Consider the following 72,089-nt stretch of genomic DNA (forward strand, 5'->3'; position numbering starts at 1 on the left):
TGTGTGTCACGTGACAACCATGATGCGTCGCCATGGAAACAAGGGGTCAGTTAAAATATTTGTAACTTACGCGTGAAAGGATTGATTTAAAATATATATATATATATATATATATATATATATATATATATATATATATATATATATATATATTTTTTTTTTTTTTTTTTTTTCTAAGTAAACGACAATAACCAAAGTTTAGTAAACATTTTTTATTGAGACTATAAAAAATAATTCTGCATCTATTTTTAGGTGTGCCAGCTGCCACTTGTGGGTGGCACCGGCACACCCTGGCACACCCATGGCTACGCCACTGTTAGATATATTTAAATATTTAAAAAGGTGTAAAAAAAAATAATAATGTTTTTACTTTCATTAAAATATTTCAATAAAATGAAATAATTGCCTATTGCAAATTTATGAATCCATGGTTAACTTTTTTTCTGCAGTCACAGTCTGGGCTATATGTATTTAGAAATTTTTACATTTATATTTTGTAAAAAAAAAAAAAAAAAAAATCAACCTGAATTGTAATCTAAACATCTGTATTTTCATACAATTTCATAAATAAGTAGGCTATAATATGCTGCACCACAGGCATATCGCGCTGTGTGAACGCGTTCTTGTGATTGGCTAAAACAAGGGAGATATCTGATTGGTTGCTGATCATTCCCTGTTTAAAAAAAAGGCATTTGTGTGTCGAGCCAAGTCAGAGGAGTCTCAAAATTCACACACAAATGCAGTGAGGTTCACAGACCGCAAGCAGTTTGTAAATCAAGATATATGTGTGTGTGCATCAGAAATACATTTGTGAATCTTGTTCTGTGCATTTGTGAATCTTGAGTGAATTTGTAAATGTTGTTTGCATTTCTGAATTATGTGTGTATTTCTGAATTTTGTGTGCACTTCTGAATTTTGTATGCATTTGTGAATCTTCTGTACTTTTTAAATTTTGTGTGTGCATTTGTAAATTGTGTGCACATTTGTGTCTCCTGTGTGTATTTATGAATCATGTGTGTGCATGTATGAATCCTGTGTGTGCATATGTGAATGTAGTGTGTGCATTTATCTTTATTGATACTCTTTTGGCTCCATACGTCTGCGCGTCCTTCAACCAGCCACACTACTCCATCTTCAGCCAACGCCCCACCCGGGCCTTCCCAAGACGTCACTTCAGCGACCGAACTTCCAGCCAATCAGCGACATCGGGATACCCCTTTCACCGGGATTTCCTTTTTCACTGGAGACGCAAGTAACCTCCAGACTGTGACCTTTACTGGTGTATCTAATATAATTTTAACCTCACTGAGGAACTCAACACGAGGGTTAATTAAGTGATTGATGGTTGTTCATGTCTATGCAATTTAAAGTATTGCTGTAAACTTGGGATTCCATATTTCCATTCTCTTAAACTCATCTTTCCCTAACTTTCGATCTTCCTGCAACTTGTGTGAATATGTGAGTGCATGCGTTTATGTGTTAGATTAGTTTATATGTCTTAGATTTATGTAATAAAGCCTTATTCATATTGAAAAGAGAAGTATCTTGTGTTTTGTGCTTACAAGTTAATGTCTTAAACTGCCGAACTTGTTACTGTGCTAATTGATAGTGTTTTCACTATAGTTGGGATATTAATATCCAGCGCAGATTTGATGTTAAACGGCTCGTTCAGTGAATCGCAGGGCGTTTCAGTGATCAGTCGTGAAACAGTGATTCTGTTCAAATTCCCTTTAAAATCTTAAATGATTCCCTTTGAGCTAAATTGACCTGTTTCCATTACACCATTCTTTCTGTGATGAATTAGATCTCTGACAGACCAAACAAGAGCCAGTAGATCTGCACACGCACTAATGATGATGAAGATGGACCATCTGACCTTCATCTCCAGCTGTTCAGCTCTAAGCTTCCATTCAAATTGATCATTTTCCATATTCCAGTCTCTCTTTGATCTCATTCCATTTTTCAGCTGAAAATATAGTAGCCAACATTTGAAGTGGAATGACTAAAATGCTCGTAGAAGATATCGACAGAGTTGAGCATGCAAAGGATACTTTACTTCATGAACAAGTGCGCACCCGTGTCCTTGTTGAATGCACATTCACGCGAACCGTGCAACAGTTCGGGAACAATCGAACTCCGAACACCTTGTCCAGGTAGTCTCGGGTTCAGTACCCCACTGCGCACCAGGGTCCGATAACAGTTTTCACATTAGCGATTTTTCATGCAAACCATGCCCCGTTTTTTAAACTGCCAGTGTAAAAGCCCCATAATTCTCTGCTAAGACCCACTAATTGTCACACATATGGACTCCTTATGTGTGTCTTTGCCCCTGTGGCCCAGTTTCTGTCTCCCGTGGTTGGTTGGTTAATTTGATTCCAGGTGTGTCTCGATTCTTCCCCAGGTGTTCCATGTCCCCATTAATTTAGTCATTCCTCTCACCTGTGTTTCCCCAATTATCTTATGTATAAATGTCCTAGCCTGTGTTTTTGGCTCTACATGAGAGATAGTATCTTTTCTCAAAAACTTTGCTTGATGAGGTTTACAAAAGTCATCCGTTTAGACCCCCATTCCTGTAAAGCCCCACCTTTAAAACACCCCATCTTTTCATTAACCTGAAAGGAATTTATGATCGGTGGGAAAAGTGTTTTTGTGTGTGGGGCCATTAAAAAGTGGTCAAAACTAAAAAAAATCATAGCTTGTTTTTGCAATTTAAAAAGGTGTTAGAGTTTGTTACCAGTTAGAAAAGAAAAGAAAACTAGCTTACAGAGTTTGTAGCATTTGTATCTTACCTCAAACCAAAAAAAAAAAAAGAAGCAAACGGCAGTTTTTTCACTGTAACATATTTTCAGGTTTACGATTACAGCCACTGATTTGCCGGAGGTAGCCTATCGTTAGAATATGCTACAATATGTCATTTGATAAGTATGTCGTTTGAAGTTGTGTAGCATATGTTGGCACAAACTTCCTCACTGTTTTGTAAAACTGTAAGGTGAGATATGATGAACGATATAAAGACTCTTACATAGTAACATCTATTTAACTTTTTTTTTCTCCTTAAAAAAGGTGTCACATGGAAGTGCATGACAGCCTACAGTTCATGTGGAGAAGCTGTTTATTTGTAATTAATATATCTGCTACAATTCAGCAGAGTTAGTTGCACTTTTGACTTCTTTTTTTTTCCTATAGTTTGCAGAATCTCTTCTAATGGGGAAGACTTGAATTATCTCAAGTTATATATGAGGGATGGTGGATGATGACCAACAGAGTGTGTACTTTATCAGTGTAATAGTTAAACAAAGATGCAAAACGAAAACTTGTATAGCCTACTATTTGATACAAATGTTGTATTATTTAACCATTTTAAAATTTTACTACATTTTGTTCCTGAAATCCACACTTTTGGAATCAAGATAATCAAAGGTAATTGAACCAAGCACAACCTAATAAAACAAGTTTCGTGTTGGTGGATATTCTACTATTATAAAAAAAAAAAAAAACATGTGGGTCATTCTTGAATGGCTTATTCTGCAGTGGGTATGAACAATCAGGTCCCACTGATTTGGAAGCATGTTTCTTCTCCCAACATTTAGACTGATTTCATTGAGTTGATTCATGGCATATAAATCTGTTTGCCATTTCTTGTTCATGTAGTAATTTACTTTAATGTAATGTAATGTTTTTAATAATTTACTTACAACAGAAATCATATAACATGTGCTTGCTTGTGTTGATCAGTAGGCCTATCCCTAAACACATAAACAAAGTTGGTACCTGTGACATTTTTCAAAACATGACCATGTACATTATATTTAAATAGGTGTGTAGTAAATGTCATTTATGTAATGCCTCCACCACATCTGTTAATACAACTTTTAACACAGAATCAGCTGAAGTCTTCATTCAGCAAAATAAATCTACTTTTATCTTTGAAATGGAAATATACAAATTACTGTATGGATTGATTTAGCCATTTGATTTAGACAAACAGTTTGTTATAAGTTTCTAGAAAATAAGCAAAACATTGTTAAAGTACTAGATTTTAACTTGAATCTTAAATTCATCTCAAAGTGCACCACAATGCAGTATATGATTAAAGACAAAAATAAAGTAAAATAAAAAAATACATTTTTAAAACTTTTTTTTTATAGTGTGTTTTATCTGCTAAATGTATCAGTTTGGGGCAAAAAAAAAAAAAAACTGATTGAACAAATAATTAAGAATGACACAGAATAATTATCATACATTTTATTATGGCACAACAGAAACATTTTGGCAAAGTTATCAAATTACACATTTTAAGGACTCTTATTTATGTAAAATAAGAATATTATAAAAAAAATTTAATTGTTGTAGGCTCATTTGGAGCATAGCCCAACTCAGGTAAATCATTACGACAATCACTATGACACAATTTATAGATTATTTTCCATATTAACAATAGTAATAAAAACAATACACTAAGCAGAATGTCATTCTACGCTAAAACATACCTTTTTGAAAATCGTTTGTTTCAGTGACAACGCACTTATATTTTCAGAGTTGCTTCAACACGAAACAGGAAACTGATGAATAATCATGTGTGCTCCACCCTGTGACATCAAATATCTCAAAAACCGAAAATTTTAGAACACCGTTTATTTGCACGTTGTATCAAGGACACGGCCACAACAAGGGAACTAATGAATATTACTAATGAGTACCTGACATCAGTGGGAGTTAAAGCAGAATGTCCAGTAGGAAGAGTTCTCAGAGAGGTGCACCAACCATATAATGAACTGCGCCACCAGGTAGCATAATCATAATAGTAATATTCTAGTAATCTATTCATATTAGTGAACAATGACGTGATTCTTAAAATTTTGCAACCTGCTTGTTTTAGGGAGCACATAATCGTTTCGGTTACCTATGGTAACCCTCGTTCCCCGAGGAGGGAATGGAGATGTGAGTCAGAAGTGATTCTGATGAATGGGGATCGCTTGTGAGAGCCTATTTATTTTGAGTGAAATAAAACGCGGCAATTGCACCAGCTACTGTGCATCGCAGCGTGAGTATATAACAAGCAGCAGGTGCATTCGCATACCTGTTTTTCCGCTGAGGAGCCAGACCAGTGACCCGGCCGTACAGAGGAAGCTCAGCAACTGTGGCGAGGGGACTCACGTCTCTGTTCCCTCCTCGGGGAATGTGGGTTACCATACATAACCGAGACGTTCCCCTTCGTCAGATCACTACTAACTTGAGACAGAAGTGATTCTGACGAATGGGGATATCTACCAAAACACCACGGCTGCTAGCCCTTCCAGCGCTCTGCTTGAGCATGCTGGCCTGACCCCAGTGTGGGGCAGAAGTAGGGGCTCCAAGAGGAGAAGGTCAGTCACTGCTGTTCCTCAAGACCCACTCAGTGTGACATCGGATAATGCTGGGAAAGCGTACCCTTGGGAAATGGAATGCTGCAGAAGCCACGTCCTACCCTGGAGAGGTACAACATACAGTATGGCAATCTCTGGGGTAGTTCCAGCCTAGTTACAGGGGGGAAAGAACACAAACTGAGATGACAGAGCAGCTCTATTGAGGGAAAGGCACGGCTCAACTGCAGAGGAGCTGATCGTGGAAGAATACGCATACGGGGTCGCCATACGCTACATATGGACACCCAGCCTAACACAGGTTCCACAACGCATACGCATAGGCCTGGTGTCAGACAGTCCGCCACATCTGACTGCCACGGGGGTGACAGAGTAACTCACAAGGTAGACCATACTGGGGAACACTACTGGAGCAATTGACGCACATATCCGGCCCAAGGGGGTGGGAGTGGTGTCACACAACTGCTCTCGAGCCTGAGCCAGGACTGAGCCAGAATACGAACCCCACGTTCTTAAAGAGGAACAATGGCTGCCTCCATGACTTTCGTGAAGACATGGGGTGACAGGGACAGCCAGAAGAGCAGGACTATTTTACTGACATTCGGATTCAGATTTATTCAGACATTTAAACATTTAACAAATGATTACATAAAATCAACATAAATTCTGAAATGGAATAGGCAGTTCCAGCCTAGTTACTGACATGCCTGTCCATTGAAGGCAAACCGCATGGAAAGTGAAACTATGCATCCTTCAGGTCGATCACTGCAAACCAGTCCTGTGGACGGATAACTTCAAAAATGCATTTTTGCATGAGCATCTTGAACGGGAGCTTGTGCAGGGCCCGATTCAAGGTTCGTAATTCCAAGATTGGGTGTAACCCACCGCCTTTCTTGGGTACAATGAAGTAGGGGCTGTAGTAGGAACCCTGTCCTCATATCGGCTGGAGGAACCAGTTCGATTGCATCCTTCGCCATTAGGACATCGATCTCTGCCTGCAAGACAGGGAATCGCAATTCTGCACAGAGGTGAAGTGAATGGCCCTGAACTTGGGAGGGCGCCAGGCGAACTGAATCACATAGGTGAGTCTGATGGTACGGAGGAGCCAGTGAGATGGGCTGCAAAGCCCTTGCCAGGTTCACAGACCAACAGGACCACAGACATAACCCAGAGTGGGGCAGCGAAGTGGAACACAGGGACTCGGTTCGGGAGGAACTGGGGCGGCCCAAAGTGAAGTCTGAGTGAAAATGTGGGTACCGCTGGACTCCGGGGAGCCAACGGCGGAACATGAACAAAATGAAAAACAAGATTCTCCACCCGGTCCTCCTCCGGGAGAGGGAGAGGTGCAGACACTATCTCCCGAAGAGCAAATTCCTCCAATGCTGGGTCACCCGCTTGCCGCTCCACTGGGGGAATCTCCACATAACAGCGCAGTTAGTGCAGCACAGCGCAGCCGAGTCGTCATCCCCAGAGGACATTAGCTCACCCTCCAATGCAGCGACCGACATCTGATCATCCGGTGGAGCTCCAAAAGAAACAACTCGGACCACTTGGGGCTGCCCACCACGCTCTCATGGAGGCTCCGTGAGTAGCATTACAGAGGAGTGAGGCGTCCGAGGAGACTGGCTCGGTGGGTTACCTCTCACTGTGATCCTCAATTCACCAAGGCTATTAACCGAAGTAGGCTTCTTCAGCTGGGCAGCTGGGCAGCAGCTACACACAGGGAAGTAGTGCAACCCTGTTTGAGCACTCACTCTGCTTGCCACACCCACCGAACCAACAAAGCTGTGAGAACAGCTGTTTTGGTCAAATGTGTTGACATATAGAAATTGCGACCGCCGCTGCACACGTCGTCACACCAACACCACACAGAGGCTTCCTCACAGAGACTCGAATCACCATTCTGTATAATCTTGCAGGAGACAGGAACAGCATTCACTGTCTGGCTCTGAAGCGAAAGACAGGTATGCGAATGCACCTGCTGCTTGTTATATATTCAAACTCCACATAGACCAGAATGAGAAGCTGGGAATGTTTGGAATGACACATCTTGGCTATTGATGGCTTTAGCAGCAAAATTGTTGCTGCTGCCACAATGCCAATAAAGAACAACCTTGTTATTTATAAGCAAATGTAAAGGCAAGTCCACGCAAAATGAAAAGCATACAACAGAAAGCATTGCATGTGATTATTATACATTATACTAGAATTGGCTGAAATGGTCAATCTATCAGAAATAAATATTATACATTATACTAGAATTGGCTGAAATGGTCAATCTATCAGAAATAAATTGTGTTCTGTATTTCTGTAATTTTTACTACATTAATAGCTTTCCATCAATGTAGTGTGCATAACGATCAACTTATTGTGTTTTTGCAGAGCAGCAGTTGCTAACAGTGGTATGTGGGACAAACTAAGAGTAGATCATGGTAGAGAACTTTATTTGACCCTGTATATACAAGAGAAGCTAGCTCAATACAGGCACAACATCAACAGACCACATTATGTGCAGACAACAACTTCAAAGGTGAATTATGTGATGTTCCCATATAAAAATAAGGCAATTAAAGTTTGACTTAAGGATTTATAGTGAAAATTAATTTTACCTATCAAATATTATTTTGTGATTTTTTTTTTTTTTTTCATAGGTTGTACACTTATTTTTGCAGTGCATTGTGGAATAGAATGAGTGTATTTGCTAATGTCCATTATGGTTTCAGACAGTACAAATGACTGTCCCCTCAAATAGGTTCTTTGACAGAGTTCCTTTAGTTTACATTATTCAGCAGTGATCCCTCAACATTGATTATTAACTGACAACTAATTCTGTGATTACTTGATTCTTTTTATTCAGTCAGAAACGTATAACACTATCAGTGTAGTTTGGTTCCCAAACAAATGACTATTATGAGTCATACCTAACTATAAGACTTCAATGTATTTGCAAGTATTCTTCAATACTTGTAAGAGGAGTGTTTTTATTATTAAATTATCTCAATCTTTTGGCAATGCATTTATTTTCAAATATTTCCTCCTTGACATACTTGAACAATAGTCAATAGAACCATTAAAGTACTATAGAATCATTAAATACCAGGGGTGGTGATGGCGCAGTGGATAAGACGAATGCCATTGGTCGGAGGAACCTGGGTTTGAATCCACTGGTTGACACCAATGTGTCCCTGAGCAAGACACTTAACCTCTAGTTGCTCCAGAGGCGTGCGACCTCTGACATATATAGCAATTGTAAATTGCTTTGGATAAAAGCGTCAGCTAAATGTAAAATTGTAAATTAAATCATAAAATGACACCCGTCTCTAGACATTATTTATATCTTCTTACATCGCAACATATTTACAATTAAAAGCTATTGACATTTAAGTCCTTCACAGACACAGTCCGCTCACTAAAGTCCACTAACATAAATAGTTTTACACAAACTCCACTGTATCCTAAAGGTTCAACCATATACTGTATAGAAACTAATATACGGTTCACATTCCTCTGTGACTGATATTAGGAGGTCTTTGTATAATTAATGACTGTTAAACTTATTTCTGATGGTTCTTGTCCACAAATGCAGTCATCCTGAGGTTCAACTGTTGCTTGTGTGATAAAAGAATAAATCACTTCATAGTCATGAACCTGCATGAACATCACAAATATTGTCAAACAAGATGCAAGTGTTAATTCAGAAATATAACAGCGTGATGTTAGAGCCTAGGAATAACACTTGTGTGTACAAACTGTTAAGAGAAGATAGATGGCGATAGTGGGCATCAACAGAAGAACAGGGAAGTGTTTTACTCACCTTGTTGTTTTTGGCTTCGATTTTCCAGTTTGTGTCAATCTCAGTATAAGTCGCAACATCTTTCTGCTCCTAAACATAAAGGAAACATAGTAAAGTTATGATTGAATCAGATGGTTCCATTATATGTATTGTTATATGTGACATTTAAAAAGAAACAGTAAATATACAAACATTTAATTCAGCAGATGCATTTATCTAACCTGACTAATAAAAGTACAGATAACTGAGACTTCTGCTCTGGAGCAGTGATTATAGACGTAATAATAGCTAGCTAATGTATCAATCATGAGTCACTGGTATTATGATACTTACCACAGAGTCATTAGTCCCTTTTCTGTTATCTGAAAAATAATGGGAATATTTATGATAGCTCACAAACTAAAATAATGCAAACTAATTATATTAATTATAAAAGTCTAGATTAATTATAATGCAGATATTACATTTCTGGTAAGTCTGTTTATTATTGTTCACTCAAGCCAAACATTTGATCACACACACATTTAACATCACATCTTAGCAGATTTCCGTGATGAAACTGAAACTGTGCCTCTCTAAATATGTGAAGTCTGATATTTTTAATCTCTTGTCTGTTGTAATGCCTGTAAACTCTAAATACTCACCAGCTCTTTTTTTGCGAGACACCCAAAGAATAACAGCAGTAACCTGAACAGCCAACACAGCAGCAACAACAATCATGATCACTGACGGAGAGAATATATAGAGAGACACATTCAGATTCAGATGAAAACAACAGCAGAACATCTACTGTATATCACAGATATAAAAACAACTACTACGACAGATACATTAAATCATAAGTAACATGATTGTTTAGGATAGTTTGGAGACTTGATATCTCAGTGACATGATGAAATAATTCTGGATTGGTGTTGATGTACAAGAGACATGACATGAAGTCGTGAAGTTATGATCAGCTGTTCTAACATCTCCACAGAGAATCTGTTGTATATTTAGAGACTGATTCTAGAAGAACAACAGAATGTGAATAAAACCAGTGCTCAAATTGAATCTAGTCTTATGGGGGGTCCCCACCATAATATTTTTTATTTTTATTTTGGTGGAGGTTAGTCTCGCAATACACAATTTAAATAAACCATATATTTGATCATAATATGCATAACTATATACTATTTATTAAAAACAGGCTTACATAAAATAACAGGTTTCTGTGTTAATAAAGAATAATCAGTCCAGTGTTGCATAACAAAAAGAGATAAGCCACTCTTCTTCTTTTAACCCTTATGCGTTGTTGGGGACGTTTTCGTCCACTAGGGGGTAAAGTTGAATCTTATCTTGGCCACAACTTTCTCTGTGTTTGAAATTTTTCAAAAACTCAACGGTAGACTTTGGGCAAATTCACTACCCTTTTGTTGTGTTCGTGGATGAAAACATCCACTAAATTAAACTGCTGTAAAAATGTATTAGATCATTTTTTTTTTTCAATGTTTTTTTGCATAAATCTATTAATCAACCCGAGTCCTGATCAAAACTACCAAATGTTTAAAAAAAAAATTCCAAGATTTTAACTTTTTAATTACCAAATTCATAAATGATGTCACTGATTAAAAAAAAAAAAAAAAAACACACATAAAATTACATATTTTCAATTTAAAAAGTGATTGTGGACTGGATATTTTTTTTTTTTTTTACCTTTTATCACAGTCTTGGGCATGTCAAAGATTAGTAACAAGATTGGCTTTGATACATCGTTAGTTGTTGTGCAGCATTAGATTTACATTTTTTTTCTCCCTCATTTGTTGTCGGTGGCTCTTTTTGCCCCATTGACTTCCATTATAACGACATTTTTTGATTGCAAAGCCATGACACCATATAATCATGCATTCTTGATTGTTTGTGGTTTTCCCTTTTGGGAAGAGGTACATTTTTTTATTTTTACAGTTGATCACTAGGTGGGATCATTAACCCTTTAAAAAAGGCTTAGTTTCTGGTTTGTATATGGAGTATAACAGCAAATTATAGCGTGTGTGATTACTTAATGTTTTGTTATTTACTAATGCATCTTTTCACATTAACAGATTAACTAGTTAATGATGTGGTTAATGTATTAGTTAAAATGAACAAAAAATTAACACATCTGTTCAGCATTACTTTATCTTTTCTCATTACATAGCCACCGGGTGCCACACAAACTCCATTTTTTATGCATTTTGAAGTCACAAATGTTTACATTTCTCACTCAATGTTACTTCTATCACACAATACAGAATCTTTATAATCAGACCTTTCCAATTATATGTATTTTGTCAAGATTATAAAAAGTTTTTATTCTTAAAGGGACAATAAGTAACTTTTTAGGTATTTTATTATCTAAAATCAATATTTTTATTCATAAATATGCCCTCAATGGTGTACAAATACCTATGCCAATGTTTAAACTAATCCTCGTAAATGAAGAATTTATTATCTTTATATACATGGGACGGGTAGGTCGAGGGAGGCTTCCATGTAGTTCCGCCATCTTGCAAAACTATAATAGCAGAGAGGGACAAAAAGTACTAAGCCAACGCGTTTCCACAACGTGTTTTCGGTCAGAGCCAGAAACGCAGGTGCAGAGCAGTGAGAGGCGCTTGAAACTGCACCGGCAAGTTTAAAAGTCTGGATTGCATTCTTATTATGGACCATACATATGCCGCGCCACAGGAGAAGAAAACATCGTCGCCAAAACAGTCAAAAATAGAACGTAAAAGGAAACGTGACCGTAGATTACAGAAAACAAGAGTTAATGTCGGGGAAGCTTTTTCTAGGTGGAAAGAGCTAATGCTGGATACAGATTTCAAAAGAGACGCTGAAGTGGCCAGTTTTCTTCTTGACAGGTAGGTCAGTGTTACAATCTATATTACAATATTTTTTTTATATCTAAAAATGCATATTATTCAGAAAATATAACGAATAAAGAAGACATAACTACTAATTACAATATTTCATGTTTTCCACAGTCAGTAATTCATACTGTAACATTCGTTTGTTAGTTGTCATGTTGCAGTTTGTTTGAAATAACACACCTGTTCACCTGAAGGAAAACTCGACGAAGTGCTATTAGAAGACATCCTGTAAAAGCTTTTTGGTACATATCGCCTACCGTAGATGCAACGCGCATTTGAAAAAGCGAGGCGCTGGAGAGCAAAATTAGTTTGAATGCAAAATACAATTTCACCACTAGATGGGAGTAATTCCTACTTAGTGTCCCTTTAAAGACTGTAATACATTTTGTAATATGACACCCCCACTAAAGGGAAGAGCCTGCTAAAAGATATCAAAGTAACATATTTTTTTATTAATTTTTTATTATTATTTTTTTGTTAGGATGAATTTTGAGGTTTTAAGATTTCAAATTATAAACATAATTTATGAAGATTATGAAAACCTGTTAGGTAAAAAGTAAACGAAAAAAAAAAAAAAAAACATTTGACAAAGGTCAGAACTGTTATGATGTATATGTTTTGAGGTGCACTCTAATTTAAAGGTCCCCTTCTTCATGATCCAATGTTTTATACTTTAGTTAGTGTGTAATGTTGTTGTTAGAGTATAAATAATATCTGAACAATTCTAAAGCTCAAAGTTCAATGCCAAGCGAGATATTTTATTTAACAGAATTCACCTACAACGAACGACCTGTTAGGACTACAGCCCTCTAGTTCCTGCAGTAATGACATCACTAAAACAGTTTTGTGACTAAGCTCCGCCCACATGAATTCACAAAAAGGGGGCGTGGTCTTGTTGCGCTCCGACAAAGAAGAGGAAGAGCTGCATTTGTGTTTGTCACCATGTCGTCGAAACGCTGTTATTTTCAAGTCCAATCATCTTTGTTTTGGCTTCCCAGGGACGCTGTACTTGGAGATGAATGGTTACAATTTATGTTTAACTCGGTTCCCGAACATTATAATCCACATGTAAAACTATGTGCAGTTCATTTTGCTGACAACAGCTTCCTCAATCTCAATCAGTTTAATGCCGGATTCGCACAAAGATTATTCTTGAAAGATGGAGCAGTTCCCTCTTTGTCTGGAGAAGGCATTGTTAATGGACCACAACCGGTCCATTAGGTAAATGTATTTTATTATTTAAGTTGGTGCGTTTAACAGTTTCTGTAACTTATTACACAAAGGGCAACGCTGTTTAACTTTGTTAACTAGATGTTATGGCTGTGCAAAAAAATCTTGCACACTGTAAACACAATCAAAGCTTCAAAAAAGCACAAACAATGGGACTTTTAATCTATTAGTGTTTCTACATAATCATTAACAACAAACCGTGGTAAAATATCTATTTATGAGTCTTATATAGTTTGTGATGATCAGATCATGAGTTAATCATAATATACTGAAGTGAGCGTGTGTCAGTTTGCGGGGTTAAAGAAATGTAGTGTTGTTATCTGAACACATGTCAGTGTATCTGAGTGAGGTCTTCAGGTCACAGTAAACATTGATCTTAACAGCTGATTCTGGACCTGCTTGTGTAGGAGCTGAAGCTGATTTAGAGCTGGTGACTGGAGACGGTGGATTTGTTTCGCTTGGAGCTGGAAAAGATGAATGTTCAGATACGTCATAGACTACCATCATATTTAAATGACTGATGAGTAATTGTTCATATAAATCATTTACTTGGATACTTGACAGTATATGTGGCTGAGGTCTTCAGTTGATCTCTGTGTTTAAGCTGACATCTCCACTCTCTGTTGTGATCTTCATTCAGGAGTGTTGTAGTCAGAGAGATGAGACACTGTTCAGAGGAGAATGAGATCTGAAATCTGGAGTCTGTCTGCAGATTCACACCAGCCTGATTCACCCAGATCAGATCAAGACCCTCAGAACGGACTGAAGCATCACAAGAGACTCGATCATAATAATAATAATATAACTGACAGAAGAGAGTCAGAGAGCGGCCTGATCTGATCTCAGACTGTGAGGATGATGAAGACACTGAAACAGAAAATCAGACAGAGATTACATGACAATATTACTGTTTAATTCAACATATATTCATAATATTCACAGAAACACTGACCATGAAGAACATGCAGAAAAACACGTGCATCATCTCCATGTTGTTGTCCATTCACATATTGTCTGCAGAGGTAAAGTCCACGATCTTCTTTTGTGACTTTCTTGATGTTCAGAGAGCAGTCAGAGCCCAGACTCAGTCTCTCGTGTCTCTCTGTGTCAGTCTTCTTTACTCCTCCAGCAATCAGTTCAACTGTCCCTGTCCCTGACGGTCTGCCATAGATCCATGTAGTTGATGTGCAGCCAGGAAGAGCATTATTACAGGACAGACGGACATCTTCACCAGAACTGAAGAACACACGAGTCACTTCTGCTCCACTGATACCTACAGATAATAATAATAAAAACAACAACGATGATAATAGTTACAATAAACAACAACAACAACATCAACAACAACAATAATAATAATAATAATAATAATAATAATAATAATAATAACACTAATGATAATAATAATGTGGGTTAATGACTTAATTATGAAATCAATGATTCTTGAGACATGGGACAAAACATATCCAGCTTCTGTAACTGTGGGTTTAAAAATGAAAATATTTTCAATTTAAATGTTTTGAGAGATTAATAAGTATCCCTTTGAATTTAATTTTACCATTATTATATCAAATCTATGATTTTAATTGTGCTCACACTACATCTAAAACAGTGTCCACAAATATGCTATGAAATGTTGTATGTATGCTGCTGCTATACAATATATGTTTAAAACAATCCCTATAGGCGGAAGAAATATAAGGTAACCCCCCCTCCCCACAGAACAAGCAGATCTATTGTCAAGACACGTAATGCTGCTGCTCCGGAGAACCGTGAGAACGTGTGTTTGCTATTGGTGTGAGTCTGTGCCGGCTTTTACAAATGGTTTAACGCTAGAGGACTACAACTGTGTAGAGACCGGAGTTAAGTGTTTCTGGGCTAATGGAGCCCAGATAAATTAACTGAACCTGGGTGTTGAACCCTTAGGTTTATTTAACTAATGACCTAAATACCTGTGTGCCTAAGCCAATAGCTGAAACTTACCTCGGTAGAAACACTCACTCTGTGTCATTAACAAACAGGAATCACACTGTAAGCTGATTGATGAAGAAACCCCCAGAAACCACCTGATTCAGACTCTTTATTTTGTCATTTAAGATATGTCTTTTTTTTTTTTCATTAAAGTTCACTGACGAAAGCAATGGAAATACTTACCTTTAACCTATTAATAAGCTAACATCATATTTGGTGAAATAATAAATCATTGAACAGCCTGTAGTTGTGATGTCATATGCATGGGACTAATTCTGCCATCAAAAGCAGCTGCTCATTTATTTTGATTATTTAAAGATTTTCATATTGCATATTAAGAACGATAATGTTTGCATTGTATGAACACATCATTGATAAAGGCATGGCTTGTTCCAGATGGTTTTGAACAGAACACTACAGTGACTTTATTTAAATGTAGTTGTCTGCTTTTATAGTAACTGTGTTATAGCATAACTGATTTTGCTATACATAAAAGTTTCTACATTGCGATCTGAATAGCAATGCATGCTGGGTGCTGCACAAAAGTATTTAGAATTGCTACTGCCCCTTTACAAATAACAAAAACCAACCAATTAATGCTTATTCCACTTTGAAGAGTTCTGTAAAACCTGCTGAATTGAATAGCAAAGTAATAAAATACTCATTTCACCTAAAAAGTTCAGTACCATCCAAGTGTTATCTTATCACAGACATTTCATACAACTAAATGTGCTTTCTGTTGCAGCTGCTATAGCAACAATAACTGGATTGACATGCGGACTGCTGCTAATATTTCTAATTTCATCTGAAATTGTTGTGTGCTGTTGCTATAAAATTTTATTAACTAGCAATCTGAATAGATATGCATACTATTGCATGAATATACTTAGAATTTCTATGATAAGTTTTTATTTTTCTATAAACGAGCAAACACAATTAAAAATGACTATTTCACTTAAGAGTTACTTACCCCATGCATTATCACTGAATTGTCAGCAACTAAAAAGTACTTTCTGCTGCTGCTGCTATATAAGCAACAATTTGACTTCCTGTTGCTAATATTATTTCTAACATTGAATATGAATGCATGTGTCACGGAGACGAACCCCGTGATTCCCTCTACTGGCCAGCAGAGGGCTCCATCTCCGGAATACTGACTCTCACACTCACCTATACTGATTCGCACTACACTACCCATCATCCCCGCATCCTCACCCTGATCACCTACAGGTGCAGCTCATTGGCACGGAGATATAAGCTGCACAACTCCATCAGCCAAACGCGAAGTCTTGTTTTGCTCCGGCTGACATTTCCAAGCGTTATTTCCCGTGGTTGATTTCCTGTTACCAGTACTGTTTTGCTTATCGTCTCTTGAACCCTTGCTGCCTGCCTCTTGACCTTGGATTGTTTATTGGACTCTGAATCTTGCCTGTTTCCCCTGAACCTCTGCTTGTGTTTGACAACGATTCTGATCACCTCTACTGTTGTGTTTGCTGGTCCTGATTCCCGCCTGTACGACCTCGAGTCTTTCAATAAAGCCTGCTAAATGGATTCCCTGTCTGATGAGTCGTTACAGAAGACTTCGCCACAATCGAATCCAGCGGCTTACGATCATCTGTGTGCGACCATGGCAGCCCAGGCAAATCAGATCGCTGCTAATCAACATCAATTGAATCGTCTCACTTCCGTCACGGAGGAACTGGTAAAGGCTGTTCAAAACCTCCACAGCCCTGCCGTGACGTCAACCCCATCTGCAGCGGTCACCGCTTCCCACATGGCAGGAACGCCAACTCACGTTAATCCTCGACTGGCTTACCCGGAGAAATTTGACGGGGACTCTACCAAGTGTAAGGGCTTCTTACTACAGTGCTCGCTGTTCGTTGAACAACAACCAACCCTTTACACCACTGATGCTGGTAAGATCGCCTTCGTGTGTTCATTATTAACGGGAAGAGCTTTGGAATGGATAACGGCGGTATGGCGCGAGGAGGGAACGGCGTTCACTACTTTCACTGTCTTTCTGATACGTTTCCGTGAGGTGTTTGATCACCCCCGAGAGGGGAAAGGAGCAGGTGAGCGGTTGCTTGAATTATCGCAGGGAGGATTAACAGCAGCGGAATATGCCTTGAACTTTCGCACTTTGGCTGCTCAGACGTCATGGGTGAGTGACACGCTGAAGGTATTGTTTCGCAAGGGGCTTAATCACGAACTGCAAACCGAACTCGCTTGCCGTGATGAGGGGAGAACTCTGAGTGATCTTATTTCACTTACCATAACCATTGATAACCTGCAACGCTCTCGCCGTGTCAGTGCTCCACGCCTCTTCCCCGCTGCGGTAACGCTACCCGTAGAAACTACAGAGCCCATGCAGATAAACTCCTATCATCTGACTGAGGAGGAACGTCACCGCCGCAGGGTTAACCGACTCTGTCTCTACTGTGGCTCTCCGGGACACCTACGAATCACTTGTCCCAATCGCCGCTCTTCTTACACTCCGAAGTCGGTGAGTTTACCTTCTAACTGTGTGTCAGTCCCTCTGATAATCAAGACCGACAGTGTTCAAATAGCCACCACTGCTTTACTTGATTCAGGAGCAGCTGGGAATTTTATCTCTGAGGAATTTGCCAGAGGGAATAACATCTCTTTAATTTCATGCACTAATTCTCTGTCTGTAGCCACAATAGATGGGCGCCCTTTGGGGTCTGGGTTGATCACTCACCGCACCCAAGATCTCCAAATGTTAACCGGCCTGCTACACCAAGAAACCATTCAGTTCTACGTGCTTCCTGTATCTAACACCCCTGTTATTTTGGGATTGCCCTGGCTCAGACTGCATGATCCTCAGGTGTCGTGGAGAGAAGGACAAATTCTTAGATGGAGCACCCAGTGTCAGAAATCATGCCTCTCGACCATCTCTCCCATGACGGTACAAGTCGTCACATTAGACTCGGAGACCACCAGCATTCCCAATCTGCCCAAAGAGTATCACGATCTCGTCACCGCCTTCAGCAAGGTACAGGCAAACACATTACCACCACATCGCAGCTATGATTGTGCCATTGATCTCATTCCAGGTTCATCACCACCCCGGGGTCGAATATTCCCGTTATCATTACCCGAGTCAGAAGCTATGGCCAAGTACATCAAGGAGGAGCTGGAGAAGGGGTTTATACGTCCATCCACCTCTCCTGCTTCAGCTGGCTTCTTCTTTGTCCGCAAGAGGGATGGAGGTCTGCGCCCTTGCATCGATTATCGTGGACTCAACGAAATAACAGTAAAGTTTCGATATCCTCTACCACTGGTGCCCTCTGCTTTAGAGCAGTTACGTACTGCACAGTACTACACCAAATTGGATCTGCGCTGCACATACAACCTCATCCGCATTAGGGAGGGGGACGAGTGGAAGACAGCTTTCTCAACCACCAATGGGCACTACGAATACCGGGTGATGCCGTTTGGACTGGTCAATAGTCCTTCGGTTTTCCAATCCTTTGTCAATGACATCTTCAGAGACATGCTAAATAGAACTGTTATCATATACATTGACGATATCCTAATCTATTCAGATACCCTGGAGGAACATGTCCAACATGTGAGAGCTGTGCTGCAAAGACTCATTGAACATCAACTCTATGCTAAGGCGGAAAAATGTGAATTTCATACCACCTCCACCACCTTCCTGGGGTACGTCATCAGCCCAGAGGGGGTCGCCATGGATGAGAGCAAAGTCAATGCCGTTCTCAAGTGGTCAGTACCAAGGACACTAAAGGAGCTTCAACGCTTTCTGGGGTTTGCTAATTTCTATCGCCGTTTCATCAGGAACTTCAGCTCTGTGGTTAGTCCCCTCACGTCTATGGTCAAGAAAGGAGCCCATCGGCTACACTGGGCTGAAGCTGCTCTTCAAGCTTTCCAGGAACTAAAGAGAAGGTTTGTGACCGCTCCCATACTCCATCATCCTGACCCATATCTCCAGTTTCTCGTCGAGGTGGATGCCTCCAACACTGGTATCGGGGCTATTCTCTCCCAATGCCAGGGTTCTACCGGTAAACTCCACCCATGTGCCTTTTACTCCCGCAAACTCAATGCTGCTGAACGTAACTACGACGTGGGAGACCGTGAACTTCTCGCTATGAAAGCGGCCTTCGAAGAGTGGAGACACTGGCTGGAGGGGGCCAACCTTCCCTTCACCGTACTAACCGATCATAAAAACCTTGAGTATTTGCGCTCAGCCAAGCGCCTCAATCCACGGCAGGCCAGATGGTCACTGTTCTTCTCTCGATTCGACTTCTCAGTTACCTACCGTCCAGGCTCCAAGAACACCAAGGCAGATGCACTATCCCGTATTCACGAAGACGAACAGATTCCATCCGAACCAGAGTCCATACTCCCTTTCAAAGTAGTTATTGCACCAGTACAATGGGACATCATGACGCTTATCCAACAACACAACTCTCAACACGCACCTCCAGCAACTTGTCCTCCTGATAGAGTCTACGTACCACCTACCTTACGTGATCAAATTCTCAACCACACGCACTGCTTGCCCGCATCCGGTCACCCAGGTATCACGGCTACCATTCACCTGCTTCAGAACCGGTTCTGGTGGGAATCATTACCCAAGGACACCATAACTTTCATCCAACAATGCCAGACCTGTAATGCACACAAGACTCCCCGCCAATTGCCAGCCGGATTGCTTCAACCACTCCCCATCCCACAACGACCCTGGTCCCATCTGGCAATAGACTTCATCACCGATCTACCTGTCCCTCAGGGTAACACTGTTGTTCTGACTGTAATTGATCGTTTCTCCAAAGCCTGTCGCCTTATTCCTCTACCTAAATTGCCTACGGCTCTACAGACTGCCGAACTACTCTGTAACTGGGTCTTCCGTCTCTACGGACTACCGGAGGATATCGTCTCCGATAGAGGTCCCCAATTTACCTCTCGTCTCTGGAAAGCCTTCTTCCAAGCCCTCAACATAAACGTTAGCTTGACCTCTGGTTACCATCCTCAATCCAACGGTCAGGTCGAAAGACTCAATCAGGAAATCACCCGGTTCCTGAGATCATACTGTAGCTCCAACCAGGAAGATTGGGCACGGTTCCTCCTTTGGGCTGAGTATGCACAGAACTCCCTGGTCAAACCAGCTACTGGTATAACTCCCTTTAAGTGCATCCTAGGCTATCAACCGCCCATGTTTCCCTGGTCCGGGGAACCCACCGATGTACCCGCTGTCACGGACTGGCTGCAACGCAGTGAGGAGACTTGGAATCAGGCTCACGTACACCTTCAACGAGCCATCCGCCATCAAAAAGAGCATGCTGACCACCGTCGTCGTCCTGGGCCTGTATACCAACCCCAACAATGGGTGTGGCTCTCTACCCGAGATCTCCGTCTCCGACTACCCTGCAAGAAACTAAGTCCAAGGTACGTGGGTCCCTTCAAGATAACACATCAGATCACTCCTGTTTCATTCCGTCTTGCATTACCTGACACCTATCGCATCTCTCCCACCTTTCATGTATCTCTGCTCAAGCCCGCTGTGGCCCCTGGAGAGGAGGGAGAGGGGAGGTCCCGTGAGCAGAGTCCCCAGCCCGTCCAGATCGAGACTGAGGAAACGTACCAAGTGCGAGAACTTCTTAACTCCAGGCGTCGAGGACGCATCCTGCAGTATCTGGTCGACTGGGAGGGGTACGGTCCGGAGGAACAATCTTGGGTCAACGCTGACAACATACTAGACCCCAACCTCATCACGGAGTTCCATCGGTTACATCCGGAGAAACCGGCCCCACGACCACGCGGTAGACCTCGACGTCGGCTACCATCTCGCGCCAGGAGTCGCTCGCAGGGAGGGGGCTCTGTCACGGAGACGAACCCCGTGATTCCCTCTACTGGCCAGCAGAGGGCTCCATCTCCGGAATACTGACTCTCACACTCACCTATACTGATTCGCACTACACTACCCATCATCCCCGCATCCTCACCCTGATCACCTACAGGTGCAGCTCATTGGCACGGAGATATAAGCTGCACAACTCCATCAGCCAAACGCGAAGTCTTGTTTTGCTCCGGCTGACATTTCCAAGCGTTATTTCCCGTGGTTGATTTCCTGTTACCAGTACTGTTTTGCTTATCGTCTCTTGAACCCTTGCTGCCTGCCTCTTGACCTTGGATTGTTTATTGGACTCTGAATCTTGCCTGTTTCCCCTGAACCTCTGCTTGTGTTTGACGACGATTCTGATCACCTCTACTGTTGTGTTTGCTGGTCCTGATTCCCGCCTGTACGACCTCGAGTCTTTCAATAAAGCCTGCTAAATGGATTCCCTGTCTGATGAGTCGTTACAGCATGCTGCTGCTATTAAATTTTCTTCATGCAATCTGAAAAACTGTACATACTGCTGTTACAGCTGCAGAAACATACTTAAAATTGCTAAGACCCTTTTAAATAAATGAAATGCAAGTGATGCCTATTCGCTTGAGGAATTCTCATACCAGCCTTTTTTTAAGTCACTGAGACTGTTGGGAGATTGTTGTTGACTTCAGGAGAGCGCACACTCAGCATGTTCCTCTGACCATCACTGGTGTGACTGTGGAGAGAATGGGTAGCACCAAGTTCCTGGGTGTGCACATCACAGAGCACCTCTCCTGGATCGACAACACCTCAGTACTTTCCAAGAAATCACAACAGCGTCTCTACTTCCTCTGCAAACTGAGGAGAGCTAGAGCCCCAACCCCCATCATGTACACCTTCTACAGAGGCACCATCGAGAGCATCCTGACGACCTGCATCACTGTGTGGTATGGAGCCTGCAACGCTTCCTGCCGAAAGACTCTGCAAAGCATAGTGAGAGCAGCTGAGAAGATCATTGGTGTCTCTCTCTCCCCTCACTCCAGGACATTTACGGAACCCGTCTCAACCGCAAAGCCCTCTGCATCACAGGTGTTCCCACTCACCCATCACACAGCTTCTCAAGTCTGCTGCAATCAGGGAGGAGACTGCAGAGTCTCCAGGCCAGGACCAGCAGACTGAAGGACAGCTTCAGCCATCAGGCTGTCAGGAAGCTGAACTCGCTCCCGAACTTGTTCTCACAAATGTTAAATAGGAAAACTTATTGCTGCTGCTACTAATGCTATTGCTGTTATATGACAAGACATACAGAAAAGTTCTAAGAAGTAGAGCAGTTGTCATCACTGTGGTAAAACTGGAAACTGGATGAACGTGTACAAGACATTAAGAGAAATGAACAGCTTTACTCAGCTCCTACTCTATCTACTACTCTGAAGCTGCCCCTCCCCACGTCACCTGACTGTTGGAGCAGCTTGCTCAGGTGTTAACTGTAAGGTCTATCGAGTGCTTAAAGGGGGGGTGAAATGCTCCTTTTCACTCAATATCCTGTTAATCTTGAGTACCTATAGAGTAGTACTGCATCCTTCATAACTCCAAAAAGTCTTTAGTTTTATTATATTCATAAGAGAAATATAGTCTGAAAAACACGAGTGGCTGGAGGCATGACGTGTGGGCGGAGCTAAAGAATCACGAGCACGAGTAAGCTTTTAAACCATCATCCAAAACAAACCATGGCTAACAGTCACATACAGCCGTATATTTATGATCCAGAATCAGATCCAGAGGCTGAAATTGAACAAGAGCAGAAGCACCAACGACTACAGCAGGACGTCTCTATGTGGTATGTATTGAAACTGTATATATTTGCTTAGCGGTTTTGGAAAATGACTAAGTTCCACTTTATGTCGTCTTTTTTTTTTTTAAGGTGTACATTCGTAATGTGCAGTTTTATGCCAACATCGCATGTTGTTTATTTGATGTGCTTACGCGCCTATAGCGAAGTTAACAACACAGAGATATCAAAAGCAGTTTTACTCACCGCCTGCGGTTCCAACACACGATCGTGACCCTTTTTCGTTGGGACTGCATTATCCTTAAGAAATAAACGATGTGCAAATCCGGTGTCAAACTGGGCCTTGTTTGTAAAACAAGCATCTTCGAAATGCAGGGAACAAACAAAAACACTTGCACAACTCCGTTGATGCTCTGTAAAAATAAACTCCATCCACTGGTCCCTTAATGCGGTTTTTTTTTGTGTTTTTTTTGGGGGGGGGAGGTAATCTGTGCAGGGTTGTCTTGCCCTGGCAACCGAAAACACACTTCTTTTGTGACATTTCGGTCTCTCGCTCTGATCAGTGAATTGCTCTGCTATACGGGAGCGCGCGCTCTTCTGGCAGAAGTGCCTCAGGACCCATATAAGGAAATTCCGCTCCATCTAACGTCACACAGACCCATACTCGAAAAAAAAAAAAACTTTCCGAAACTTGTGACGAACCGGAACTGTTCCAAAAATACTCCTTCAAACGTACAACTTAATTTTTGACACTTTGTCCATGTTTAGCATGGGAATCCAACTAAATTGGATAAAAAACTCAGTATGCATTAAATAGCATTTCACCCCCCCTTTAACTTCCCCAGTAATGTACAACAAAGATGAAATATCCTTTGTAAATAAAACTACAGGAAGCTGACTGTCACTTCCTTCCATTGAAAAAAACGTTACGTACACTCACAGCCTTCAAAACTATATTACAGCACACTTCAGTCACTCACCTATCCTTTTTGGGTAATGATGTTTGTTATGACTGATGTTCCATTAGAGAATGGAGATGTTGTACAGTAAAGTTTGCACACCAACTACAGGGACAGACTAGGACACACACAGACCAGTGAGGAGCCCAGGGAAGAACCGAAGTGCAACAGGTCTCGGGGACCAACCCTGTGCTGAAGACTTCCTCATAGGTTTCCCCTTTCAGTAGATTTATCCCCAGCTAACTGGTCCATAGGTGTCAAATTACTTAACACTAGATAAATAACACTAAAAATACTATACGATCATCACTTAAAACCATTTTACGATCAACAACTTACAACACGGGGGCACACTCTATTGGGCAGCAGGTATTATAACATATACTCAAATACATTACACCATCCATGTCATGGTGAGCATGATTTCACCAAGTACAACATGTTCCTGGATCAACATCCTTGTTGATCCAGGAACATCATTCCAATCAACCAATCAGAGTTGAGAGATAACTTTTCAGGAAATGTCAGTTTAAGGCTTACAATCAGGATTAGGTGATTTAACACTGTTGTTAATCAGCTATCATTTCCCTCTGATTTTAAGACCCAATCCCAATTCTATTTTATACCCCTTCCCCTTTTCCCTTGAAACAGAGTGTCAAGGGGTAGCGGAGAAAATATTCCCCTAAGGATTGTGACACCTCTACCATGATGTCACACGCCATCATTCGTCATCTAGCTCTTTCAATGCACACATAGACTGGTGGTCATTAGAGCCTTTAATTATCATTCTGTATTAATGAGCTGCTTACTGACACACACAGATATCGGAAATCGCGCAGCTTACACATACAGGAGAAAATTACTGAAAATAAACTGTCCAGGAGAAAAATACTCATCATTACATTATATTTTCCAGCGACGAGATGATACAATTGATGTTTTTAAGTAAACTCTAAAAAGATAAACACACAGACGCGAATAAACACAACTTATTCCATTTCTCTCTCTCTTTCTCTCTCTCTCTCTCTCTCTCTCTCTCGATTAGGCAATATTTGATAAAGTGGTTTAGTGATTTCTAATTACTGGGGGGATTAGTCTATGGCAGTTATCGCCCTGATCAGACATGTGCTGTGGCACTATCATTCAGTCTGTAATGATATGACGTTAGCAAATATTAGCTATTTTTTGCAAACATTTTTTGAGTAACATGACCGTTAATATGAACTCACAATTGAATGTAACATAAAACAAATGATTACTTTTCGTTAAAATCTTTATTTATGCCAAAAAAAGCTTACATTTATGTGCATTTTTGTTCACTCTAGCAGCCATGTTGCCGTGATAATTCATACCCCTTCGTTTGAAGTGTGGTCCCGAAAAATCTTGTTTGAAGGGCTATCTGGCCCTTCCCCTTACCCCTACCCCTCCAACCAAAAGAGAATTGAGACACCCCTACCCCTTCACGTGAACGCGCGAAACGGAGGGGAAGGGGGAAGGGGAAAGGGGAAAGGGGAAGTGCTAAGGGGTAGAATTGGGATTGGGCCTGAGAATAAATGATGGGTAGGGTTAGGTTTAGGAGTAGGGATTGGGTTAAGTCTGTATTTTTGGAAAGTAATCTTGATCTAGGATCATCAGAAGATGTTGATCCATTTTTGATTTCTTACTTGGCAAAATCACACCGACCTACATGTCATATGTGTCAACAGTTATGGTCCTAAAAATAAATATTATACCTAAGTAAATCTAGGAAAACACAGAATAAGTACAATAATATGTGTCTGTAACCTTTTCAGGTTACATGTCTGCAAGATGGGGCTTATGTTAACAAATATAGGCCATAGAATGGACTTATGAAGGTTTCAATTTGTATTATGTGAGATTTCTTAAAACTCTCAGCGGGAGGATGGTGGGATTACAAATTTATAAAATATAGATTATGAGGTAAGAAGGATGACATTTCTAAAAGATCAAATCAGGAAGCTCAGGAGTCTTTAGTTTTTATGCTCTTCCTGACCAAACTCAATAAACAGCTGTGCCTTTTGTCTTTATGATGTCTTTTGTCAGGCACCTCTGTGTTTAAGTGACACTGTTATACTGATACGATCAAAGATGGGAAAATGGCCAGTATCAGCCGATCCCTGTATTCCATTTGCATGCTTTGTTTAAATGGTCTCCACCTCTACTGTATGTATCTCTCCCACTTGAATGTATAAAAACTCCAGAGTATCATTGCTTTGGTGAGACTTGGATGACTGCAGCGACGCACAGCGAGTCCTCAATAAAGAGTAACTTCTGTATGAAAGATATCTCAACCTCTCCTGGTCTTCGCTTCTGAGTTCCCAACAACTTGCTTAGCAATTACTCCTCACACGAATAACATGCGCATAGTTTTACAAGTTGTATAATTGGGTATAATTGCAGAAAACAAGTTTTACTTACACATACAAAGCCCAAAATATCTGCTGAATAGCCCAAAACTTATTTGTTCAATCAGCTTTATTACTATGGAAACACAAAAAATGTACATTTAAGAAAAAGTGACTGAATTAAAAACACTTAAAAACACAGCCTGCATCAGCTTAAACCATCTTTTGGTGTTAAACAGTACTGTCACTAAAGACGCGCAGTGAAGAACTTATATACTGTGACCATAGACTGACTGAGACTTACATGCAGTACCGCAGCTCCCTACACGCAGAGTACACAGTTACTCAAAAACAAAAAAACACCTTTCGTTTTATATAGATATACGTGTACGTAAATAAGCATGTGAACATGAACATATATAAACAATAAATATAAAAATATAAAAAAATGTGTTTTACGGTGAAGATAGTAGACAGGCAAAGAACACGTGACACACCATTCCTGCATCCGCACGTGCGCTTGCTCTCATGTTTGCGGCTGACTGTAAATGATCAGAACTGATGGACAACTTCACCCGGGAAAAGAGAACAGTAGTCCGGCGCAGAGATAAGAAAAAGAAGAAAATCCCAAGATGAGGCCTGTGCATCACTTTTAGCTACTTTTATAATCCTGTTAAACTTTTTGAATTTGATAAAATTAAGTTCATAATGTGTTTTAATGTCGATGATAATAACACCGCTACATATGCCTTAATATTCTATGAGTTTCCATGTTCCCTTCTGAAAATTGACCATAATTTTACTATGAAAAAAAAAAGTTTCTTGTAGCAATGATAACTACAAATTAACAATGGCTTTGCTACTTCAAATGCCTTCAAATAATACATTTACGAAGTACTCAGATCATTTTTGTGTAAAAAAAACAGACCTAAGTGAACAACAACCTTTTAAAATGCCATAAAATGCATTATATAAAAACAATGAGGTGATAATGATTGGTTAATTAATAATAATTGAATAACACTGTTAAAATGTATAATGTAATACAATTACATAACTGATAACTGCTGTTGAAACACTTACAGGACGAACAAATCCCCGTTTAATACTGACCAAACATTTCATTCAAATATCCACTTAATCTTTCATTTTTAGCCACCTTTTTTGTGATAGAAATGCTAGCCTCTATAATTTCTTCAACAAAAATGTGGACATCACAACTCTTATAAAGACTAAACCTTGTCTTTATTGAAGTAAAATGTTCTTGTGTCATTTCTGAATGCTTGAGACTATAAACTGTATTAGTAAAATCATAGCCGCAGGCAGGGTGCGATTTGTGAAAAAAAAAACAGGGGGGGGGGGGTGCTTTGAAACATTTTAATTCATAAAAATAAATAAAAATAAATAATGAGAACATGAACTTGATGACTCATGCACTAATTAACATATTTATGACATAAGTGCGTGGTATTGTATTGCCTCCCTACAGGGCCGTAGCAGGGGTTTGCGGGCCCCGGTGCATGTTGAATCAGTGGGCCCTGTTTGAAATTGTTTAATTTTTATGTTTGTTCTATTTATTTATTTGTGCTATTTACACAATAAACATTTACATTTAAGTTTTTTTTTTTCAAGTGTGTAAGAGTCCAGGTACAGAAACCGAATAAGTAAATGTAAAATAGCACTGTATAGTCTTCACTCAAAAAAATCAATATACAATCAAACCAAAATTTATTCAGACAGCTTCAACATTTCTAACATTATCACAGTTTATTTGCTATAATTTGGAAAATGGTAATAAAATATGACAAGAACTCAAGTTAAACTGTCAGAAAAAAATCATTTTGATAATGTATGTATGTGTAATGTATGTAATGAATTACAATCAACCAAAACTTCAGACAGCTGTTAGTATGACAATATTTACACAACTATCAATACTTAGTTGAAAAATTCCCAAGCAATGCTTACATGAGTCCGGACCCGGTGTTCCTCCCCTTCCCCATCTCCCGGACTCATTCACCGTACACTATACACCTGGTTCACTCGGTACACCTGTTGCATCCACTCACTCACTTAGACACACACAGCTGATCTCCATTTGTTCACGAACATATATTCTCCTCATTCACACCACACTGCCTGCCTGGATTAATTGTGCTTGTTAATGTTGATGGTGATTTCTATAGTGTTTCTCGAGTTGTGTGTGGTTTCCCAGTGATCGTGTTTATGCCAGTTTTGTTTTGCCTTGTTGGCCTTTTTGTTCTTTTTTATAATAAAGTGTCTCTTCCCTGCATTTGGACCCAGACCTTGCTCTTTCCACGGCGCCGTCTCTACCGCGCTGTGACATAATTTTGTTCAGTCTGGGGTGTGAAAAGGTTGCATTAGCAATTCATGAAAAAAACATGTATGAGCAAATCATGGTGCTTTATATGGTGCTGAATAATTTTTGGTCCCAATTGTATTATTATTAGTAGTAGTAGTAGTAGTAGCAGTAGTAATACTGTACTGTATGAAGAACTTTTGGTATATGTCATAATTTGCTTTATTTTGCTATACTCGCTTGCATAAATGTATTATAGTGTCCTGCACCTTATATCAAAAATTATATCTGGTGTCTGAATAATTGTTGGTTTGACTGTGCATAAATTATTGTTAAAACTATAGAGTAATTCAGTCAAGAACAGTGAGTAATTTTCTTTCTTTCATATTCTTGGATTAACATTACAACAGCTAGAAGCTAAATTAGGAACGGTCACTTTAAGAGACAATGAATGCATCCACTATAATACACATCCGATCTTCTTCTAAACTGTTTACTTTCACTTAAGACATAAACAACAGCTTTTTCGAACATCCTTTCCAAGACGGGTATTTTGACATATTAGTATGTATTTGTCGGCAAAAGAGTTTGGTGAGCACACAAGCACACAAGAGCAGAAAGAGGCAGATTCAGTGTTCAAGTGTTTTGAGACGCCTCTCTCTGCGTGAGCCCTGAACACCAGATCACCGCGAGTACTGAATTGTGCTCTTACACATCCTTTTGTTTGTTCAAACTGCGATTTATATTTGTTCGTTCAGGTGCAGGAGGGACTTCGAGGAGAACTTTGCTAAAGAGAGCTCGGTTCAGTGTCGCTGTCCGTGATACACGCTCTCTCTCCGCTTGCTCACCGATCACAGCACGCAAGTAACCAGCTACTCAGTTCAGCTTTTCCGCATCTTGTGTTTGAATGCTTAAACTCTTTTTAATGTTTTAACCGATAAGTTGTAAGACTTAAAAACATGTGAAAATCGTAAGCTTTCGGGACCACAAACAGTAGTGGTCTGTCAACTGTCTTTTAGGCTGGCCTCAGCCAGTCGGTTGAGATCGCCAGGGACCCCCCCTCAGCCGTGGGCCCCTATAATCGTCACCGCCTTTCACCCCACTAGTGACGGCCCTGCCTCCCTATACTCACATACTGCAATTTAATTTAGCCATTCAATTTAATTCTCAATAAAACTGTTTTTATTACTATATTTTAATGTTTCTGTTGTCAGACAACGGAATGTATATTATAATAACTGAAACTCGGTCCATTACGACTAGGACATAACTAGCTCTCAAACATTAATCTGCACTAATGAAATAAAATACACATACGGTAAAATCAGTGGTTGTGCTGTGACTGATATGGGCTATACTTGCTTGTAAAATAGACTTAGAGGTATTATTTTTTTTTTTTACTGAAAGTGCTGCTACTCTCTGCGCTCCCTGAACACAGCAGATGCAGAGAGAGAGACTCGCGCTGGGAAAGAGAGAGAGCTCGCACTCGTGCGGCAGCACCAGAGAGTCTTGGAGACTAAATAATGATTGCCCAAAAAGTCGCTAGATTAGTCGCTAGTCACTTTTTAGGAAAAAAAAGTTGCTTAAATCTAGCGACAAAGTCACCAAGTTAGCAACTCCACTGCCCAGCGGACTAGCTTCAACCTTCTCGTAAGTAGAGTTGTGACGTTCGCGAACGAACCGATTCTTTTGAACGGCTCATAAACATGAACGATGGGAGCCGAGTCGCGACTGGAGAGGAGCCGTTCTTTTTATCGTTCTTTTTTCCTATGCGTGTTCATACAAATGAGCTCCTCCAGGAGACAGAACAGTTATAGGTGGAGGGGCGCACCCAGCGCAGGCCAACCCTTTATAGCGTGATGATATTAGTTATTAGTTGTGCATGCATTTACATTGCATTTTGTGTTCATTTAAAACTTATTTTAAAATCATTAAAAATGTTCTTTTGTGATACTGTACTTGTATAGAAATGTTTCACTAAAAGCTGTTTTCCACAGACATTCATTGCAGCCCACTTTGTTATTGTTCATTGACTTGAAGGGGCTGATGTCCTATTTGCAAAGTTTACAGTAGTAATAGTATGTAGTATGTAGACATTTCCATTTTATTTATTCTAATTTTATCTACTTAAAAAAAAAAATTAGTTTTCTATCAAAATGTTCTTGTGTGATAACAATGTTCTTGTGTGGAAGTGTTTGTAGTAAAAGCTGTTTTGCACAGAAATTCATTGCAGCCGGCTTTGTTTTTTATGTTTATTTGTGAGTAGGTATTGTATGAATAACATAAGTCAACGTAGTTTTACACACACACACACACACACACACACACACACACACACACACACACACACACGCACACACACACACACACACACACTTTGTACTAAAGGTAAATCAAAATAATGATGTCACTGTCTAAGCAGAGGGATTTGTGCAACCCTATGGAATATAGTCGACACATGAGAAATGAGGTAATAATCAATATTTCAGAATAATTCAAACTCGGATATTGGTGTGTGATATCTGAGCTTTAATTATTTGACTACAAATCTCACCTCATAATACCTCCCAGTGATTATTTCCAGGATAAACTGAGATGCTCCCAAGCTGGCTTCTTAAAACTGACTAAATATTTAAAAAGAGCCAAAAGAGCCATTCTTTTGAACGGCTCTTTGAAAGGAACGGATCGCGAAGATCCGGATCCCCTCAAAGAGCCATAAATCCCATCACTACTCGTAAGTGTTGATATGCTTTTACTCATGAGGTGTAACCAATCAGAAAGAGCCGTGGGCAGGACATCGATCAAGTCTGGAGAGTGGTGAATACAGAGAGGATGAGCCAGCCAAAGTAGCACATTTTAAAATAAAATTGACTCTAATCAAACCACGGATCCGTGATAAGTTTTGTGATCCGTCTCGCCACTAGTGTACTAGCACTGATCACTCTGAGGGTGGGTAAATGTAAAAATAAAATAAAAAATAAGCAAAGGCAGGGATACATTGACCAGAAAGGGGGAAATCCCACGCACCCCCCCCTCCCCCCCCCAGCAAATCGCACCCTGACCGTAGGCAACTGTCTAGCTGTAATTTGTAAATAATACAATTTAATTACAATTTAGTTATTTTCTTTTATATTTTATTAAAGTTAGTTTGAAAATGTTGACCCCTAAAGTATGTTATTTTTTTCATATATATATATAATTTTTTTTTTTTTTTTTTTACCATAATAATTTGGATAGGGGGCACAACAATACAGTTCTGCTTAGGACACCTTCAGCCGAAGCATAACATCCCCATTGACCCTCTCATGGGACACTGCACTTTTTTTTTTTTTTTTTTATGCGTATTTGCTTTAAAGCCCTATTGGTTATTTATATGTTTTATTTGTGTGCTGTTCTGACGTGTTTTTTTTTTCTCTGAGCACACAAAGCATGCACACAAAAATTTAAAAACCCTTCAAACTGTGTCTGATTACTGAACCAAGTTATATTTTGTGGTAATATTGGCAAAACACAAGGTTTACATATAGCATCAGTTGGTTATGTTTAAAATGAAAGAAACCGATGCATGTCTGTATAGTAGATGTGTGCAGGTCTTAAAGGGGTGGTAAAACACGGTTTTTCGAAGGCTTGATTGTGTTTGTGGGGTGCACTGTAACATATGTTCATGCTTCGTTTTTTAAAAAAATGCATTATTTTTCATATATTTTACCTTTACTCTACACTGCTCTGTCCCTCCTTGTAAAACGGTCTGATGGTTTCCGGGTTCTATGAAGCCAGTCCCACAAAAATAGCAATGGGCTCAGATTGGTTAGCTGCCCCAGTGTGTTGTGATTCGCTAACCGACTAGCGAATCACAACACACTGGGTGTGTTTTTCGGTAACGTCATGCCCCTTACCTTTACCAGTAGTCTGTGCTTTGGGGGTATTAGAAACAATGGCGTCAATAAAACCATACCAATTTGAGCCCGTATCGGACCCAGAAAATTTTGATGAAGATGATCGAGGATTTCCTGTTCAAGAACGGCTGTTAAATGACGTTTCAGAATGTTATGTTTTTTATTGTTGTGATATAATACTTTTTTAGATACGCTGTTATTTAATTGTACTAATGATAATAGTTGATGTTGAATTTATAACAATAATAAGTGTTTGTCTATTAACAAAAGTATTCAAGAACCTTTTTTATTTAAAAAATATATATATATTTTATTAGGTGTACATGTAATAACTGTGCAAAAATGCCAACTGAAGAGGAAAAAATCTGCTGCAAAGAAATACAGAAGGTAGTGTAATAAGCTAGTACCAAAATTATGCATAACGTGTTAATAGTTCTGTATAATCCTTTTTTCATATTTAAAAGATGAACATAGGTTAATTGTACAGTATGTTCTCATTGTCTTACATTACTGTTTAGGTTGTAAAACGAATGATGGAGGTTCCAGACCCTCCTAAATGTATGGTTGAGCATCCAGGTTTTGAACCAAACTGCTTAAATCCGTATACTTTGCAAAATATCAATAATATTTACAGAGCCGACTATGGACCAGTGAGACGCAGAAATGAAGAGGAGTAAGTATTTATTAAATTTAATGAAATTATGTTGTGAAAAATAATATAAATAAAAAACAAATATATATATATATATATATATTTACACAATACATGTTATTCAAAGACAAACATTAAATCAAAATATCAATTTTTATCAAACATATTTTCACATCACATATACATGTTTCCAATATACCACTGGTTTTATACACAATATTGAGGTTTTCTGTTCCTGCCATAAGCGCTTCCGTTATCTGGCCTATCGCAGCTTTGTCAGCTGGTGCTGGGGCTACCTAGGACGTAGTGTGAGGGTTGTCATCCCCTCATGTGTTGTTAACCGGATCCGCCTACAGTTTCCTGATCCAGCGGGACAGTATGTTGGGTTCCGGCCACCCCTCGACTGAATCGTGACACACGCTGGGCAATCACCTCTTCTTTGGAAGGTTTTTCATACTGTGATGACAGAGGAGGTGGAATGGGGATTGCATGTAGCTCTTCCGCATATGGCTTGGGGTCCACAAAGACTTTATGTAACAGAAGGCTCATAATCAATACTGCAATACGGCTCAATACTGAGTCCATCTATGGGTTTATATAATTACTGATAAATAATCTACCTTTGTTTTATAATTAACATTTGTGTAATATTTATAAATATTTTTGTAAGCTTATATTTACTTCATTATAGCTTTTGTTATATTATTGTTAATAAAACATTTTACAACTTACTGTATGTTGGTTCTATTTTCACTGGCTTTGCTGTGCATTCCCCTTTTTTGGACTTTGGAAAAACGAACTTATACACAGCCTGTCCTTCAGTTGTTGTTGCCTGCCTGCTTGTTGCTGTTGTTTACATACTGAAACAACACAGTATTTTTTTGTGATTTTTTTATTGTAAATTGTAATACCTTCTCTAGTTGTTTAAAAGATCCACCGGTAAAATACGTTGCAGCAGACAATAGCAGGTTTCCAAGTGGGGTACTCCCAACAATGGGCTGGCTCTGCCACTGTCTGTAGTAGTTACACTTTTCACAAAGCTGGGTGAATGCAACAAAAGTCCCCCTTCGTCTGCTCTGGACAACACACTTTGTCTTAAAAATTGGACAGGACACAAACAGCTCTCGAAGACAGCTTTCAAAAACAATGTATTTGTTATCGCTGTGGTCGGGCTGTGGATCTATCCTAAGGCAATATAAAAAGAATAAATATTAGAAAATTGCTTTCATGTTTTATATATATTTTTAAACACAAATGTATTAGTAAAAAAGTGCGTAAATATGTATTTATATCTTACGCCAATTCTGATTCTTCAGTGACAACAGAATCTGGGTTATATGTGGAATCAGTGGGTTCGACATTTAATTCTGATTCTTCTTCCTCATCGAACACCAGACGAGGTCTCTTACTGGGCCTGAAGACTGAGCCCCTTACTGGTGTTGAAGACAGCTGCACATCAGGAAACATGTCAGTTGTTTGGGTGCCCACATCATGACCATAATATGTTGCCTGAATGCCTAAAAGTACAAATAAAAAAAGTAAAAATACAATTACTCATAACCATCGGTCATGCTATTACAATTTTTTTTACAGTGATAAACATAAGCCACTTTCTAATACACATACGTTTCAGTAGCCGGTATGACAATTATAATAAAAAAAAGACAATATGTACTAGAACTGCATATGATAAAGTAACACAAACACATTTAATGTCTGTATTTCATACCTTTGCTCCTTAAGTGGAAACTGCTCAATGTACCCATTGAAAGTTGTGTACCCACTGATCGCATCTTCGGCTTTATCTCTGTGGCTACAGTTTCGGTCTCTATAGGGTCTGACTGACATCCAACTTCATGAAGTGTAGATGTAGTGGGGAGCTCTTGGGAACTCGCACCCTGCTGAGATGTTGTCTGCAAGAAATAATGACAATATGTAATCAATGATCAAATTACAGCTTAAAACATACGTTTGACATGTAAAAATAGTAAGAAAAAATTACTGGATAATAATCATTGGACCACAAAAAATAAGCTTCATAAGCAAGATTTTCATATGACTGTTCTGACAAATTGTATTAGTCCTCAAAGGGATTTTTTTGATTAAAGAGTGAAGATCTATAGTAATCGGTACTGAATGGAATCATTACTTTTGTATTTTTAGAACGCTTATAACCAAATATCTGTCGCTATAACTATTAACCAAAAACATTGGCTTTACTATAGTAGCCAAATCAAACACAGAACCATGTTTAGCATGTCTGCAGATAAACAAACATGTAGATAAACAATACATAAACGCTCTAATCAAAGAATAATATACACTAATTCCAAGTTCGTTGTTGAGATTAAGAAAAAAAGTTCGTAACGTTAGGGTGTTTGTCGCATTAAGTATGAATAAGCATTTAACTAACTGGTTTGCAGAGCCAAACAGCGTTGTTATTTGTTCACTTCCTTGATACAACGCACAATTAGCAATACAGCCAATAGCAATACAAACCAATACAGTAAAACACATCGACGAAAAATAAGTCATACTTACAGCTTGTGGCCCGTAAACAGCTTCTGTTTTTAAAGTTGGAACTGCTCCATCTTTCAGGACAAGCCGTTGGGCGAATCCTGCATTGAACTCGCGAAGATTGTGGAAGCTTTCCTCCGTAAAATGTGCAGCACAGAGAGCGAGATTTGGGTAATAATTTTGAGGGACCGAGTTAAAAATAAATTTTAACCATTGATCCCTAACTTCCCCGTCCCTGGGAAGGCTGAACAAAGTGGACCTGCAATCCGGATGAAAATAACAGCGTTTCGTTGGCATCGCGGCAAAAATACTCCAGCATACAACAACTCTTCTCAATCTCCACAGCAATATAAAATGGCCTCGCCCCCCACCTAATCTATTATTCTCGGAGGAGGGGTTTATGTAAATATTGGGCTTAGTGACGTCAGCAACCCTGGAGGAATGTCGTGTAGTCCCTACCGGTCGTTTGCTGTAGTCCTTAGAAATGGATTTCTTTAAAAGCAAATATCTCCCTTTGCTTAAAACTTTGAACGTTGTAACTTTGCAGATGTTGTTTATGCTCAAACAGGAAAATTACACACTAGCTAAAGTTAGAAAAGTGAAATCGTGTTTTATCACCCCTTTAAAGGGACAGTACTGAACATGCTGTCGACTGTAATTAAAGATATAGTTCACCCTAAAATTTTATTTCTGTCATTGTTTATTCACTTACATGTTGTCCCAAGACATTTTTGCCATATCGCCCACCCTAACAAACCAATACATACTACCCACCCACCCAACCATCATCAACCAAAGCCCCCAAAATCCCCCAGTCTACGATTGTGCCCTCATAACACCATTTTTGCCCCTACAGAGGTCTGTGTACGCCACTCACTAGCTCTAACTTCTTGCATCCTTTAATTTTCTGTCATCTGGTTCTTTTCAATCTACTGTGTTTTTTTTTTTCTTTATAATTTGTCCTGCTTTATAAAACTGGCCTGTTTCATTTTATTTTTTATTTTTTTTAATTAACGCATTTGTTATAAGGTGAGATGTATGATGCTTTTTATTATTATTAATATTATTATTATTATAGAAATGCAAAAATCCTTTTGAATGCAGATTCATACTGTGAGATGAGAACAAAAAATAAGAAAATGAGTAAATAATCATTGCTTTATGTTATCGGACTTTATATAATATAATATAATATATATATATATATATATATATATATATATATATATATATATATATATATATATATATATAATTAAAATATATTTAATTTAATTTATATATAAATATATATAATGTGCGACATCGATCACATGACCTGGGCCCTCATTAACAGGAGACACATGTGCTGAAAACATCTAAAGTAAACTCATCTCAGAACAAAACCTGCTCCAGAGCCAGTAATGTGCAGAGAATGGGTTGCTATGGCTACATACTCCAAAAGTTTAATTATCGGTTTATGTATTAATAATCTTACACAGACATGTAACATAACCTGATTTCTGGAATACAGCAGACTTCACTTTATAATACTTTTAACATAAACAGAGCTTTTCAAGAGACTTCTGAATGTGACAGCAGTATTTGAACAATTCTAAACGTGCATTAAATAATAAAACAGTATTTACTCCACATGACCCTGAGATAACAGCTTAATGACTTAATGAGTTTCATCAAAATAAGATTGTGCACATTCAAACTCCAGACACTACGTTAGAGTAATTAAACTTAAACAGATGTCTTTACCTGTGAGAAGTGCACAGATAATGATCCGTCCCAGCAGACACATGTGACACTTATCAGCCATGTTCTGTTTCTGTCAGTCTTTCTCTTCACTCTATAATTAAAGTTCTTCTTTTTAACACCATCAGCTCATCCTGTGGGTGTTAACTTCCTCTGATCACCAACTGACCATTGAGTTGCATTTCACTCACACTATACTGATGAAGAAAATACGTTTCTATAAAATATAGGGTACAACGGGGCTAAATGCCCATCTTAAGGAAAAAAAAGTGCCTAAAATGTATAATTGTAGAAAATAAAAAAATATATACTTTTTATTGGATATTAATCAAGCAACATAATTTATGAAAATAAATAATTCAGTTGTTTATTTTGTTTAAAAACCTTATAAATGTATGAGGTGGTAAAGCGGGACCTAGTATTGATACAAATACTTCAGCTAAAATAATGTCAGTTAATACAAAGTTAGTTAATACTTGTTCAAAGCAATCACTTTAGCAAAGTTTGTACTATTTTCTGCATAGTTTGATAAATAAAATAATTACATTTGTTTAAGAAATATACTGTAATTAAAATATATTAAAATAAAATATATATTTCAAAATACAGAAACATCAAAATCATTGAAATAAGTAAAGATTCTGAAAGTATTGAAGGAGATCTCATATATATATATATATATATATATATATATATATATATATATATATATATATATATAAATGCACATTATAGTGTTCCTGTAGCTCAAGTGGTAGAGCATTGTGTTAACAAGCATGGGGTTGAGGGTTTGGATCCCAGGGAACACATGATAGGAGAAAATTGTTAGCCTGAATACTGTCGATGAACAGAGGGCGGGCTGAGAGCCGTGACGTAGACACCAAGCGCCAAATTTAAGATTGTAGTTTAGGTTGGGGAAATCGGAAATCGAAAAACTGATAAACTAACGTTAAATATAAAAATGCTGTATTTAAAACAGCTAGTTCATATGTAGTTGACGCAACTGTCATGTCGCGCGTCCTGTGACAAATCAGTCAGCGGTGAAAATCAAAAGTAGATTTCATTTAAAGTCCAACAGTTAATACTAATATTAGACATAAACGAACATGTTAAATATAAAGTATTCAAAACAGGGTAAGTTCATATATTTGGAGTGAAGTTGAATTGAACTGATGCATAAGTCATACAGCGCTCTGGACCACGCACCTCATGTCGAGACCGACACACCGCCACAGAAACAAGAATGAGACGCGTTTTAACATAACTGTGGCATTAAACTAGTTAGTGAGGGCTCATTTAAAATATTGCACATATATAGGCCATTCAGATTGCTTGTTAAAGTTAAGTGAAATATCTTAGATCTGCAGACGATGTACATCTGTTTGTGGATGGAGATTTTGTAACAGTCAAAACTATGTATTTTGCATGCATCACATTATAGTGCGGTGTGCATGAAAATAATAACAATGTGGCAGAGCGAACTTAACAACCATAGTGGTTCTCACGTAGTCCTTCTACTTTATCACCACAAGTGATCAGTCTTTAAAGGAGCTGTATGTAAGAAATCTATTTAAATTAATCATAAAATGGCCCTGATGTGTCACTAGACATAAAGAAATGTTCATTTCAAATACTTATATCACTGACAACAGTAGTCCGGCCAGGATATTGTCATTTAAAATGTGGACTAGCAGCCCTCAACTGATGTTGATGTTGTCATTTTGTGCTTTGGCCTGACGTGCCTCCCTCCACCTATCTACCAATCACAAAGTCAGTAGTGTTTCGGGATCCATGTTGCCAGCTTTGCTGTAACCTACCCTAACTCTAGTCGGATAAAAATGTCTAATGTTACTAAATCAAAAAGACATTGTTATAATTCAGAAATTTGTTGTGACAAAGTCCGAAATAAAACCAGAATTTGTATTAGAGATGCTTTTGAAAGAAGGAGACGGCTGAAAACGGAGAAGAATTTGAACACAGACGCCAACGTTGCTAATTTTCTCCTGGACAGGTAAGATTAATCTATGCTTGGCTAACTTGTACTTGATGTCAATGGACATTTCATATATTCATGACAGTCGAACAAAGTTATGCATGTTTGTGCAAAGTAACATAACGTTAGCTCACATGGACGTATGCTAACATTAGCAATGCATTACAGGAGCCTGTTTCCCTGTCATTATGCTGAGACGCTAAGGAAAACAACATTAGCACGCCCATTATGCCAATTTGAAACGTAATTGAGACAGTAGCCTAATGTTACCTCAGTAAAAATGATTCGTCATTTGTTCTTCACTTATATCGAGGACTAAGTTACACATGCTGCAAGTTGACCTGTATGACCATAGCTAATGTAATTTAGTTACACTAACAATATTCACGATTATACTGTCACATACGAGCATTAATCTTTACGATTATATTAAACTAATGACAATTAGTATATTTTTTAAATACATAATTACTTATCAAAATATCTCTCATACGAAGCATAAACATAATTAACAGAAAAAAATAACTTACTGTGTACGTCTGTTCGTCACTTGCCATTGGAAGCTCATTGAAGCAGCCTACATTTCTGCTGAATCCTGCAGCTCATCTGGCAACCTCGAGTCAGGGGGGAGGGGGAGGGCATACACCGCTCTACATAATTTTTATAGTGATTGCAGTACCAGTTTAGGCCACAATCCTACATACGGCTCCTTTAAGAGAAGGACTAGGTGAGAACCACTATGGATGATAAGTTTGCTGTGCCCAATTGTTATTATTTTGTCTTTACTTTATTTGTAACGCTAAGAAAGAGTTAATCTCTCATGTATGAGAAGAACGAGTTGTCGTGTACCAGCCACTAAATGTGTGGGACACCAACTCCTCATTTTCTATCACCTTCATTTAATGGATTTAACGAGTTATCCAAGAACTTCAGCGACTACAGGCTCTAATCCACTTTTGTGCGCATGCTATGTGTGTGTGTGTCTGTGAAGTGCATAGTGTTAGTGCAAGTGTTAAAGACATAATCAAACAGACGATGAACACTATTAACTATTATATGATACAATCACACCATCCATCCATCATCTTCCGCTTATCCGGGGCCGGGTCGCGGGGGCAACAGTCTAAGCAGAGACGTCCAGACTTCCCTCTCCCTAGCCACTTCTTCCAGCTCTTCCGGGGGGACCCCGAGTCCCTCCAGCGTGTCCTAGGTCTTCCCCGGGCCTCCTCCCAGTGAGACGTGCCTGGAACACCTCCCTGGGAAGGTGTCCAGGAGGCATCCGAAATAGATGCCTGAGCCACCTCAGCTGGCTCCTCTCGATGTGGAGGAGCAACGGCTCTACTCTGAGCTCCTCCCGAGTGACCGAGCTTCTCACCCTATCTCTAAGGGAGCGCCCAGCCACCCGACGGAGAAAGCTCATTTAGGCCGCCTGTATCCGGGATCATGTCCTTTCAGTCATGACCCACAGCTCATGAGCATAGGTGAGAGCAGGAACGTAGATTGCCCGGTAAATCGAGAGCTTTGCCTTACAGCTCAGCTCCTTCTTCACCACGACAGACCGGTACAGCGACCGCATTACTGCAGAAGCTGCACCGATCCGTCTGTCAATCTCACGTTCCATCCTTCCCTCACTCGTGAACAAGACCCCAAGATACCTGAACTCCTCCACTTGAGGCAGGAACTCTCCACCATCCTGAATACAATCACACTTGTAGCAAAATTTGGTGGTTCTGTATGTAGTAAGAACACACCACCATATGCAAATCTTAGCAATAATTAAATAAACATGATTTAAAGGGGGGGTGAAATGCTATTTCATGCATACTGAATTTTTTACACTGTTAAAGAGTTGGATTCCCATGCTAAACATGGACAAAGTTTCAAAAATTAAGTTGTACGTTTGATCACAAGTTTGTCACAAGTTTCGGAAAGTTTTTTTTGAGTATGGGTCTGTGTGATGTTAGATGGAGCGGAATTTCCTTATATGGGTGCTAAGGGCACTTCTCCCGAAAGAGCACACGCTCCCGTAGAGCAGAGCAGAGACATTCACTGATCAGAGCGAGAGACCGAAATGTCACAAAAGAAGGGTGTTTTTGGTTGCAAGGGCAAACCAACCCTGCACAGATTACCAAAAAAAAAAAAAAAGCATTAAGGGACCAGTGGATGGAGTTTATTATTACAGAGCATCAACGGAGTTGTGCAAGTGTTTTTGTTTGTTTCCTCCATTTCGAAGATGCTTGTTTTACAAACAAGGCCCAGTTTGACGCCGGATTTCCATATTGTTAATTTCTTAAGGATAATGCAGTCCCAATGAAAAAGGGTCACGATCGTGTGTTGAAACCGCATGCGGTGAGTAAAACTGCTTCAAATATCTCTGTGTTCTTAACTTCGCTATCGGCGCGTAAGCACATCAAGTAAACAACATGCGATGTTGTCATCAAACTGCACTTTCCACATGTACACCTTAAAGTGGAACTTAGTCATTTTGCAAAACCGCTAAGCAAATATATACAGTTTCAATACATACTACATAGAGACGTCCTGCTGTAGTCGTTGCTGCTGCTGCTCTTGATAAATTTCAGCCTCTGGATCTGATTCCCCCCCCCCCCAACTCTGAGCCTTAAGCCCTAACCGTGGGGTTGCTTTTTACCCCAAATACCAAGAAACTGTTCTTGTGCCTGACTGTTCTGGTATTTGCGGCTCTGAAGCGCCGACCAGATGACAAAAGTTCAAAGATGGGGTAACATGGATATGAGGGATCCAGAGTGATTGTCTGAGTCCTTTTCCTCACTCTGGATGTATACAGTTCTTGAAGGGTGGGCAGGGGAGCACCAGTAATCCTTTCAGCTGTCTGAACAGTTCTCTGTAGTCTTCTGATGTCTGATTTTGTAGCTGAACCAAACCAGACCGTTACTGAAGTAAACCGGACAGACTCAATTACGGCTGAGTAGAACTGTTTCAGCATCTCCTGTGGCAGGTTAAACTTCCTCAGCTGGCAGTACAACCTTTGTTGGGCCTTTTTTACAATGGAGTCAATGTGAATTTTCCACTTCAGGTCCTGAGAGATAGTGGTGCCCAGGAATCTGAATGACTCAGTGTTGTAGTTGAGTCACTTTGGAAAAGATTTTAAGTTTTTTTGAGGAAACAATAGCAACCAACTGAGTTGGTAGGCATTGAAGTCCATTATATGAAGAAAACATCCTGAAATGTTTTCCTTGAAAAACTATAATTTATTTTCCGCTGAAGAAAAAAAGTCATAGATATCCTGGATGGCATTGGGAGGAGTAAATGATTAGGAAATTTTCATTTTTGTGTGAACTAACCCTTTAACACTGCATTATAGAAATACACGGTGAATAAAGAAATGTGCATTTTACAGGACACTGTATTTTAAAGATACTTAAAACATTAAAATCAATACGATATGCAGAGAGAGAGAGAGAGAGAGAGAGAGAGAGAGAGAGAATATGTGTTTGTGTGTGTGAGTGAGAGAGAGAGGGATGAGAGAGAGAGTGTGTTTGTGTGTGAGTGACCGAGTGATTTAGCGTGAGTGCGTTTTTATGTGTTCAAGTGAATCTGTGTGTGTGACGGCACGCGACTGGTCAGAAAGCAACGTGTTTATTATCATATATGCATTAGTCAATAATAGTTTTTTTTTAAAGCTAACGTTTGCCAATGGAAAGCATTTTTTACTTACTTTTCTGGGAGCATCCGTGACCGGTGTCTGTTAAAAGTTTGAAGTTGTACCAGTCTTTTCCTCGATTGTGCTATTACACATACAACATTTAGCGCTGCTCTTTCCAGAATTAGATGCAAAATTTGTGTAGGCGAAGTTCATGATTCGAGCCCGCCAATCATGCACGAGCATAAAGTGAGTGACGTCAGTGAGTGTGTTGTCAAGCAAAGAGAGTGAGCGGTAGCAGTGTCTGTGAGGGAAAAAAATAGATCCTGGCTGGTCTTGGGCAAGAACAGGAAAAGTGTAACACCTTATATAATTTTTTTATAACATATTTAGTCAAAAACAACGTGATGAATGCTCAAGTTCGATTTTATATATCCTCGAGTCCAAGTACCAGTCATCAGTCCGCGAGTCCAAGTCGAATCAAGAGTTCAGAGAATGGAGTCTCGAGTCAGGCCTTTACCTTTCCACTCTACGGTCTGCGAGACTTAACCCGTTCGATGCGTGTGCTCCATTCGGACGTTGGTAAGAGTCTCTCGGCCACGCAACTTACCTTTCCATTTGATGGTAGGCAAGGCTTTACCATGTGATGCTACGATTCTCAACCTCTCGTCAAATCCTGCAAAAAAAAAAAAAAAAAAAAAACATCTCAACTATCCTCACATCTTTTAACCCCGCCTGGCGAGGCTTACCCGTTCGATGTTCTGAGTTTAATGCCCCATTGGATGCCGCAAGAGTCCTCCCAGCCCGGTTTGCCTTTCCACTCTCCCTGTCCGGCGAGGCTTACCCGTCTGATGTGTGCGCTCCCTTCAGACGTCTGGCGGGAGTTCTCCCGGTCAGGCCTATGCTTGCCGGCCACAAGCAAGTTTCATCCATCCGATGCCGTGAGACGGGATCTCTCTTCGGATGTGGCCAGAGTCCTCCTTGTCGCCCAGCCCAAAGCTTTTTATCTGCCAAACTGAGAGGACCCAGATGTCCGTCATCCTGAGTCTCAATCTCCTGTCGGAGGCTTCATGGGCTCTCTCGGTCAGCATTAGGCCCTTCGCCCACTGAATAGCAGGGGCTATCAGCCAGTAGGGCCCGTACGCTGACACCGTGACCTATTCCGGTAGAGGCAACTCGGGTCCTCCCGATCGGGCACCACAACCACGCTGCTCCTCCTCATCGGCCGGTAGGGCTCACTGTTCCAACGCCACAAGCTCCTATTGAGCATCGGCTCGTGCCCTACCCACCGGGCGCCAACAACCACGTAGTTCAGTACCTGCAGCTGGTAGGGCTTACTCTAAGTCACTCCCACCGGAGTATGTAGGCCCTTCCGGCCTGCCAACGAGACAAATTCTCAGACCCTCTTGTACATTTGCTATTTTGGGGGTACTCTAGGTCCGGGCCATTCCCGAGCTCGGAGTCCTTCCCTGGACAGCACGCCAAATACTCATACCATACCTCAGCTAATTATATGTAAGCGTGAACTAGTGAATCAGGCTGTGGCCCAAAAATCAAGTACTTGAGTAAAAATACAGATACCCCAATAAAATATTACTCCAGTAAAATTATAATTAGCCTTTTCATTTTTTTTTTTTATTTGTTTTATTACTTGAATAAAAGGACAGGTACAAAGTACTACTATAGTAACAATTTTGTTACAGTCCACTTATAAACCTATAATGGAAATTAAATATGCATTATGTTTGTGTCAGGACAGATGAGGACCCAAGATCGGAATGAGGCTGAAAAATAGTATTTTATTAAAGAGGACGTCTTAACGTCAAAAAAAACAAAACAATAACCCACTGGGGGAAAAATCAGTCTTGACTTCACACTGCTCAGTGGTCTGGCACTCAGCCTCCGAGAACGCCAGGAGAGAGGGGGAAACAAATCCAAAGCGGTAGGCAGGAGAATAGTCGGGCAGACAAGGGGTCAAGCGAGGTGCAGACAGGGCTGAGAACGGCGGGCAGTACCATAGTCAAAAACAATCCAGGTCAAAAACCAGAAGAGCGGTCCGAAATTTTCTGAGGGCAAAGCACAGGTTACACTAACTGGGCAGACAAACCAACAAGCGAACTGACCAGAACAGGACAGAACTGAAGCCAAACGCCAAAAGGTCACAGAACACACTGACAAGGATGGGTGAAAATCAAGCAGAATAAATAGGGTGAGTAATGAGATAAAGGGAACAGGTGAGTAATGAGACAGAGGGAACAGGTGCGTCAGACAAGCCGCAGCCTAGATTGCTGAGCGAGATCAGCTGGCGCTAGAGCGAAGGGAAGAAAAGCCAGAAAAATATTAAAAATCAGAGAAAGAGAAAAAAAGGAAATAAAACGAAAACAAGTGTAGAAAAATGAGCAGAAAGGAAAAAAAAATAAAAATAAAAAAAATAAACAAAGTAAAGAAAAGGAAGAAAAAAGGACAGATCATACCCGAGTCCTGACAGTTTGCTTCTACAGTAAATGTTTAACTTTTGATTATAAAATGTTTGTTAAATTAGTTTAATTGTGGGCGGTATACATGTTCAAATTGAATAAAATTTGCTGTATTAAAGAATGCTCTCATTTGAAATAAAGATCGTAAACAAGTTATCATGTATTTTACAAAGTTTATGATTACTTTTAAAGTTTCTTTCTTAGAGTGTACGTTTGTTTTAAGTAAAAATTATGTAGTAATTATTATTTACCAATAGGTTAGATTTAGAATACTCTCTCAGGTTCTTAGTAATTCCTTTGGAATTATCTGATAAATCTTTATTATTTACTAAAGGCTTCACTATATTTTCACTTTATAATAGGCCTACTGTTTCAGGAGCAAAATAGGTTCTGCATTATTATTTGATAATTATTTATTAATCACTGATGGGTTCCCTATGTTTTCACTTTAGAATACTGTTTCAGGTTCTAGGTAATTCTAGTGGAATTATCTAATACTTCTTTATTAAATCCTAATGGGTTCCCAATATTTTAACTTTAGAATAGGCCTACTGTTTCAGTTTCAAATAAGTTCTGCAGAATTATTTGATAATTCTCTATTAATTTCTAATTAATTAGTTATCTGTATTTTAACTTACCCTCAGTCCTTGCCCTACATACAGAAATTTAAAGGGGGGGTGAAATGCTATTTCATGCATACTGAGTTTGTTACACTGTTAAAGAGTTGGATTCCCATGCTAAACATGGACAAAGTTTCAAAAATTAAGTTGTACATTTGAAGGAGTATTTTTGTTCCCAAAATACTCCTTCCGGTTTGTCACAAGTTTCGGAAAGTTTTTTTCGAGTATGGTTCTGTGTGACGTTAGATGGAGCGGAATTTCCTTATATGGGTCCTGAGGCACTTCTGCCGGAAGAGCGCACGCTCCCGTATAGCAGAGCACTGAGAGCACAACAGACTTCACTGATCAGAGCGAGAGCGTCGCGAAACGTCACAAAACGTCCCTCTCCCATGCCAGAGACCGGGGTTCGAGCCCCGCTCGGAGCGAATCGTTGCTGATGCTGCTCTCGTTCAGTTTCAGCCTCTGGATCTGATTCTGGATCATAAATAAATGGCTGAATCTGACTGTAAGCCATGGTTTGTTTTGGATGATGGTTTTTCCCTCACGGTAATGTCACAGCTTCCACATGCTCTCAACGCAAAAGCCTATTCGCTCTCGTGATTCTTTAGCTCCGCCCACACGTCACGCCTCCAGGCGCTCGTGTTTTTCCGGGAAAAATCGGCACAGACTATCTTTCTCTTATGAATATAATAAAACTAAAGACTTTTTGGATTTATGAAGGATGCAGTACTACTCTATATGTACTCAAGATTAACAGGATATTGAGTGAAAACGAGCATTTCACCCCCCTTTAATGAATAGACAATGTGGTATATGCTGAGGAGGCACATATACAGTACTGTATATAAAATATAAAAACTAAGGTAAGTCATCGCAAGGCACTGGAGTCATGGTGGGGTTCCTATCGGAAGCCGATCTCTCACAAAACAATACAATACACAGACAAATTATCTATAAAATGTATTGCATTTATTAATATTGCATTTTCATACTAATACTTCTTCTGCTTATAACATTTATATGAAAGGGTCACAATTCAATGTAATTGTGCATAACTGTTCAGTCGTAGTTATTTCATAGTTATATTTCTTGAAACTTAACTAGTTGATAATTAATAGTAGTTCTTCAGCAGTTATGACATAATATGTTAGTTATCAATTAACTGTCATAACACAATCATAAAATGTATTACATGCTGATTAGTTAAAACATCTTCCTTAGTATGGAATGCCAGGTCTGCCAAAATAAAAAATAAATCAATACATAAATAAATAAACAAATAAATGTAAAAAAGAAAAAAATAAATAAATATATATATATAAATAAATATACATAGAAAAGCAAAAAAAGGAAAATAAATAATTATTTATACATTTATTTCCTTATTTATGTATATATTTATTTTTTCCAATATTTATTTATTTATTTTATTTATTTATACATTTATTCATTTATACATTTATTTATTTTTACATTTATTTATTTTTACATTTATTTATTTCTACATTTATGTATTTCTTCATTTATTTCTTCCTACATTTCTTCCTGCGTAGGGTAATGAGGAGGGCGTGGTTTACCTTAGACATAGCAATCGAGCGCAGAGTAAGCGAAGGCGAAGGGTTGAGGCCACAGTGACACCCTGTGGCGAAATACAATAATGATCACTGACGTTGGTACGGTCTGTGACTGCGAGGTATATGGTTAAAATCTTACTGTGTGACATGGATAGGCTAGTCTTTTTTTCCGGACATGGCCGTAAAACATCGTTTGGTCTGGATTTGTAAAATGTCCTGGGCTGACAAACATGAAACAGGGACTCTGAAACGGAAGCGCTTGATATTTTCCATTTTTCGGTCAAAACTCATGGAAAGGAAGCAGGGCACATAGGCTACAGTGAAGTCGACGCAAGCATATAGACCAATGCTTTTGAAACGAGACCATTTCATTTGAGTGTAGCCTAATTTCCAAAAACAATACTGACAGCAACAGCTTTATTAAATGTATGAACTTCACGTTAATCCACATCGATAAATTCAGTTAGAGGATAAGACTGTAGCCTATAGGGCAGTTAGCCTACCACTTAAATCCAACCAGAGCTTCATCAGAGCCATAAATACAGAAGAGATCTTAATGCATTTACACAGCAATTAGCCTACAAGTGCATACAAATATTATGAAGTGTCTTAGGCCTACATTTTGAAGACATAAATATGACATGATGGAATCAATGAAGTGATAGCCTACGTTTACTATGAAACTAAAACAGACACCAGGTGGCAGAAAGTCACTGTCTTAATGAGTGAGTTCAATCCACCCGTAGATGTCCCTGGTTTACCCCTGAGCTCAGGCAACTAAAGGCCGCTGGCCGCCGTCTTGAACGGCTATATAAAAAAACTGGCCTGACAATTCACTCTTTGCTCTATACTGAACACACCCAGACATATAGAGATGCCCTTAACGCTGCCCGCTCAAACTACTACTCATCACTCATCACCTCCTCCATGTCCAGGCCAAAAACCTTATTTAGGACTGTAGACAAACTTCTCAAACCCCCTCTCATTGCCTGTCCTAAGACCCCTGAACAGTGCCATGCCTTCTTAAAATTCTTTGAAGACAAAATTACCCAAATTTACAACACTTTTAACACCCACGTTAGCTCTCAAACTACTCCTCCTCCCATGGGCCCACAGCTCTCCCAGTTTACTGCTATTGACTCTACCACTATCACTGACATCATTATTAAGTCTAACTCTTCCTCATGTCAGCTCGATCCTGTCCCCACCTCTTTACTCAAGGCCTGTGTCACATCTTTAACTGAATCCATTACATTGATTGTAAACGCCTGTCTCAACTCTGGTGATCTGCCTGCTGCACTCAAAATTGCTGTAATCACACCCATTCTCAAAAAACCTAATTCTGACCCTACATCACTGTCTAACTACCGTCCAATCTCCAACCTCACATTTCTGGCTAAGGTATTAGAAAAAGTGGTGGCCTTACAACTACACACTTTTCTACACCATCACAACCTGTACGAGCCTTTTCAATCTGGCTTCCGCCCGTGTCACAGTACAGAGACTGCCCTATTACGCATAGTTAACGACCTCCTTCTGTCTGTGGACTCTGGCTCACTCAACATTCTCATCCTTCTCGATCTTAGTGCTGCTTTTGATACAATAAATCACAATGTCTTAATCTCCCGTCTGTCTACCATTGGTGTTTCAGGCACAGCCCTAAGTTGGTTTCAATCTTACCTCACCAACAGAAAGCAGTTTGTCGCACTTGGCTCACATAAATCTTCTATGTCCCCAGTCACTATTGGTGTCCCTCAGGGTTCGGTTCTCGGGCCACTCCTCTTTCTCATATACATTCTCCCTCTTGGTCAGATTATTCGCAGCCACGGTCTAAATTTCCACTGCTATGCTGATGACATTCAACTCTATCTTACCACTACTTCCTTCTCTGACCCCCCCCCCACACACACTCGCTCACTGACTGCCTTTCTGACTTAAAAACATGGATGGAAAACAATTTTCTCAAACTCAACACGGATAAAACTGAAATTCTGCTGATTGGCCCCAAAAGCATGCTCTCCAAACCGTACACTTTTACTCTTAATATTGATGATTCACCCGTTCACCCCACCCCGGTTGTCAAAAACCTTGGCATTACATTCGACTCCACTCTCAGTTTTGATCATCATATCAAATCACTCACTAAAACTGCCTTCTTTCACCTCCGTAACATTGTCCGCCTCCGACCTTTCCTTTCTATTAGTGATGCAGAGACTTTGGTTAACTCCTTCCTCATGTCCCGCTTAGATTATTGTAACTCACTTTTCCTTGGTCTACCCACCAAATCCCTTCAAAGATTGCAATACATTCAAAACTCGGCAGCCAGGCTCCTTACACATACAAAACGATCTGCTCACATCACCCCCATTCTCCATCAACTCCACTGGCTACCAGTCCCGTCCCGGATTAAATACAAAGTACTACTACTCACCTTCAAAGCTCTCCATAACCTCGCTCCTCCATACATCTGTGACCTCCTGATTACATACACCCCCTCCCGTTCACTCCGATCCTCCGACCAAAACCTTCTTGTTATTCCCCGCACTAGACTTTCCACCGTGGGTGGTAGGTCTTTCAGTGCCCTGGCCCCAAAACTCTGGAACTCCCTCCCACAACCTCTTCGTAACTGTTCATCTCTTCCTTTCTTCAAAACGCATCTCAAGACATTTCTGTTTAATGATCACTTCTCCTCATACAATTTATAATCCATTTACTGTATGTTTTGTTGTATTACTGTTTGTATCACTAATTCTTATGTTTCCTATGTAATGTTAATCTGTTTATTCTGTTATTATGTTTGTTATTCTATTTCTATGTAAAGCGACCTTGGGTCTGAGAAAGGCGCTATATAAAATAAACTTATTATTATTGTTTGATACACCGAATCAAAAACAACTCGACGTGTTGAAGCGATTTGTTTCTGATCATTTATATTTAGGCCTATGCGTTATCTAAATAATTATAATAGCCTAATAATAATAATAATAATAATAAATAAATGACCAAATGTTCAAAAAGTTGGCAGAGAGGGATCATGTCCGGGGAAACAACATAATTGTTGATAGGCTATATTTTTCGGGGCCATGGGTTTAATGCGCAAACCTGCGTGACCATATAGCAACTATTCAGAAATGGAAATTACGAATGCATTAATAATTTGTTTTGAATTTAAGAAAAGTCGATTGAATATTTACAGGTTTGTATCTCGTTATTATTTTCAGAATAGTAACGTCTTTGTAACCAACCACAGTGATCAAATGTCGAAGCTATCTCTATCTAATAGGCTACTTCAAAGATCAAATCAAATTATCTACCTATTGTAAAAGTTTGTAAAAATTTCTGTAGCCCAAAAACATAACAAAAAATAGCTAGTAGCCTATAACTGTTTAATTTGTATTATTATCATTATTTATTTTTATTATTATTATTATTAGGCTATTGTTATCATCATCATCATCATCAGCTGGCAAACCATTATGGAATCTATTTAAAGGGAATGATTGTGGTGGGGAGTTTGGTCAAACTATTGCAGTGATAGCCTACAGCGAATATAACGGGTTGGAATAAAAGACGGCGCCGTCCACAGAGACATAGGGATGGGCATTTTGGGAAATTTCTCATTTCGATCATCGATAGGTTTCAAAAGCGATTAATCGGGGGTGGGGCTAAATGCGGGGGGGGGGGGGGGGGCATAATGTATATAATGAAAAAATTCAAAGATTGTTATGAAAATTAAAAAATAATAATCTGACATGAAAAATATGTCTATGAAAACATGAACACATGATTAGGACAGGTTAGATAATGATTATGATGAAGCAATGTTATTAATAAAGGAGCAAGAAATATCTGCCTGAGGGGAAGAGTGTACCAATAAACGGAAGCTAATTCTATGACAGATCCTATGTTAAATCAGATAACTGAGATACATATCAGACAGTGGTGGACGAAGTACACAAATCAAGTACTTGAGTAAAAGTACAGATACATATGGTAAAATATTACTCCGGTAAAAGTAAAAGTACTCCTTTTTCAATTTTACTCAAGTGAAAGTACAAAAGTACTCAATTTTTTATGTACTTAAGTAAAAAAGTACTGCAAGATAGATGTTTGCAATTTTACATAGGCTACTTAATTTAATTTTATATTAGCACATTTTTTTATAATCCTACTGCTCAAAATACCTGGGATTTTTTCCAAAATAACCACTATATGGAGTCAAAATATATTTTTGTTGTTGATATGGACTACGCTGATGAGAGTAATGCTCACTGTGAAGCTTACACTGTGATGTACCTGAGAGAAAACAGAGATGACCATCTGATTTTCACCAGCAAGAAAAAAGTATTTTAAAGTTAGTTGTTTTACAGAACATCAAAGTTACAGTACAGACCAAAAGTTTGGAAAACTCATACAAAGAGTTTTCTTTATTTTCATGACTATGAAGATTGTACAGTCACACTGAAGGCATCAAGGGCTATTTGACCAAGAAGGAGAGTGATGGGGTGCTGCGCCAGATGACCTGGCCTCCACAGTCACCGGACCTGAACCCAATCCAGATGGTTTAGGGGTGAGCTGGACCGCAGACAGAAGGCAAAAGGACCAACAAGTGCTAAGCATCTCTCGGGGAACTCCTTCAAGACTGTTGGAAGACCATTTCAGGTGACTACCTCTTGAAGCTCATCAAGAGAATGCCAAGAGAGTGCAAAGCAGTCATCAGAGCAAATGGTGGCTACTTTGAAGAACCTACAATATGACATATTTTCAGTTGTTTCACACTTTTTTGTTTTGTATATAATTCCACGTGTTAATTCATAGTTTTGATGCCTTCAGTGAGAATCTACAATTTTCATAGTCATGAAAATAAAGAAAACTCTTTGAATGAGAAGGTGTGTCCAAACTTTTGGTCTGTACTGTATATATGACATGATAATAAGGCCTGAAGTTAGGAAGAACATTTTAAGGAAAAAAATAATAAAAAAAATTTCATAATGATTTTTTCCTTCTCAAATCTTGTCTGTGGTTTAAAAACACCCCTGGCCAAACGGGGTGCATCTCTTCCCACTTTGATAATTACTGTAGTTACCATGTTCTGAACATCACATCCTTTCTTTTCTAACCAGATGTAATCTATCTATCTATCTATCTATCTATATATATATATATATATATATATATATATATATATATATATATATATATGTGTGTGTGGCTGAATAAAAATATTTGGACATTATAAAAATTACATCAACTTAGTACTAACAAGCTTGTTAGCTAGACAGTTAGCATCAGCTAACAATATTTACTTATTTTCAGTACGATGAACATTCATGTCTGTCTACTCGTCTAGTTAATCCAAATAATATACATATGTATAACGTTACTGTCGATAAACAATATAAAAACAGACGTCACATAGGACATTTTAATAAAACTGTTAACATTACGGCAGCGGTGAATTTGAACATGCATGAGTTATTGTATTTAATCTGTGTTGTTTTAAGGTTTTTTTGTTGTTGTTGTTGTTTTCTTACCTAAAATGTGTCTGCATCGTCTGCACTCGAGCATTTGAGTGGGCTTAAATAGATCTTTCTTTACAACGGATTTAATTCCCAAACAACTGACAGTTTTGACCTAAATATGATTTTCAGTTACAATAATTAATCCAAAATTTCGACATAACTTACTTTTAGCAACATCAGACGCACGCGCGCTCACAAGATCTACCGGTTCTTACTTCTGGTGACTCGCACTAAACCAGTGTTGCCAACTTCTTTCAATGGAAAGTAGCTAAACCCTGCCTGAAAAGTCGCTAAATGTCGCTAGATGACGTCATATGGTAATTACCATATTCATGACGTAGGTGCGTCATATTATCTCGCCCTTTCTGTGCTCATGTACTGCATTTTAATGCTGCAAAAATTCTCAATAAAACGTTTTTTATTATTATATTTTAATGTTTCTGTTGTCAGACAACGGAATTAATATTATAATGACTGAAACGCGGTCCATTAAGACTACATACCAGCTCTCAAAGATGTTAATCTGTGCACTAAAATCCTATTCACGACTATGAAATAACATACACATAAGATTAAGACAATGGTTGAACTGTGATTTCGACTGTACTTGTATGTAAAATAGAGTTTGAAGCAACAGAATATCTTTTTTTAACTGAAAGTGCTGCTCCTCTCTGCTCGCTGAACAGGGCAGATAGAGATGCGTGTGCGCGCGCTGCCTGTGGGGGGGGGGGGGGGGGGGGAGAGAGAGAGAGCGCGAGCGCTTGTGCTCATTCGGCAGTACTGGAGAGTCTCAGAGAATAAATAAGGTCTGTCAAAAAAAAGTCGCTAGATTTGTCGCTAGTCGCTTTTTTGGAAAAAAGTCGCTATGGGGGTTTGAAAAGTCGCTAAATCTAGCGACAAATCCGCTAAGTTGGCAACACTGCACTAAACGGTTCATTTGAATCAGTGAGTGGTCGACTCCAGAACAGCTGCAATCGGATCATTCTAACTCGTAAACGAATCGTTTGGTGCGATTCGCGATCCGATTTAAAAGTTTCTTTTGAAAAGACTCAGTTCGTTCATGATGAATCAGACACCGATTCTGCGTGTCGGAGCACGTGATATAGGGAGTAACGATATGTTTTATGAAATGTAGTGAAGTAAAAAGTACGATTTTATGCTTTGGAATGTAGTGAAGTAAAAGTAAAAGTTGCTCAAAATAAAACTACTCCAGTAAAGTACAGATACTTGAAAAATGTACTTAAGTACAGTAACGAAGTAAAGCTACTCCGTTACTGTCCACCACTGATATCAGACGTAACATTACAACTTGTATCAGCACAATAGGATGCTAAGTTACGCGTTAGACAGAGAGAGAGAGAGCTCCCTTTAATGGGTTTTCATGACAGCGCGCTGAAAGATGGGCAAGGACAGATTTTACTATAGATTCGTATAAAGTTCTCATTATAAATGTATGGCAGATTTGTGCTATATTATCAATCTTCGTTATTAAGTGTAATAGGTGTAATTAAGTTTTATTTTTAAGTTAAGTTTTATTTTCCATAAACCACCTGCGCGTTTTCGAAGCCATATGAATTGCATTATGCCCACAAATATGACGGTAAAAAAAACCTTGGCTGCATTATTATATCATCAATAATAAAATAATAACAATAATAATAAAACATCGGGCATTGCTTATATGAGCATGAAACGAATCACTGATAGGCAACGATTTCAGCATAACTGTTCATGTTAATTAATCAGATGTAGACTAGCTCTTGTAACTTTTATCTGAAAAAAAATCGCACCCGATTGCGCTTTAAAAACACGAAAGTACAATAAGTTCACATTAGTGTCACTATCGTTATTTTTTTATGTATAATATTTAACTAATATTTTGTATTCAGTTTGCACATTCTGATCAACCAAAATAGTATTTAATAGCATGGAAATCACTGATTATTGCTAAATAATTGAATAAGATTTAAAATATAGATAAAAACTATGACAAACAAATAATTTTGATTTCGTCATCTCTAAGAATATAATTAGGCTACAAATATATCCAGTGCAGTTTTATTTTATAAAGGCCATTTCATTATTTGTCTGTGATTTAAAAATTAACACACAAAGATATATATATATATATATATATATATATATATATATATATATATATATATATATATATATATATATAAATATATATATTTGCTACTTTATTCAAGTGCATTTTTTTAAACAAAACATTGTCTTCCAGTATAACTTTAGAAACATATTTTGATCCAGCGGTGAAACGTATCTTTTAAAAGATGAAGAAAACAGTTCATCAAGTTTAACCAACTATTATAAGTTATAAAACAGAGGCCAAATAGCCTAGATACACTGAAAAAAATGGCAATGGGCAGATTGTTCAATTTGCACAAATGCATTTCGTATTGCCTACATGATTATTTTGTTTCTCATCTAAACAGATTTTAGTCTTGTGCCATTTATTTAATGCTGACGAATGTTCAACCTGTTAGAAATAATCATGTTTAAATTATATAAATGTGTTGTGTTTTCTCTGGAAACTCCGCCCCCTGCAGATACGCAAAGGAAAAACAGTTCGCCATTTTCTCTCTTGCTTTGAATGTTTTGGATGGTGTAAGCTGCAAGTTATGGTGGAACGCTAAAGCCTGAAGGTAATTAACATTTTGAACTGAAATGCTATTGAGAATCAGTTAGTAGTCAGTTTTTAACGTATTTTCACTGAGGTAAACATTTTTATGTAAGTTACCTTGACATTTCTGATTTCATGGAAAGGCAAAAGTTAGTGCGAACGTTTAACAGTAACAATTACCTGTTTAACATTATGACTTTTATTAACATTTTTCAAATTGTGTACATTCCTTAAGGCATATGTATTAGTATTTTATGCGGTGTATGACGACAACTAATTATCTTAAGGGAGGGGTGGCACCAAATACTTTTGGGTGGCGTAACGTTAGGGGATATAACATTACTTACAGAACGTTTAGGCCTTCTGGCTGAACTATGTATCTTTTAAACTTGTTACTTGTTATTCTCTGTTTATTTCGAATTCTCTTTTAAAGAAAGTCATTTCACTTGGCCCCTTAATTGCAACAAATGGAAAAATCATGCTTTTCGGGGTGCAAACGGGGTGGGGGAGGGGATTTTACAGAACGTAATCGACTTAAATTGGGAAATACCAAAAAAATCACAAAATGCATGCCACACTCAAATTTACTGTCATATTTACAGTTATATTTCAAATCCGCACTAAAATCTTATATGCTTTTGTGTTTTATGCTGGAAAATATTTATTTCCGGTTCGCAAATGAATCGTTCAATTTAATCGGTTCTTAGTGAACCGTTTGAACCAGTTCACCAAATCGAATTGAATCATTTGAAACGGTTCGCGTCTCCAGTAAGCATTAATACCAGGCCCGGCTGCAGGATGAAATGACTGAGGGGGCATGTGAAATTGTTAAGGGGGCTTAACTTTATTACACCATCAAAATGCTTTGATGGCTGTCATGTTCATCAGCTGTACTCTCAATCACACTTTCAGTCTCCTTTTTTTGTGGTCTGAAATATGCTGCATATACTTTCTTATGTCCATTTTTGAATATTAATGATAATTCACATTTTAGCTAAAGCTGATAATATCACACGTTCAGATATTTGCTCGATGGACACCAAATAGCGCGGCGTTGGATAAAACAACGCCCCTTGCTTTAAATTTAAACAACTGTATTTTCCATGTGACTTAAGACCCACATCAGGAAATCACACAGTCAACAAAAGATAAGCCATTGTCATTTATTATGAATAATTAACCCTTTCACACTTAAGTTTAAAATATTCTAACTGACTCCTGAGAGTAAGATTTTTCAAGGCAACAGTTATTTTAGAACGTTCCCCCTTAATGTTTCCATGGCAACGCATCATATTTGTCACGTGAGACACCGCAGCCACAATAATAACACTGTATAACAGATGTATGCTATCCTTCATTTCGTTTTTCCTTTTTTATTCGAAATATTCACAAACTTATGTAGCGGGTAGGGCGTAGGCAGCGGGAATTGCGCCTTGATTGAATCAGGTGGTGGGCGTTTGGCGTTGCACCTTTAAATGTAGCAAGCTGGCGGTTTCTCTGATTAGTGTTTTACTATAGATTCTTGGTTCCTTGGACTCTTGGTTGGTTGTACGAGTTGATCTCGACTTGGTGTTTGTGGGTTATTCAGTGCCGTCACATTTTTTCTTTTCTAACCAGATGTAATCTATCTATCTATCTATCTATCTATCTATCTATATATATATATATATATATATATATATATATATATATATATATATATATATATATATATATATATGTGTGGCTGAATAAAAATATTTGGACATTATAAAAATTACATCAACTTAGTACTAACAAGCTTGTTAGCTAGACAGTTAGCATCAGCTAACAATATTTACTTATTTTCAGTACGATGAACATTCATGTCTGTCTACTCGTCTAGTTAATCCAAATAATATACATATGTATAACGTTACTGTCGATAAACAATATAAAAACAGACGTCACATAGGACATTTTAATAAAACTGTTAACATTACGGCAGCGGTGAATTTGAACATGCATGAGTTATTGTATTTAATCTGTGTTGTTTTAAGGTTTTTTTGTTGTTGTTGTTGTTTTCTTACCTAAAATGTATGTGTCTGCATCGTCTGCACTCGAGCATTTGAGTGGGCTTAAATAGATCTTTCTTTACAACGGATTTAATTCCCAAACAACTGACAGTTTTGACCTAAATATGATTTTCAGTTACAATAATTAATCCAAAATTTCGACATAACTTACTTTTAGCAACATCAGACGCACGCGCGCTCACAAGATCTACCGGTTCTTACTTCTGGTGACTCGCACTAAACGGTTCATTTGAATCAGTGAGTGGTCGACTCCAGAACAGCTGCAATCGGATCATTCTAACTCGTAAACGAATCGTTTGGTGCGATTCGCGATCCGATTTAAAAGTTTCTTTTGAAAAGACTCAGTTCGTTCATGATGAATCAGACACCGATTCTGCGTGTCGGAGCACGTGATATAGGGAGTAACGATATGTTTTATGAAATGTAGTGAAGTAAAAAGTACGATTTTATGCTTTGGAATGTAGTGAAGTAAAAGTAAAAGTTGCTCAAAATAAAACTACTCCAGTAAAGTACAGATACTTGAAAAATGTACTTAAGTACAGTAACGAAGTAAAGCTACTCCGTTACTGTCCACCACTGATATCAGACGTAACATTACAACTTGTATCAGCACAATAGGATGCTAAGTTACGCGTTAGACAGAGAGAGAGAGAGCTCCCTTTAATGGGTTTTCATGACAGCACGCTGAAAGATGGGCAAGGACAGATTTTACTATAGATTCGTATAAAGTTCTCATTATAAATGTATGGCAGATTTGTGCTATATTATCAATCTTCGTTATTAAGTGTAATAGGTGTAATTAAGTTTTATTTTTAAGTTAAGTTTTATTTTCCATAAACCACCTGCGCGTTTTCGAAGCCATATGAATTGCATTATGCCCACAAATATGACGGTAAAAAAAACCTTGGCTGCATTATTATATCATCAATAATAAAATAATAACAATAATAATAAAACATCGGGCATTGCTTATATGAGCATGAAACGAATCACTGATAGGCAACGATTTCAGCATAACTGTTCATGTTAATTAATCAGATGTAGACTAGCTCTTGTAACTTTTATCTGAAAAAAAATCGCACCCGATTGCGCTTTAAAAACACGAAAGTACAATAAGTTCACATTAGTGTCACTATCGTTATTTTTTTATGTATAATATTTAACTAATATTTTGTATTCAGTTTGCACATTCTGATCAACCAAAATAGTATTTAATAGCATGGAAATCACTGATTATTGCTAAATAATTGAATAAGATTTAAAATATAGATAAAAACTATGACAAACAAATAATTTTGATTTCGTCATCTCTAAGAATATAATTAGGCTACAAATATATCCAGTGCATTTTTATTTTATAAAGGCCATTTCATTATTTGTCTGTGATTTAAAAATTAACACACAAAGATATATATATAATATATATATATATATATATATATATATATATATATATATATATATATATATATATATATATAATATATATATATATATATATATATATATATATATATATATATATATAAATATATATATTTGCTACTTTATTCAAGTGCATTTTTTTAAACAAAACATTGTCTTCCAGTATAACTTTAGAAACATATTTTGATCCAGTGGTGAAACGTATCTTTTAAAAGATGAAGAAAACAGTTCATCAAGTTTAACCAACTATTATAAGTTATAAAACAGAGGCCAAATAGCCTAGATACACTGAAAAAAAATGGCAATGGGCAGATTGTTCAATTTGCACAAATGCATTTCGTATTGCCTACATGATTATTTTGTTTCTCATCTAAACAGATTTTAGTCTTGTGCCATTTATTTAATGCTGACGAATGTTCAACCTGTTAGAAATAATCATGTTTAAATTATATAAATGTGTTGTGTTTTCTCTGGAAACTCCGCCCCCTGCAGATACGCAAAGGAAAAACAGTTCGCCATTTTCTCTCTTGCTTTGAATGTTTTGGATGGTGTAAGCTGCAAGTTATGGTGGAACGCTAAAGCCTGAAGGTAATTAACATTTTGAACTGAAATGCTATTGAGAATCAGTTAGTAGTCAGTTTTTAACGTATTTTCACTGAGGTAAACATTTTTATGTAAGTTACCTTGACATTTCTGATTTCATGGAAAGGCAAAAGTTAGTGCGAACGTTTAACAGTGTAATGGCGATCGTACCACAAAAAAAACATTTGAGGGAATTTGAAGTCGTCTCCAACGCGTAATGGTGCAAGAAATCAGGTCTCCCATGGCACTCGATTAACACTTTATTCAATGAAGAATATAATTACTTACAAACACTGCTGCTTGCATTACTGATGTCAATTGAGCTCATCCATATACAACATTAAACATAGTGCCAATAGCTGAACATGATCAAACCACCTGCACGCATGCACGGTTGAAAAACTATGTGGCTTCTCCTGATCCTCCTCCTGGCTCACCTGTGTCTTAATGATATAGCCTCCACAACTAGCATAATGCCATGCCTATGCCCCCTAGTGTGCAGGTGGAAGAACGTCACCCCCATGCAACTTACCACCAACAAAAAACATAACACATCAGAATTGGCTACAACACACCGGCCCCTGATTGTTACTCTATAATAATGTAACAATTAAACACCATACAAACAATGGAGCCAATAAAATATCCATCATGCACATATGGGCTTTTAGTTCATAATGTCCATGTATACATCAATCTTTATCCCGCTTCTTGCAGAAGACAAATCTTTGTGACTGGTCTCTCCAGAATGTTGCATTTGGTCTGAACTTTAACAGACCGCACAAGTCCCCGTGGGTCAGGAAAGGTCTGCAGTACTTTCCCTAACATCCAGGTTCCACGAGGGGCAGTAGAGTCTGCCACAATGACTATGTCTCCAATGATGAAGCTTCTCTTGTCCTTAGACCACCGTTGTCGTTCCTGTAACAGAGGTAAGTACTCCCGGATCCATCTGTGCCAGAAGAGATCCGATAAGAACTGAACTTGCCTCCAACGTCGTTTTGTGTATAAATCACTCTTCTCAAAAAGCCCAGGTGGGAGTGCTGGTTTGCCTTTCAACAAGAGGATGTGATTTGGGGTCAAGGGTTCCAGATCATTAGGATCATTTGACAATTTAGTGATTGGACGGTCATTCAATATGGCTTCCACCTCACATAAAAGAGTCTGTAATCCCTCATCATCCATACTTTGCTGATGAAGGACTGAGTTCAGCACCTGTCTGACCATACGAATGATTCGTTCCCATGTTCCACCATGATGTGATGCAGTAGGAGTGTTGAAGCTCCATTTCACTCCTGACTGAAGTAATGCCTTTTGAATTTTTTGATGATTAAGAGCAGACAGAGCCTCTCTTAGCTCACGTTCTGTACCAACAAAATTAGTTCCATTATCTGATCTGATGTGCGATACCTGGCCTCTTCTAGATATGAATCTGCGCAGTGCATTGATACAAGAACTGGTATCCAATGAATATGCCATTTCCAAATGCACTGCCCTACTGGCCATGCAGGTAAAGATAACACCATAGCGCTTTATAAAGCTGCGGCCTCTCTTCACTTCAAAAGGCCCGAAGTAGTCAACACCCACACTTGTGAATGGTGGGAGGTCAGGTTGAATTCTGTCTTTTGGCAAATCTGCCATCTTTTGTTCACCCAGCCTCCCTCTAAAGCGTCTACAAATGACGATAGATGAAATAATCTTTCTAGCAGCAGCATTTGCACTGGTAATCCAATACCGCTGACGAAGTCGAGAAAGCAGGTGATTTCTTCCACAATGTCCTAACTGCTCATGAATGTGGCGAAGAATGAGAGTGGAGATATGTTGGTCTTTAGCTAAAATGACTGGATGTTTCATGCCCTCAGGCATTGCTGCTCTACTGAGCCTTCCACCCACTCTCAAGAGCCCCTTTTCTAATACTGGATCAAGTTTGTAAATATGACTGCTTTTCTTCACTCCAGATGTTCCCTCTTTCAAAACAGTTATTTCCTCATTGAACCGGTCTAATTGACAGTATCGAATGATGGCATTTTCAGAGGTTTCAAGATTTTCAGGGGACATGATTTGACCAGTCAGTGTGGTTCTGAATATTTGCATCTCCTTTTCCACTTTGTTCTTTTGTTGAATTATATCAAGTCCACTGCTGGACACAGAAGCTTGTATTTCTCTTCTCTTCTGACTTAACAGCAGCAACATCTTTCTCACCTGTAGAAAACAAGCAGCTGAAATCTTTAGCCTTTTCCATGAAGATAAATAATTTATCAACTGATTTGTTGAATTCTGTGCATCTGTGTTGACAGTGTTTGTTACATTTAGGACATCTTTAATGACTACAGCATTAACTGTAGCCTCTCTTTTGACCTCTGGGTCATCACTGCTGACAGAGACAGAATCCACAATGTTAACAGGCCATTCCCTTTCATTCTTTAGAAGAAAATCTGGGCCATGGATCCATCTGCTGCCTGTGAGCAGGTACTCAATTTTTACCCCACGTGAAGCCTCATCAGCAGGATTCTGCTTTGTATCAACATACCTCCACTGTGAAACAGCAGTGGTTTCTCTTATTGTTGAGATCCTATTGGCCACAAAGGTATGAAAACGCTTTGTTTCATTCCTAATGTACTTTAGTACAGTTGTGCTGTCGCTCCAAAAAGTAGAATTCTCCAACTCCAGCTGCAATTCTGTTTTCAACATCCTATCAATTCGAACTGCAAGCACAGCAGCAGTTAGTTCCATCCTTGGGATTGTCACTTTCTTTAATGGAGCAACTCTTGCTTTTCCTAGAATAAAGGCAAGATGAATTTTCTTCTTGTCATTCTGCATCCTCAGGTATGATACTGTACCATATCCGTCCTCGCTGGCATCAGAGAAGTGATGTAATTGGGCACTGGTAAGCGGTCCAAAATCTTTTGGCTTAATGCATCTTGGTATGCTAAATGTACTAAGCTTTCTTAAATCTTCTAGCCACCCTACCCACTGTAGTTGGCAGTTTGGGGAAATGTGATCATCCCAACCACAGTTCAACCTACAGAGATTTTGCAGCATCAACTTGGCAGGTAAAGCAAAGGGTGCTAAAAATCCAATGGGATCGTACACGGAGCTTATTACAGACAAGATACCTCGTCTTGTCAGTGGTCTTTCCTGGACTGCCATTTTGAACCTAAAGGTGTCAGTTTCTGCACACCATTGCAGTCCAAGTGTTCTCTCGACAGGGAGATTATCTCTGTCGAGATTCAATTGTTTCACTTCTTTAGCTCTTTTTTCCACATCAATAGATTCCAACACTGACCTGCTGTTGCTAATCCATTTCACCAGCCGAAACCCCCCTGACTGGCATACAGTTGTCAGATCTCTTACCAGGGCTATGGCCTCTGCTTCTGAAGGTAGGGACTTCAAGCAGTCATCCACATAGAAATTGTGCTTGATCGTGTCCGTCACGTGTACTGGAAACTTTGCCCTGTTGTCCTCAGCGGTTTTTCTTAGGGCAAAACTGGCACAGCTGGGTGATGATATTGCACCGAACAGATGAACAATCATTCTATATTCAGTAAGATGTTGTGTTAATTCGCCAGTTGGCCACCACAGGAAGCGAAGAAAATCAACATCCTGTTTTGTCACTTTAACTTGATGATACATCGCCTGTATATCAGCCATCACTGCTACAACTTCTTGACGAAACCTAATCAGAACTCCAAGCAATGAATTTGTCAAATCAGGTCCCTGAAGTAGCTGACTGTTGAGCGACATCCCCTTAAAGCTTGCACCACAGTCAAATACTACCCGCAACGTTCCCTTTTTTGCATGGTACACGCCATGATGCGGGACGTACCAGACTTTTCCTTCTTTTCCTTTCCTTTGATTTTCTGGCACCTTTTCTGCATATCCTTTATTTATGACATCACTCACAAAGTGAGTATATTCTTCTTTAAAGGTAGCATTTTTCATTAATTTCCTTTTCAAACAGAGGGCCCTTTGTTCAGCAACATGACGGTTGTTGGGCATGATAACATTTTCCTCCCTGAAAGGTAATCTCATGCAGTAATGACCATTGCAGAGTTCAACTGAACTGTTCATGATCTCCATAAACTTGACATCTTCTCTAGACATTTCTGGCTTTTCCTCTGTTAATTTCTCATTAAAGTCATGGTTATATTGCTTCACCAACAGTTCCTCTATGTTAGCAATAGATATTCGATTGACTGTACTGGTAGGGTAGCTACTTCCAGTCTCATTGCCTCCTCTTAGTGGTCCATTAATAACCCATCCCAATAGGGTTCTGACAGCATAAGGTCCTCCATCCTTGCTGTTTACCACTTGCCATGGTTCCATTACTTTTGAAACGTTGGTTCCAATCAATAGATCCACATCCGCATTGATGACAGGAATTTCCACAGAGTGTAAATGTGGCCAGGCACTTAGCTCTTCTTGTCGTGGAATGTTATCACGAGTCACAGGCATCACATATTGTGTAAATACATCAGGCAATTCAAAGAAAGTATTACTATTGAGGGCAGATACTTCCAGTCCTGAGATGATATGACTGTCGACAAACTTTTCTTGACTCATGGTTCTCAACAGGATCTTGGCATTTTTTCCTCTCACCTTTAGTTCCCTCATGAGTCGCTCAGAGCAGAAGGTGGCTGTGCTGCCTGGATCTAAAAATGCATAGGTTTTCAGCACCTTACTACCTTTTACAGCCTTGATTTGTACAGGCACAATTGGCAAAACACAGTCTTGCACACCGGCCCCTATATGGCCACAAGTCTTAGGAGAAACTACATGACTTGTTTCTTGGTGTGTGTCCTCTAATTTGATTTCCTTTTCCTTTGAATGAATATGGAGGCAGGTAGGATGTTTCAGGTTACACAACTTGCAAGATAGACGTTTATGACAGTCTTTGCTCATGTGTCCAACAGTCAAACACCCAAAACAAACACCTTTCACCTTTAGAAAATCTATTTTCTCTCTGTGCAGCTTCTTTTCTAGTCTGGGGCAACACTCCAATCTGTGACCCTCCTCACACAGCAGACACGTCACCTTTGTTGACTTGGTTAAATTTTTCTCTTCTAAGACTTGATGTGTGTTTCCAGTAGTAACAGCTTCCACAGAGGTAGCAAAACTGCTTCCCCTTCCCTTGAAGCGAACATGGGGAACTTTATGGCCAACATGATATTTTGATGGTAAGATGGATGCATCCTGAATATTTCCAAAGAGTGGATCAGAGGCAATAGATACTTGCCTCTCAAGAAAACTGACAATGTCACTGAAACCTGCTTGACGACAGTGCCTCTCCTGCAAGTCATAAGCAGTGTTTCTCCACCTTTCCCTCAGTTTATATGGTAGCTTCAAAATTATAGCACGCATATTGGATGGCATATTCATCTCTGTCATGTAGCTAATGTCCTCCATTGCATTACAACAAACCCGTAGAAACAAAACAAAGGCTTGCAAGCCCTTGACATCTTCTGCTTTCACTGGTGACCATCCCAGAGCTTTCTCCATGTAAGCTGTGGCAATTCTTTGTTCATTTCCAAAGCATTTCTGAAGAAGTGTCTTAGCTCTTTGATACCCCCTTTCAGGTGGCATGTGTTGACAGCCCTTGACCAGCTCCTTAGGTTGTCCTTTGGTGTACTGCTCTAAAAAGTACAAGCAATCTTGATTGCTAGCAGCCTTTCCTTCTACTCCATTTTCGAATGCTCTAATGAATGTTCTGTACTCGAGAGGATCTCCATCGAAGGTTGGTATATCCCTTGGGGTTAATGATAGTGAAGACTGCTGCTGTACTAGCAAAGCAGTGATGTCGTTTTGCCTTTGCATAATAGTGAGAAAATTTTGTTGTTCCACGTTGGTTTGCACTAAACCATCACGCTGCATGGACTCCTGCGTGGAAAGCATAGCCGTTTCCGGTGTATGATATGTGGTGTGATTGGTTTGTTGAGGTTTATGAAGCAGAGCATGAACCTGTGTTCCACCTTGTTGAAAACTGGTTTCTTTAGATCGTGCCTTAGTTGACACTGTGGCTTTAGTGCCTCCTTTTGGTGGATAATTTAACTGATGGCTTGAATCCTTGAGACATGTTTCCATTGACACTGAGGCTTTACTGCCTCCTTTTGGTGGATGATTGAAATGATAGCTTGAACTTTGTGGAACAAATTCCATAGCAGAGGATCTAAGAGAGGATTTGTACTCTGACCTTTTCAGATATGAATTCATTCCATCAGAATGTGTACTGGAGCTTTGCACATCAGAACCTCTGTACTTAAGCACCGTAACCTTCGCTGTGTGAGCAGCAATTTGACTTTGCAATTCAAGCACCTCCTTCTTTTGTCTAATTTGTTCCTCCTGTACCTCCAGTTCATGCTTTTCTTTTAGGGTAGCTGCCCTAGCAATAAGAGCGGCTCTTTCAGCCTCTGCTTTAAGGTACGCAGAGGAGGTTGATGACCTTAAAGACCTATGGCTGGAGCAAGAAGCTGATGTACACCGTTTTTCATTAACATTAGAAATACTGTCATTTGGACCGATCTCATCAGTGATCACAGTTGTATGTTGCACAGCGTTATCAACCTCACCATCAACAACATCATCACCACCATCATCATTTTCATCACCCTTGCATTGCTCCTTGAAGTCAAGCAACCACCCTTCAATTCTTTTTATCATTTCTGTATTACTGTTCATTTCGATTTCAAACCATTTATTTTGTTTTGACATTTCCTCATTTGGTAACAAAGGTTTCAATGATTCATGCAACTCTGTTGTTTCCACACTCAATTTTAAAAAGGTATCATATGTCATCTGTACCTCAGACACATTGGGTTTTGAAAGCATCCATTGCTCAACTTCCTTTCTTAGTTTATACAGTTTTTTTATCCTAAGGTTCCTTTCCTTTTGATGTGATATTATTTTTTCTTCCAAAGCTTTAACAGTGAGTTTAACTGGTCTTTTACCAAGTTCATTCTCCGTTTCACCTTGATTGACAGGTGCATTCAAGTCCACGTTACTCATTATGATGATTAGACAAGCTGCCAAAGACTTTATTTTAGAATTGAGACAGAATTTACCTATATCCTGATTGTGAGAAGTCCACTCTCTTCCACACAACTTATAACAATTCCAAAACAATCCTACCGTTATTCTCCAGCGTTGCTTTTAGCCACTTTCATTTATCAGCGTCCAATTTCACCTGTCGGTGTTCAATCATTAGAATCAGCTGGAGTGCTGTGCTTCTGCCCTCCAACATCCGCGCTATCCGTCCATTGAAGCGAAGTTTTTCAACTTAATGTAATGGCGATCGTACCACAAAAAAAACATTTGAGGGAATTTGAAGTCGTCTCCAACGCGTAATGGTGCAAGAAATCAGGTCTCCCATGGCACTCGATTAACACTTTATTCAATGAAGAATATAATTACTTACAAACACTGCTGCTTGCATTACTGATGTCAATTGAGCTCATCCATATACAACATTAAACATAGTGCCAATAGCTGAACATGATCAAACCACCTGCACGCATGCACGGTTGAAAAACTATGTGGCTTCTCCTGATCCTCCTCCTGGCTCACCTGTGTCTTAATCATATAGCCTCCACAACTAGCATAATGCCATGCCTATGCCCCCTAGTGTGCAGGTGGAAGAACGTCACCCCCATGCAACTTACCACCAACAAAAAACGTAACACATCAGAATTGGCTACAACAAACAGTAACAATTACCTGTTTAACATTATGACTTTTATTAACATTTTTCAAATTGTGTACATTCCTTAAGGCATATGTATTAGTATTTTATGCGGTGTATGACGACAACTAATTATCTTAAGGGAGGGGTGGCACCAAATACTTTTGGGTGGCGTAACGTTAGGGGATATAACATTACTTACAGAACGTTTAGGCCTTCTGGCTGAACTATGTATCTTTTAAACTTGTTACTTGTTATTCTCTGTTTATTTCGAATTCTCTTTTAAAGAAAGTCATTTCACTTGGCCCCTTAATTGCAACAAATGGAAAAATCATGCTTTTCGGGGTGCAAACGGGGTGGGGGAGGGGATTTTACAGAACGTAATCGACTTAAATTGGGAAATACCAAAAAAATCACAAAATGCATGCCACACTCAAATTTACTGTCATATTTACAGTTATATTTCAAATCCGCACTAAAATCTTATATGCTTTTGTGTTTTATGCCGGAAAATATTTATTTCCGGTTAATTAAATGTGTAAACTATCAAGATGATATCAAATGGTAATCTTCCAGGTCTATGGTGGTTAAAATAGCAAGTAATCCACAAATCACATGCGTGCTGGAAGCTTTTTCAGTACGAATCACGGATAGACTAAGATCTATTAAAAACATTAACTACCGTTCACTAATGAAAGCTCATAGTAAGCCTTACTGTTACAATCATTTATCACTTTTTTTTTTTTTTTTTAAGTTAAGAAGGAAATGTGCTCAGTTCTCTAAAATCATTAACCAGCCTACCTCTGAGAAAATGTTATTGCTTTAAAACTAATGCATTTTTTTCTTATATTTTACAGATATGAGATTCATCTAGTCAAGTGCAATTTGACTTGCAAGTGCTCTATAGAAGTGGTGAGTATTTTATTATTTTATTATTTTATTATGTCAATCTACTGCAAGTATATTTGATTGCCTTTTTTCTATTTTCAGTATTCCTCTCTATTAGGGCAGGGTAAAAAATATTGATTTCTCGATTTTAATCAATTCTCATTTTTATGAACCAATATCGATTCTTAAATACCAGGAATCTATTTGTCATCCTGTTTTCAGTTGATGAATGAATGGAACATTATAGTGCACATCACAATAATCTTTGTGCTTTGTTATTATTGATATGAAACAAAGTCTCAGATTTCAAATTACGTCCTTTTTCTTACTAAATTCTAAAACATAAATACTGTTTTGGCGCTGTGGCGTGAGATCGCTCAGGCTCAGCTCAAGAGAAGCACATGATCTTATCTTCCTCAATAATACCAGTTACAGCGCAAAATAAACATGAATGAGCATTAGGGCTGTCAACTAATATTCTAAATTTGAATATATATTCAAAAAGGTGAAAATTAGAAACGAAGGTGAAAATTAGAACAATATAAAAGAATCGTGTAAAAGCAAAACCCAGTTAACCTTGAGATTATTAGTAGAACAAAATATATGGATATGAGAACATGTAAAACTAATTAGTGCTGGGCGCTAATTGTATATACAGTGTTTTTTTTTTTTTTTTTTTTTTTTTTTTTAATTATTATTATTCCGGTTTATGACAGGTGTCTAAACAAGCAGCACGTGCTGTCAGTGATTTCAGCCACTAGAGGCCGCTTTCACACTGTATGATGAAAACAGAGCCTTCTCAGCCGCTGCAGCAACAGACCCAACCCGGGAAACTTTCAGCTGCTCCAGCAGAGGATGAAACACGGAAAACTATCAGCAGGGATTTTTGCCAATAATCGACTGTTCCACCCAACCTGGTCTCACAGAATTCCGTGAAATGTCCACGGGTCCTTAACTCAAAATCCGTGAAGCCATCACGGAATTGCCCCAAATTCCGTGACCAGGCCACGGATATTTCTCCAACGCAAGTCAATGACACTGACCTCCCGTGATCCACACGGATACCCGTTTCAATGACGGAGTACAGAACTCGCTGAACGGACGTGCTTTCTCATTTAGAAACGCAACATTTGAAGTGTTTGTTTCTTTTCCAACATCAAATGCCATAATGACATTAACCAGACAGCTGTTGTAGTTATTGCATTGTCCTGTCAGCATAAAAATTACGTTTGTTTCAGTTACAAAAGTCCCGTGATGGCACGGACCTCCACAACCTGACCTCACTCACTTGTTTAGGAACTTACAAGCTTTTCGTCGACACTGTTGCAATGGCATGTAATTAACTTGCCATTTTTTTCTCGTCCTGTCATCATAAAATCCAGTTTGATGGCGTTTTACACACATTTTGGCTATAGTCAGAACTAAAATCTGTGATAGGAGCACGGAGTGAGTCTGTGCTCTAACGCAAGTCAATGGCACTCATCTTCCGTGGTCGTACACGGATCGTTTCAGTGATGGAGTACAGACCTCACTCAATGGACGTGCTATCTCATCTGGAAATGCAACATTTGAAGTATTTATTTTTTTCAACACCAAATACCATGACCAACCTGACTGTTATTGTAACTATTGCATTGTCCTGCCATCATTCAGATTCACTTTGATTCTGTTAGCCTAACTAAAATCTGTGATACAAGCACGGAGTGAGTCTGTGCTGAGATCACGGATAACTCTAACGCAAGTCAATGACACTCTTCTTCCGTGGTCCACACACGGAAACCCAGTCTCACGGCAGTTTGTGATTTTGCCACGTAATTTACATTTACATTTACATTTAATCATTTAGCAGACGCTTTTATCCAAAGCGACTTACAAATGAGAACAATAGAAGCAGTCAGGTCAACAAGAGAACAACAACAGAATACAAGTGCCATGACAAGTCTCAGTTAGTCTAGTATAGAACGCATAGCCAGGTATATATAATTTTTTTTTTTTTTTTTAAAAAGAGACGAAAAGGAAAAGTACTGGTGTTAGTAGGTTAGGTGCAGGCGAAAAAGATGAGTTTTTAGATGTTTCTTGAAAATGAGTAAAGACTCAGCTGTACGAATTGAGATTGGGAGGTCATTCCACCAGCTGGGCACAGTCCAGGAAAAGGTCCGTGAGAGTGATTTTGAATTTCTTTGGGATGGCACCACAAGGCGTTGTTCACTTGCAGAACGCAAACTTCTTGAGGGCACATAGGATTTAACCAGTGAGTTTAGGTAAGTTGGTGCCGTGCCAGTGGTCGTCTTGTAGGCAAGCATCAGTACCTTGAATTTGATGCGAGCAGCTACTGGTAGCCAGTGTAACCTGATGAGGAGAGGAGTAACATGAGCTTTTTTTGGCTCATTGAAGACAACCCTCGCTGCTGCATTCTGGATCATTTGCAGGGGCTTGACAGTACATGCAGGAAGGCCCGCCAAGAGAGCATTACAATAGTCCAGTCTAGAGAGAACAAGAGCTTGGACAAGAAGTTGGGTTGCTTGCTCTGACAGGAAGGGTCTAATCTTCCTAATGTTGTATAAGGCAAACCTGCAGGACCGGGTCGTTGTAGCAATGTGGTCAGTGAAGCTTAATTGATGATCCATCACAACTCCTAGGTTTCTGGCTGTCCTCGAAGGAGTTATGGTTGACGAGCCTAGCTGTATAGAGAAGTTGTGATGAATCAATTGGTTAGCAGGAATCACCAGTAGTTCAGTCTTTGTAAGGTTAAGCTGAAGGTGATGGTCATTCATCCAGCTAGAAATGTCACTCAGACAGGCTGAAATGCGAGCAGCTACCGTCGGGTCATCAGGCTGGAATGAGAAGTAGAGTTGGGTGTCATCAGCATAGCAGTGATAAGAAAAGCCATGCTTCTGAATGACAGATCCTAAAGATGTCATGTAGATGGAGAAGAGAAGTGGTCCAAGTACTGAGCCTTGAGGAACCCCAGTAGCAAGGTGGTGTGACTTTGAAACATCACCCCTCCAAGACACACTGAATGATCTGTCAGAGAGGTAGGACTTAACCCACAGGAGAGCAGTTCCAGAGATTCCCATCTTTCTGAGGGTGGACAGGAGAATCTTGTGATTAACAGTGTCAAAAGCAGCAGACAGGTCCAGTAAGATGAGTACCGAGGATTTTGAAGCTGCTCTTGCTAGTCGCAGGGCTTCAGTAACCGAGAGCAGAGCAGTCTCAGTTGAGTGGCCACTTTTGAAGCCAGATTGGTTGCTGTCCAGGAGGTTGTTCTGTCCAAGGAACATAGAAAGCTGGTTGAACACAGCCCGCTCAAGTGTCTTTGCAATGAATGGAAGCAGGGATACCGGTCTGTAGTTTTCAGAAGCGCTGGATTTAGAGATGGTTTCTTGAGCAGTGGGCTTACCCGAGCCTGCTTGAATGCTAAGGGAAATGTTCCAGATTGAAGAGAAGAGTTGATAATGTGAGTAAGTGAAGGTATGACTGAAGAAGAGATCGCTTGAAGGAGGTGAGTGGGGATAGGATCAAGTGGACAAGTAGTAGGATGATTGGACATGAGAATTTTGGAGACGTCCATCTCTGAGAGTGGGGAGAAGGAGGATAAAGAGTGTGCATCGGTCATTGTGAAGTTTTCCTCAGTCTGCGGTGTGGAGAATTGGTCACTGATGGATCTTGTCTTAT

General features: G+C 39.0%; 2 protein-coding genes across 2 annotated transcripts; both read right to left on the bottom strand.

Annotated features, from left to right (window-relative positions):
- Positions 1 to 13,552: 13,552 nt before the first annotated feature.
- Positions 13,553 to 37,414, bottom strand: LOC113106578 (uncharacterized). Its single transcript, XM_026268658.1, has 4 exons — positions 37,345 to 37,414; positions 14,227 to 14,547; positions 13,824 to 14,141; positions 13,553 to 13,738 (listed from the first exon to the last, which is right to left on the bottom strand). Exons 1-4 carry the CDS (start codon positions 37,403 to 37,405, stop codon positions 13,572 to 13,574), a joined length of 867 nt encoding a protein of 288 aa, XP_026124443.1. The 5' UTR covers positions 37,406 to 37,414; the 3' UTR covers positions 13,553 to 13,571.
- LOC113106577 (uncharacterized) lies at positions 33,577 to 36,226 on the bottom strand. The gene is made up of 5 exons (XM_026268657.1): positions 35,623 to 36,226; positions 34,811 to 34,994; positions 34,379 to 34,598; positions 33,814 to 34,266; positions 33,577 to 33,608 (listed from the first exon to the last, which is right to left on the bottom strand). The coding sequence occupies exons 1-4, from the start codon at positions 35,893 to 35,895 to the stop codon at positions 33,900 to 33,902; spliced, it is 1,044 nt and encodes a 347-aa protein (XP_026124442.1). The 5' UTR covers positions 35,896 to 36,226; the 3' UTR covers positions 33,577 to 33,608; positions 33,814 to 33,899.
- Positions 37,415 to 72,089: the final 34,675 nt, after the last annotated feature.

The sequence above is a fragment of the Carassius auratus genome, chromosome 7, assembly GCF_003368295.1.
Source record: "Carassius auratus strain Wakin chromosome 7, ASM336829v1, whole genome shotgun sequence".
NCBI classification, from domain to species: Eukaryota; Metazoa; Chordata; class Actinopteri; order Cypriniformes; family Cyprinidae; genus Carassius; species Carassius auratus.

Coding starts and splice junctions, on each gene's coding strand:
- LOC113106577 (XM_026268657.1), bottom strand. CDS start 35,895: ATGCCAACGAAACGCTGTTATTTTCATCCGGATTGCAGGTCCACTTTG. Junction 34,995..35,622: donor CTGTTTACGGGCCACAAGCT/GTAAGTATGACT, acceptor TATTTCTTGCAG/ACAACATCTCAGCAGGGTGC. Junction 34,599..34,810: donor TTTCCACTTAAGGAGCAAAG/GTATGAAATACA, acceptor TTGTACTTTTAG/GCATTCAGGCAACATATTAT.
- LOC113106578 (XM_026268658.1), bottom strand. CDS start 37,405: ATGGCTGATAAGTGTCACATGTGTCTGCTGGGACGGATCATTATCTGT. Junction 14,142..14,226: donor TTTTCTGCATGTTCTTCATG/GTCAGTGTTTCT, acceptor TTTCTGTTTCAG/TGTCTTCATCATCCTCACAG. Junction 13,739..13,823: donor ATATACTGTCAAGTATCCAA/GTAAATGATTTA, acceptor CATCTTTTCCAG/CTCCAAGCGAAACAAATCCA.